Source organism: Diadema setosum, chromosome 7, assembly GCF_964275005.1.
Source record: "Diadema setosum chromosome 7, eeDiaSeto1, whole genome shotgun sequence".
In the NCBI taxonomy this organism is placed as follows: domain Eukaryota; kingdom Metazoa; phylum Echinodermata; class Echinoidea; order Diadematoida; family Diadematidae; genus Diadema; species Diadema setosum.
In genome coordinates, this window is record NC_092691.1 from 1,435,103 (window position 1) to 1,496,050 (window position 60,948).

The 60,948-nt window shown below is 37.3% G+C and overlaps 1 protein-coding gene across 1 annotated transcript; it reads left to right on the plus strand.

The window, feature by feature from the left end:
- Positions 1–3,173: 3,173 nt before the first annotated feature.
- Positions 3,174–56,094, plus strand: LOC140230552 (probable phospholipid-transporting ATPase IM). Its single transcript, XM_072310697.1, has 24 exons — positions 3,174–3,192; positions 8,021–8,079; positions 18,746–18,859; positions 20,930–21,028; positions 23,136–23,197; positions 27,411–27,554; positions 29,302–29,384; positions 32,180–32,294; positions 32,946–33,078; positions 33,922–34,112; positions 34,710–34,872; positions 36,185–36,274; positions 36,923–37,088; positions 39,744–39,823; positions 41,091–41,312; positions 41,849–41,946; positions 42,523–42,661; positions 43,561–43,851; positions 49,547–49,730; positions 51,434–51,657; positions 52,214–52,297; positions 52,826–52,967; positions 53,584–53,687; positions 54,932–56,094. Exons 1-24 carry the CDS (start codon positions 3,174–3,176, stop codon positions 55,562–55,564), a joined length of 3,639 nt encoding a protein of 1,212 aa, XP_072166798.1. The 3' UTR covers positions 55,565–56,094.
- The last annotated feature ends 4,854 nt before the right edge of the window (positions 56,095–60,948 follow it).

Here is a 60,948-nt window from a genome sequence, read left to right on the forward strand (position 1 = left end):
AGGGGAAGAGAGATTCAGAGTACAATAACAATTTTGTCATATAATTCAGAGCAAATCCTGTATCATATTCAAAGTAGATCTGCCAGAGAATATGAATATTAAGATATGCATGTGATGATAGACAATTTTGATAATTTGTTTACTTTATTTTGATTTTTTATTTTAATTTTTTAAATTTTTTTTTTTTTTGCTGGTATCAATCACATATCTGTTCTAATATCTGACTGTGTGCTTAATGTTTTAGTTTGATTGCAAGGGAATTTGTCCCGGACAGGTGTATACACTGTACATGTGGATTCAATAATTGCAGACTGGTACTGTATTAGAACATTGCAGTATACAAGTGTGGGGAAAATTAGGCCGCGTTCATGCGAATTTCGTAGCCAGAATCACAAACATGAATCATGATTCAAAACGGCGTTTCAAATCACGGTCTCAGCGGAAGAGCGTTCATGCGGGCTTTCGCAATGCTGATTCTGGCTCAGCTCATCCTTTGCCATTGCGCAGCGCACTGCGCAGTTTGACCTTGTCTCTGCAACTCGAGCCAGACCTCCTTATTTCAACTGTGCAGGCCTTTACATTTTTTTATTTCGGTGAATACTTTCCGATAAGCTGTGGCATTCAGGCTCTGCCCACAGATCGAGGAACAGATCGAGGAATAATCATAATTTTTCGTCTCTCCAATTGTTTCCCTTGGTAGACACAGCGCTGCAACCATTACTTTTATCAACTCAATCGGAGAGTAATTACATGTATTATTATATTAAACAGTTAACGTTAGATACGAGCATAGAATCGGTGTATTTGGTACCCAAACACACGATTCATAAGACGTACACAAGCGCGCGAACAGAAGTAGAAGCTGTGGTGGGATACCCCATGAGACACGCATGCGCACAGCGCACAATGACGTCATAGAATCATGATTGAAATCACGGTTGCGTTCATGCGGTTTCTACGATCGTGATTCTGGCAGAATCATGATTCAAAACGCCCTTTTTTCCGCGTTTCAGATCGGCGTTTTGAAACGCGTTTAAATGGAAAAATCGCATGAACGCAACGCAACTAAACACGTTTAGCGACTAAACGTGTTTAGAAACGCAATTCTAGTTTCGCATGAACGCAGCCTTAGACAATCCTTCAAAAAAAAGATGAAAATTAACACTTCTGCATTCTTGTTCTAGGAGGGGGAGCAGGTGGTAGGGAATTAGTCCCCATTTGATGAGGGTATGGGAGCTAGGAGGTCATGTACTATCTATCATCTCAGAGATGAGGGGGGGGGTACTCTCACACCTCGGTAACAATCTCATCATCTCTCTACAGTGTACAGCATCCACAGCAGGAAATAGCAGTGAAGGGGTTTTTAAGGTGAAATTCTGCGTCACATTCATGTGGGCTCTATTTAAAGATCATGCTTACTGAAAGGACAAGTCTCAGCAAAATCAGACATTAATAATATATTAATTTTCACTTGTCACTTTATCATCACAATGAAGTGGCATTGGTTGCAACTACTATGCTTGGTGTACCATATTACAGCCCATTGGAATGTTGTTTAATCCAGAGACTCCACCTCTACAGCTTTCAGCCAGAGATCTCCCTCTGTGAGGTCCTTTTTTACAAAATCTCCCGTTCTCCCACCTGAGTTTAAATTTCTCTTGCTCTGGCTGTGTGTTTCTCACAAAAAGATTTTTTTTTTTGTTCTCCTACAATGTAAGAGAGCTAAGATTTTAATAGCTTTCTTCTGCCGAACTTTAGTTTTGTCATGTTTGAAAAAAATAGCACCAGAGAACATTTGTAACCCTTTGAGCTTCCAGGGCCCTTTTAGTATAGTGAGCCCTGGACCCCAGCCGAAAGGGACGTTGTGCTTCATGCTCGTGGTATGCATTAAAATGCACACATTATATTAAGCACATGTTTGCATTCGTGATCAGAGACTCCAGTTTACTGGGGGTCCAGGTGGGAGAATCTCCCGTTTTATGCATAATTTGTACACTGCATAGTATTTGGGAATGGGGTCTCTGTTAAAGTGTATCCCCCATAGGCCTGTGCACAAATGTTGAGACTTCCAAAGTAAAGTAGTATACTTGCATGTACAGATTCCATTGATATACAGTTCGACCTCGATTATCCGGCCATGTCGGGACCGGCGCTCATCCGAATAAGCGAATTGGCCGGATATGGGAGATACAATGTTAATGTTGTGTAGCTGCCTTCCAAGCTGCCGTCCCAGTGCACTAGCAGCTAACCGTTAGGCAGGTAGCGTACCCCGCCATGGTGGTGTAATCTGTGCTAGCCGGCACAAAATTGTAGTCCCTTCTTCACAAAAATAAAGTATATTTTTATGTGAAAATCATACATGTTTTACCTAATTAGATATTGAGAAACCTATCAGGCACATCTTACAAAATTAGTGAAATAGATCTATGAAAAGATGTTAAAGTCACTGTTTTTTCTCAATTTTTGGATTAAAAAAAAGTCCTTCACTGCGTGAACGTGTCCGGATAATAAGAGATTTCTGGATAAAAGGAGGCCGGATAATCGAGGACGAGCTGTACATGTAGCAATTTCAAGCGTACCTCTTTCCTCAGGAGAGAAGTTTGTGTTGGTACAGTCATACATGTACTTCCACAAGTATTGTGTGCATACATTATATATATTTGTATAAAATCCATGTGTGGTCAAATTTCCTCCGTAAATATTTATAGAGCAATTTTGGGTGATGCTCATGGGATATTTTTACACATTACGGCAAACTCAGCAGGGAGTGATTAAAAACAAGAGCTCTGTTACAGTTTGAGAACTTTGGAATTTTTATATCTAGAACCACATTTGCAAAAAGAAAGAGGCTATTAAAACTAATTACTCATTGAAACTTGGAATAATTGAAATACTATGGCAACCTTCATCAAAGCCAAAGCCAGTCATTAGTTACCTGGGTATTTACAATCCGAAGGTACAAGAGTTGTCAGGTTTAGAAATTGAATCAATCAGTCCTGAAGTATTGTACATTCCATTCTCTACCCATTCCGCAGGGGAGTGGGTTGCAAAAGGAATACATGTACAAGTGTACTGTACATGTATGTTATAAATCTTGTGCTCGCCACACTCGAGTCTATTTATACACGTACACACACATACTATACATGATACAAAATAGTGGTAGTGATACCATGGAACTGTTCCACAATGGTACATAAAATTTGTTAATTTAATTTAGCATGGCATTTAAAGGTGAAAGTTTTTTGTTTGTTTGTGCTTTCACACTGACTGAAATTGTTTTTTAAAGTCATATGAACAGCAATCATGAATCTGATGACTCAAATTAGAATATTGAGATTAGTACATTGTTTTCTGTTTTTTTTTTTCTTTTATACAAAAGTTGTCAATGTACTTGTATTATATTAATGTGATAGTCTAGTAAAATGATCGGTATGGATGGTAGATGCTCATTTTGCTATTGCTATTTATACATTATATGATTGATACTGTTGGAAAGAAAGGATATCCACTTTGAAACTGTTTCATGGACAAATGGCAAGTAGTAAAAGTTAAAATTTGTTGTGCTTTGTCAGAATTATATTAGGCATCACTATCTTTGCACAATTTGTAAATTGACCAGTATTCCTCAATCAAAGTGATTCCAGGTGGAGTTAAAGCTAATGGCTAGTAACTGATCAGTGGGAGTCAGTGGTAATGGTGGGGGATGATTGTTCTAATCTTTGTGGGATTCATTTACAACGTAAGAGTACATGTACAATGTATCTATTGTTGTTTTAAAATTATTTGCTTCAGAATGGTCTCATATTCAAGTAATGTACAGTTCAATGTTTCCAGGTTAGCATGCCTGTACAGTGGCGGGGCACATTACTGCACATTACTTGAATATGAGATCATTCTGAAGCAAATAATTTTCACACAACAATAGATATATACATGTATAATGTACTCTATGAATCCCACAAGGATTGGAATAATCATCCCCCAGCAACCCACTAATTCCCACTGATCAGTTACTAGCCATCCCCTTTAACAGTGATTCAAGGATATGGTGATACATGTACTCAGTGCAGAATGTTTTTAATATGAAACACCTAGAGATCAAGACTTTGGAGTGAATAATTGCTGAAATACAGTGTACATTTGAACATTAGTTCCTGTCATCACACAGATCTACAGTATGTACCTTTAATTCATCCCACAAACTTTGTTGTGCCTGTGAATTATCAGAGGTGGATGTGGAAATCGGGAGGAATCCTGGGGTAGAATTTTAAGTGCAGGGACAGGAAAAGATGAGATAAATGCACTGTTTTTGCAGCGGCAATTCACTCTGTGAAATATGTGACATGACAAGGCTGTAAGTTATTCACGGCAGTGGAATAAACAGACCCATTACTCTGATTGCTGGATGGTTTATGGTCCACTTTCTTGGGCAAACTTGAAGAGACAGGCCAAAATTCCAGCCAGACTTGGACGGGGCCTTGCAGCGTGGAATAGAATGTTTGATTGCATCTCAGAGAAATTAGTTCTGAAAATCTTTATATCGAATGTCAATAGACTCTAGGGCCCGAATTCATGACGGTGGTACAAATGAAACCGTGGTTTAAACCATGGACAAAAACCATGGAGCGTCAAGTGTCGCATGGAACATTTCGTTACGAAATCAGTCATTTTGTCGATGAAATGATTATTTTGTAACAAAATGACGTTTTGTAACTAAATTCACATTTCGTCCACGAAATGATAATTTCGTTAACGAACCGGTTATTTTTTCGACGAAATGACCAATTTCATAACGAAATATTCCGTGCGACACTTGGTGCTCCATGGTTTTCGTCCATGCTTTAAACGATGGTTTCATTTGTACCACCTTCGTGAATTCAGGCCTTGAAGTTTGATAGGATTGAATCAGGGCATGACCCACAATGACAACCAAGTGTTTTCAATTAGCATGAGTATTTCAGTAATGCGCCTTCTTCTTATTTTGAAATGTGCGACTGCATGTTGCAATGATTTCTCAGAAGTTAGCAGTGGGTAGTTTTAAACAACAAAAAAAAACGAGATATGAAACTCGTCACCGTGAGGACGAGTTAGGTGATACGCTGGGGTCATCAGATGTCGGTCATCTGTGATCGACAAAGAAAAGAATGTTATATAGCACCGTGAAGTTATATTGAGATATTTAGTTGAACTTTTTTTGGACCTACATTATTCAGATCATTTTTTTTTCTGTCATGCCGCAAAAAAGCCAGTTGACTCCATTTTACGAGAGTTTCATGCCACAAGTGTTTCTGGTTTTGGAACAATATGAGGCCTTTGATGCCGTTTCACTCATAATGAAGGTTTAAATGATTAATGAAATATTTTCTGGCCTATATGAATTACAAATACTCTACTCAAAGACTTTCCCATAAAGATCCCATATTTGTTCATGTACTGACTTTCAATTGGTCATATCACTGTGATGACTTTTACACATCTTATTTTGCTACAATTCTCATGTTTCAATACCTTTGTTACAATGCTTTCATTCAGATCAGTTTCCCCTTAAAATATACTGGTGCCTCTTGAAGAATCACATTAGCAATGCCCTTCAAAGCTCTGCCATGATGAAGTCCCATTATGTTGTAATGCTTTCATTTCAATGAGTTTCCCTTTCTGATACAGGTGCATCTAAAGAGAGCCATGATACATTCACTTAAGCCCTTTCAAGCTATATTAAAGGGATCATATAGGTTTGGTTGAGACCCAATTTCAGGTTTCTAACTTCTTTTGTGAGATAATGAGAAACCTCTTATGAAATATGAAAGAGCATGTAATTCCATGAGGAATTCAAAGTTTATTTGATGAAAATTGGTTTTGAAATGGCCGAGATATCAAAAACAGAGCGATTCAATAAGGTGTGGGACCCACATTTTATTACGATCGCTTTGTTTTACCTTGTTTTTTGATGTCTCAGTCATTCCAAACCCGATTTTCATCAAATAAACTTTGAATTCCTCTTAAAATGGTATGCTCTGTACTATTGTGGAATCAGTTACCTCTTCAGTTAAGGGAACTGTCATCTACAGAGTCATTCAAATCCAAACTTAAAACTTATCTGTTCCTTTCATACTGAGGACTGTAATTGCTGTATGTCATTAATATTGGATTAATATTGTATTTTTAATTGATATATGTTGTATTCTTTATTTGGTATATATTTGCTTTTGTTTACCATTTTTTTCTTTGTTGAAATGTTTGAATATGTATATGCATGTAAATATATGATATTTTTTTCATTTTTGAAGCGCCATGAGCACTGAAAAGTGGACCTGTGCGCTATACAAGTAGCCACTATTATTATTATTATTATTTCATAAGTGTTTTCTTGGTATCTCACAAAAAGTTGAAAGCCCAATTTTCATCTCCACCAATACTGTACTATCCCTTTAAAAGGGATCGTTTCGTTTTGGTTGAGACCCAATTTCAGGTTTCTAACTTTTTTGGTGAGATAATGAGAAACCTCTTATGAAAAAAACATTGCTTGGAAACAATACCCCCCCCCCCCCAATCCAACTCTGCAAGCTTTGACTTGATAATGAAGGATATGAGCAATGAGCAGAGAAAAGAGTTTGGCCTGTACATGCAATTGAAGGTCAAGTTTTTGTCTTGATGATGGTGATTTTGATGTCTGTATCATGTAAAAATACTTTGCATCAAAAAGACAAACTTGATCAATTTTCAGGCTTCAATGCGACCAATGCTTTGAACTCTACCGCTCACATTTATAGTACGATGCCTCATCCGAATTGCAGGGACAATATTCAGCACTCATACAGTGTATTGTACATCTGTACATATGTAGAGCGTGGCTATTAGAATTACGTAGGAATGAGGCCAGTTGGAGCTAGTACTAGGGCAGAAATATTGATTTCTGGTCATCTTCACATGCTGACAATAGAAGTCCTTTGATGCCATTCCTTTTGTCATGTCTATCGGATGATGAGAGTGCTGACGACATCTCTCCTTACCACAATGCAGACGCGGTGTCTGGGGCCGTGTTTGTTGAATATTATCCATGGATGCAACTCACTCACTGCCTGCTTGTTGATTGCTCAACTCTGCACCCTCGTTAAAAACTGAGCCTCATTTTTCAGACCTGCATCATTCTCTAATAGAGAAGTTGAAATATAATGAAATCATTCAGTCCAATAGACAGCTGATGAAAGCTGCGATCTCTGTTGGCTGATCTTAGTGCTGTGCTCAAATTTTCCTCTTCTTATGCTACACTCTGTCATAGCTTAAATACGATTTCTCCTTTTGCAAAATAGTCCTCTTTTGAGATGTAGGCCTACTTTCTGAAATATATTTTGTGAGTTAATGATATTTTTGGAATTAGGTCTTGTAATACAATTTTGTGAGTGGTTTAATTTTCGATCTAGAAAAACTGATGGATTGAGAAAGAAGTGTATTTTCAAGAGAAAAATTCAAAATTTCACAGCTTGGATTTGATGAATGAATTTTTTTATTTTGTTACAGTCTGAGGTAATATTCTGTAAGTTGTTTATTTCAAGCATATCAGTCAACTTGCAAAATTCAAGACATACTGTGAAAAGAGAATTTTTCTCTAACCAACTTCAAAGCAGAGAGCATACATTGCAGCTAGACGTGAGATAAACATTGTGATATTCAGTGTGCACATTTTGAAGTGAATTTTACTAGAGATACATCACAAAATTTTACATATTGACTGCAGTGAAAGAAAAATAACATTGCCATGGAAAGGAGAGATGTATTAAAGATAAGTGACAACATTATCTAAATGATCAATCAGCATTGGGATTTAAAGGTGATTTTCATACGCTAACTGCATTATGTTATGTCAACAGTTTTCATCTATAACAGCTCTCAGCACACAGGCATATATATTTTATGAAAGCAAACTGAGTTTTATCGTGTTGATGCATAGGCACCCTGCATGGATCCAGACATCACACTCTATTTCACATAAACCTTTGTTTGTTCTTTACTCACCCAGAAACAGAGCGAATCCTGAAGGCCAACGACAGGGGCTTCAATTCACAATTCAAATATGCGGTGAGTTGACTCAAACTATCAGATTTTTCTCTTTTTTGGCAGGTTTGAATGCAGTGTTTGTTCTCGTAAGTTTACCCTTTGAATAAGATCTCCCATAAAAGAATTTGATGTGTTATGTTACAAGTATGTTGTAGTTAAAAGTATAGAATGTTATTGTATGAGATAGCAGATCCTGTGTCTGCTGAACTAGTAGAAAATCTGATGATTTCTGAATTTAACCCAATGAGGACAGACTGATTTTGCTACAACACGCATTTCCCATAGACCCCTGCCCAAGTATACTGGGACTCGTCCTCAACGGGTTAAAGCTCCCACGCACTCCTGCTTTGAATGCAAAGATTTGTCACATATTCAGGATCTCCTTCATCAACATAATGTGACATTTGCTATTCAAGTTTTCTCAGCAAGAAGGAGGAAATGGCTTGATTTATCACGTAATTGCTGCATGCACACATAAGACAGTACAGGATGTGTAGCTGTACACAGTTTTCCAGGATGTTGGAAAGGATGTTAAAAGATGATCCCCTGGAGGAATGGCACACACCTGTGATGTGTCGGGGAAAGGCCAAGCTAGGAAAAACTGTCAGAGATGAACGCATCCCTAGTGGGGATGATGGTGGTAGACAAATCAAGAGTGACTGAGAGAGAGAGAGAGAGAGGGAGGCGGCTCTGTGCCAAGTTTGTGACCCCAGCTAATATCTTCCCTCTCCCTTGAGCCCCCCCCCCCCCCCAAATCACTCCAGCCTCCAGCTATTTCAAGGGAGTAAATAGCCTAATTTCAATCTGGCCAGAGAACTCCTATTTCATTCTCCATGGAGCGTGGGACCGCATCATCATCATCATTCATCTTTTTCATTTGTTGGAGGGAGAGGGAGGTCTTTTATATGCAACCACTGCCTTTCTTGTCTCTGCCACACTTTGGTAAAAATACAAAATAATGTAGTAAAGATGCAAGCTAACATTATCCCAGAATTATGATCTCTGTCATTTGATCTTTCTCTCTCTTTTTTTCCTTCCCTCTCTCCATTTCTCTCCATCTCTCTCTCTCTCTCTTACTGTCTGTTTATATGCCTTCTAGTTTCCTACCTTCATTAATTCTCAAAACTCTCTGTTACATTTTTAAGGAAACAAGTTAGAATACCATCTCTCCCCCACCTGCCTTTACTGAGTATTATAGTTATGTTTTCTGTCAGTTGCGTTCTAAAAGGAAATCACTTTGTGCCTTCTTTCTTCTGTCGTCCTATGTTGTGCAATGTATCTTCTACCCTGTTTGTGTCTGTCATTTAACTCCTATATTTTCACAAATTACACCATTTGTTACAGCTTGCATCTTCTAGTATTGCAACCTGCTCTTCTCCCCCCCCCCCCAACTTCTTCTCTTTCCAAAGGGTTCCTTCTCCCAATTTGTTGCCTTTACAAATGTGTATAACCAGAAGGGCATTATCCGAATTTTACCTCCGCCATGGGAGGAGGTTATGTTTTCGTTACTGTTGGTTTGTTTGTTAGTTAGTTAGTTTGTCTGTGTACAAAATAACTCAAAAAGTAGTTAACGGATTTGGATGAAACTTGCAGGAAAGGTTGAGAATGACACAAGTAACAAACGAGAAACTTTTGGTAGTGATCCGAGAATTTTGGGGGAATTTATGAAGGATTTTTGATATTTTGGCAGGTAGGGTCAATGAACTTGGGAGTTCAGGCTGCGCGTATTTGAGGTTTGCATGCGCGCACTAAAGTGCGTGCTCTAGTTTCTGCTAGGGCAAGGCGCGCCACGCAGCTGAGGGTTTATGACGTAACAAAGGCTTCTAAATTGGGAAATTGGGCGACTTTCAGCACACAATGCTGTAAGTACGTATGGGTGGAAATCACTGATATCTGTATAGAAGAACAAGATCAGTGGTGGAAATAGCTGCATGCTTGGCGGAGGTCTGCCCTCTCAGAGTGCTTTTTTAGTTTTTTTTTTTTTAATGTATTGAATTATTTTGGTATCATGTTTAAAGCAGGATCGATCTCTAGATGCATACATCTTGGTGTCAATTTAAATCATTTTCATTTTCAGTAAAGTGTTAAAAATCAAAACCATAAGGATGCTATTTTACCCAATATTTGGAACAACACTTATAAATTTACCCACTTATGATCAAATAAACTTTTCAGTTCATGAAAATTGATTGATTGATATTTTTAATATACAATCAAATCCTAGAACGTGATAGCACCCTTCTGGTTCTCAGCTGATGATATGTCCTTTTCCCTGTATAGCAGAACGAGAGAATTTAATTAGCTTCCATGGACTGCACGATGGATGAAGTCATGGAATATTGGAATGTTATATTGCACATATCAATGCCCAAGGCAATGTCACCCATTCCCTTACTCATATGTTTCTCGTTCCTTCTTTTCATCTGTTCTTGCATCTGTACTGTGGAAGGTGGGGAAAACATGCTCTGTTTGGGAGTTTTATTTTGTTTAAAACTTTTTCTCTTGTTTTTTGCAGTTTTCTGGAATTCTGAGTAATATAAAGCCAGGTTGACTTACGATTATCTGTATTAAGGAGCAAGAGGAATCCCTTCATCAATTTACAGACAGACTAATTAGTGTGGAAGAGCATTACATAACCTCAAAAATTGTTAATATTGAAGTCAGGGCTCAAATGTCTCAGTTACCATTTAAAAGGTTTGTACAGTCCTGGTTGAGGTGAGGATTTAGCTTTTAACATTTTGCGAGATATTCAGAAACTACTCTATGAGATGTCAAAGAGCATGCAGTTTTAAGGGGTATCAAAAGTTTATTCGATGAAAATCGGTTTTGAAATGGCTGAGATATCTAAAAACAAGGTGAAACAAAGAGATCCTAATAAAGTTGTGGCATGTCACCTTTTATTATTAGCACTTTTTTGGATATCTCAGCCATTTGAAAACCAATTTTCATCAAATAAATGTTGAATCCTTCTTGAAATTACATGCTCTTTCATATTTCATAAGAGGCTTTTCATTATCTCACTTAGGAATGTTCAAAACATGAATCCCCACCTCAACCAGTACTGTACAGTCCCTTTAAAATAAATGCTGAGGATATTTTTACTGAAGAAGCAAAAGAAGAAGAAGATAAAAAAGGAGAGGGGGAGCAATAGAGGAAGAGGAAGTAGAAGAAGAAAAGAAGAAATAAAAAAGGAGAAGAAGAATGAGGAATAATGAGGAGGAGGAGGAAGGAATGATAAACAGGACAGAAAAGTATAGTACACATGTAAAATGTAGATGGGAAAGGGAAAGAAAATGAAAGAGGGAAAGGAGGAACTGGTTTGCATTATTATCATGATTCTGATCCAATATTTGTCTAATGGTGCTCTTACTCAGCAAGTAGAGTGACTTCATGAAAAAATGTGATTTGTGTGAAGGAAATGTGATGGTGTAGAAAAAAAGCCAGACTCAGCAGTAGAAGCCAGCTGTCTTAGAGTCAGATTCTGACTGTGAATGACCCCTGACACTGCAGGTAGAGGTCAAAGGTTTCTTATTTTAAGAACCTTTACAATGTACAGTTGTAGGTCCCCCAGAGATGCCATCTGCTACTTTTTGCGGTATTTTGTATGGTTTTTTTCTCCACAAGAACTGCAGGTTTCATCAAAAATATTGTTTTTTCTCAGGTCTAAGGCAGTTACCCCCTGGGCAATTACATGTACCCCGACCCTTCCCCTGGCCCTAATCCTAATCCTAATCTTCAACCTAATCCCAACCCTAACCCAAACTCCTTACCTCCTTACGTATTAATTTATTTATAAAGTATGGATTAGGCTTCAGGCAACCACTGAATCCAGCCACGAGGCTTACCCATCATACAAGTTGTTGTACTCTGAAGCATGAAAGTAATCATGACACTCGCCGTCAATACCAATCAATGGTGAGCCAATGTTCAAAGCTCGCCAAGCGAGGGCCTCATCAGTCAAGCTGTCTCTACTGCAGACGATAGGGAAGAGACAGTATGAGTATAAAACACACCTGTAGCAGGGACATAGATTAGCGGGCTAAACTGCATCACACTCCATAACATACAGTAGCCAATTTGTGGATTTTTTAGGTGATCCGAGTATCCTCTCGGATCACCTTCTGTATCTGTACTGATTCTTTGTTTTTCTTCTTCTTCTTTCTCCGCAAAAATTGTGTATCGCTAATCTCTTGAAAGTCCTCTTCCTATCAATGTCAAAATTATACCATACATGTATCATGTCCCAAAGACGATCCTCCTAATAAAATCATAGTGATTAGTCGACCGTGACGTCACTATGACGTCATTATATGAAAACACATTCTCAATCATATCTCTTTAATGGAATGAAAATTTTCAATGAAATTTACATCACATATATTTCAAGTCAAGCGCATTCTACTCATATAATCAAAATTCATATTTTCTCTTAAAACGTGCGCGTACGCGCGCGTTGAAATATTTGTATACTCAAATCGAGCTCAAATTTTTTTTGCACACGTTTCAGAAGATTTAGAGCATTTTTTGAAAAATCGAAAAAATTGGACGGACGCGTACGCGCGCGCATATATACGCACGCACAGCTCATACGACATAGAAATTTCCCGTTTTTTCACACTTATCGGATGCCTAAAATGTCAAGAAATATTTCTACCAAGTTTCAAGTCAATCCGACTCAATATGACGTCACACGGGCCCGTCAAAGTTGAAATTCCGCGCGCGCGTCAATGGCGATATACAGTGCAACAATGCAAAAAAAACGCCAATTTTGAATCCGATTTTACTCGTCAGGATGGACGGTGACCCCCCGTTTTCTTTACATATTCTGAAAGCTGATGAGTTGTACATGTCATTTCATGGGTTGGCAATGCTGGAAAAATGATTGAAAGATATCAAATTTCTTAATAAAGTAAAAAAAGTAAATTTTCAAAATGACGTCATCAAATTTCAAGTTCACTCGAGCGTATCTCACTTATCCTTTGCCAATTTTCACACAAATTTCAGTATGTTGTAGCTTATTAAATGCTCTTTCATTCATATAATAACAGCATTTTGATTGGATGACGGCATCACCTCGTAAAAATGGATTCAAAGTAATCTTGTCAAATTTGACCATTTTACGTGTAATTTCTATGGGAGTGCAGTTTTTCTGGAAATGAAAACTGACATGACTGTCTTTATCGAGCACTAGCTCACTTATGCTTCGGTGAATTTCTCCCATATTTTAGTATGTTGTAGCTGAGACTGTGGGCTATCGTAAGTGTGCCCTTCGTTTTTTCATACGGAGTCGGCATCACGTCCAAAATTTTGGTTGAAATTAAAGCTTATCTTCGATGTATTGAAATATTTCTTCCTTTCTGCAACTTTCTTTGCAATAACTCAAGAAAAACATACCCTATCACCACCATATTTTGCACATGTTTAGTTCATGTCACGTACATTATCTAATAAAATAACAACTACTTGATTAGACACCATCTTGGGTATGTAAATTAGGGTCAAAGGTCATAAATGTTTCATCCTGTATCTTGGTAAATACATGTCTTTTCTTTCCCATATTTTGCACACGTAAAGACCATGTTATAAGGATCATTTCACGAAATAACTATTTTTGGCTCAGAGGCCATCTTGTCTGTGCAAAGTGGGGTCAAAGGTCATATGTACTTCTTCCTGTATCTTCGTTATGACGTGTTATCTCTATGGCAGGGAATTTTTCTAGATGTGAAAATTGACATGATTGTCTTTATCTACGACTAGCTCACTTACCCTTCGGTGAATTTCTTCCAGATTTTAGTATGTTGTAGCCAATTTAATACTCTTTAAGTTCTATTCTATCAAAGATTTAATCGGATGATGTCTTCACCTCGTGAAAATGGATATAATGTAACCTTGTCAAATTTAACCAGTTTACGTGTTATCTCTATGGGAGGGAATTTTTCTGGAAATGAAAATTGACATGGCGGTCTTTATCGAGCACTAGTTCACTTACTCTTCGGTGAATTTCTCCCAGATTTTAATATGTTGTAGCTGAGACTATGGGCTATCGTCATTGTTCTCTCCAATTTTTCATACGACGCCGAGATCACGTCAAAAAACTTGGTTGAAATCAAACTTATCTTCGATGTATTGAGATATTTCTTTCTTTCTGCAACTTTCTTTGCAATAACTCGAGAAAAACAGCCCCTTTCATCCCCATATTTTGCACATGTTTAGTTCATGTCACGTACATTATTTCATAAAATAACAACTACTTGATCAGACACCATCTTGGGTATGTAAATTAGGGTCAAAGGTCATAAATGTTTCAACCTGTATCTTGGTGAATACATGTCCTATCTTTCCCATATTTTGCACGCATAAAGACCATGTTACAAGAATCATTTCACAAAATAACCACTTTTTGCTCAGATGCCATCTTGGCTGTGCAAAGTTGGGTCAATGGTCAAAATACTTCATTCTGTATCTTCGTTATAGTGTATACAGAATTTGGTACCAATGATGGCAGACCTGACTCTCTTTTCTAAATGAGAATCCAAACATCACACGGCCAATGTCTCTAAACACAGATGAAACGTATATGGTCATGTCTATTGCGATCAGGACTCGAATCATTGATTAAAAAAAAAAAATCGGATCACCTAATTTGTCAGTCTTGACAAATTCCAAGTCTAGTTCATCTTGTAATGTCTATGGTTGAATTGTGCAATCAAACGAAACTGCATGATATCAGCTTGTCTGTTTGCTTGTTTTATTTTATTTAATTACGGGATAAAATGTGCTCAGTCAGCCAGGTAAGGCTGTTTTTCAGAGAGGCCATGAATATAGTGTTACAGCAACAACAACAAAAACAATACAACAGTTACATGTAACAAATTAATCTAATCAAATTAACAATGAAAGCACATATAACATACGGTTCATTATACCACACAAATAGTTATTAATTCTGATCATGGTGGGTGGGGCTATTGGTTGTCAGGGAGAAGACAAAGAGAACTAAGGGAGAGAGACAGAGAGGAAATGGATTGTTGCCATGGCTACCAGTAGTGTGGCTGGCATGTATTATACCCCCTTCTGACATTATTTGATTTTATTTCATTGGATTCTTTGTGTGTGTGTGTGTGTGTGTGTGTGTGTGTGTGTGTGTGTGTGTGTGTGTGTTTAGCTAAAAGCAGAATCAGCAGATTGATCTGAAATGACTTGTTATTTCAGTAGTCCCCAGAATAGATGACTGTATTGCCTTTCCATGCCTCCATCAGAAAGAGAGCAAGAGAGAGAAAGAGAAAATGAGTAAGCTAAAGAAAGAATGATTATTAAAGTGAGGGTGTGATAAAAGAAGAAAACATGTTGAAATGTCCGTTCTGTCCTTTTCAGACTTTTTGCATTAGAATGACAGTGTTTACTTGTGTGTAATCATCACTCATCAATCAACATGAAACTAACTATTGTTAGTAAAATGTGCATGAATATGATGTCTTGTAGTGTACCAGTGAATTCTTTCCAGAATGAACTTTCCACTACATGATACCAAAATGCAATCATAGTCTGCTACCTGCAGAGAAGAGAAGAGGGAGAAAGACCTAGAGACAATAACTATTCCTGTGTCCAATGCCCTGTTTGTTTGTAGTTGTTGATATTGGGTTGTTGTTGTTTTTTTAAGATTTAAAGAAAATGAAGGAAAGAAAAGAAAACCACACACCAGGATACTGCCAAACTGTGATTGAAATTTTCAGGATAACTTGGAAACCCACAGAACAGGATTTCCCTTCCACAGTATACTGCCTTTACGTGAACCTTGGTGGTTTAACAGGTCATGTTGTCATGACAATTGCACCATTATCAAATGTCCTCCTACACAGAGGCTTAACAGGATTAGATCATTTAAAGGGACGAGTTGAATGTTGTAGGTCATAAAACCTGGCAGGGAAAAAGACCAATTGATATTGAAGCTCATTATATCAGACTGAATGTGATGTTCGGGTGAATTTACAGAAAAGGGCCTATCGGTAGATCAAATATTTTGCCTGTTAAGGAGAGAATGTATTGATGGATTTTGAATGATGAATGTCTGATTGAGCTTGAAATTCACCATTCATCCTGTGAAAATATTTTCCCTGAACTGGCCGAGTGGCAAGCTACATGCAATTCGCACACACACGCATATTTTACTTTACAGTTGCTGAAGGCTCAAGGGAGCTGATGATTGCTTTTTGATCCATCATATTGCATCCATCATTCATAAGCTCTCAGCAGCCAACTATTTTTTTTTTTTTACGATATGAATTCAGCATGTTAATTCTTTATAAAAGAAATAAGAATATGTTTTTGAAATCAAATTGTGTGTGTTTTTTTTATATATATATATGAAATCTCACAATTTGCAATTTCCATTTTTGAATATTCAACCCATCAGACAGCCAAGTGTTGAATTCAAGAATCTGTTGTGAGTGGTGAAGGTCAGTAATGTTTGTGTCACCCAACATACAACAGTCAATAAAGTATGATGGGATCATTTTGACAAATCATAATGGTGGTCAAGCGATATGATGAGTCATATTTTATGTACAACAGTTGACATACAAATGTAAAGTGATTTACGTCAAATGGAAGATGGAGTATACAAATATGTAAGTTGGTGTCAGGAATTCTAGCTTGCTTTTTTTTTCTCTCTCTCTGTTCAAATTCTGTGTGAAGTTTTCTGTTGGCTGGTACTACAGTACTGTATACACCGAATATTTCGCGAGGTTTTTATTTTCGCGAATTTCGTGAGTCGGGTGCTACACGGTGTATTTGCGAAATTAAAGACACGCGAAAATATTAACTCTGATCCCGATGTGAATGTGACCTACGCATGTACATTTGTCCGTTCAGTACAGGACGACAAGATTGCAAATTTAACAACTCGCGAAATCGTCGGGAGTGTCCGATTTGCGCAAAATTTAGACACGCGAAATATATGGCGTATACAGTATGTTTACTCCATCAGTATATTTTAAATGTGTAATACACATACAATGTGTGTAATACACATACAATGTATTTTGTATAATTATCATGCAAAACTTTAGTGAGTTCTTGTAAATAAACAAACACAAAGTATCATCAACAGATTGCTTACAAGGTTACTGTCATTGGGTCATTATTCATATGAGAAAATGTATAGTCATATCAGAAATCAGTTTGCCAGAATTTTGTTACCAGAACAATTTTCATGTCAAAACTCCATGCTCTTACATGCTTCATTGTTGGTGATGAATTCTTCCAATAACTGTTGTATGTGTGTATGTATATTTTGGATGATTAAGATTTTCAAAACTGATTTTTTTTTTTCAAGAGTTCCAAAATGTTTAGAATTAGAACTCTTTTGTCAGAAATGTTTCTTTACTTCATTTGTGCCTGTCATACTTCATCAAATTTTGATGATTTTTTGTCATATAAAGCAAATAATTCCCTTGAACATAAAAAAAGATAGGTAGAATTCAACTATCAGTTTTCATTATTTTGTAATTTTGCTGAAATTTGGCATTGTCTGTTCTGATTGCAGTGCTATTCGCAAATGAATTTGATATAGTGCCCTAATAAATGCTTTTACTGCAAAACATAGAAAATGATATGTTTAGTGGTGCGTGCAGAGTGTTTGCCAATGTCATTGTCATTACTGAGATATCCAATATCTAGCCAGGGTGCCATAATTTTGGTTGACTGATAATCTGCACAGACCTGAAATTGTCATACAAATGTATTTCACATTTCAGAATGTACATGACATGTTTTCGTCATGTGAATGTAGTGATTTTAATGCAACCTCTGGAATTTAATCTTATGGTATCTGCATGAAGATTAATGTTTTGTGGGCTATTCAGCGGTGGTTTTAGCAGCATCGATTCTGTGTTCTCTCAGTGGACTACATTATATTCAGATTTACGAGTGATTGCTAATTACTGTACTTCTCATTTTGCTGAGTTGTTCGGACTGACGTAATTCACTGCCGGTTGCCTCATGGTAACATGGCTAAGATTTTAATCTTTAATACAAAATTAATAAAAATATCCACTGAAAAAGTGATCAGAGCATGTTGTGTGTAAAGGCAATTAATTCCACATTGTCGTGATATAATATTAACTTGTATTTCTGATATGACATAATGTTCTAATCCCTTTCATTTGGAATTCTCTCCAAATAATCGCTCAAGAGTTAAAAAATGGTGTCCGCATCACATACATCCTTCTAATTTGCTGTATTTCTCTATTACCACATTATATACATCCCTAGACTTGTAAAAAGTTTGACATGGATACAGTAGATGAGGAAAAAAAAAAACTTGCAAAAATTTAATAATTAGATATGAACATAGTTAAATGCTATTGTATTTTGTGTGTGTGATGTTATATATATACAGTATTGATCAATCTGTATAGACAGCAAGAAACAACTTTTGTTTCCCTCTCAAAACTTGGCATTCAATATCAGGTCTTCATTGTGACTGATTTGATTAATGTGATTTATTAAGAATGTCATATCGCATTGTTGCCACCATGGGGAGTTTCGAGCACCAACTTTTGTGATTCTACCCCCTTGTACATGTAGCTGTCTTATGATTTGATTGTCCAATGTAAAGCAGTGTTATGAGGTATTGATGTGAAACAATGTGTTTTCATTGGATTTTTTTTTCTCCATTACATTGCAGAACAACTACATCAAGACCTCCAAGTACAATGTCCTCACTTTCTTGCCTATCAACCTGTTTGAGCAGTTCTTGAGGATTGCCAACTTCTACTTCTTGGTTCTCCTGATTTTACAGGTGAGGGTTCATTCAGGTATCCATTGGTTTTGTATGGATCTCACAGCAACCAACCCAGCATATTATGTATGCCACTTTAAATGATTCAATTTAAAGAATTAATTTACCATTTGCAGATAAAAAAAAAAAAAAAAAAAAAAAACAGGTTTAGTGATTCAAAATAGTTCTAAAATGTGAGTTATGGATAGAAATAACCAGTGGAAAATGTTAATAAACATAATCTATGTTAAGTATCATTAAATGTACAAAATGTGAACAATAGTTATACCATAGTAAAATTGTTTCTGGAATAAACCCTCTACAATTATGGTTTATTGAGAAAAATAGTGATATAGTGATATATAAATGATAGGATGCTTTGTGATACAACTGACCTTCACATATAATGTACACGCTTCGTATGCATCAAATGTGATAACTCTTTTAATAACATGTTTAAATAACACGAAAAAGCACACATTCAAGAAAGTGATAGAAATGTTGTGACACCAAATCATTTTATGTATTCTCCTATAAATGAATATGCCATTAAAACATGTCATGTATTATTACAGAATTTACATTGACACAAAATTTCTTTCCTAATATCATTTATGTTGTCATGGTTAAATGCTTTGTTTAGTTTCAGATCAGGAGAATGAAGTGTACACTACCTATGGTCAATGATTATTAAACAGTGTTTTAATGTTAAATTTGAATGTATGTTTTTGTTGTGTATTCTTGACATTGAACTCATCTACACAGTGATAAAAGGAATATGGATTAATCAATTTTGTCATATTGATCACCAAAGGCATCAAATTAGTCTCCTTATTATGCATTTATTGAAGGGTGCCATGAGTATGGTGGGAATAGTGGTAGTGTGCATGTTGGTATTGATTAATTATACCATACATATGGTTCTTGTGCGTACAGCCTCACGCATTCACACAGACAGTACTGCAGTGTATGTCGGAATCACTAGTGCGATGGTGTGTTTTCTTGCGTTAGTGTTGGAAAGGATTAAATTCTAGTTAATGGTGATTACCAGAATAATAATCTCTCTAATTGAGCTTTTGTTTTAGTTACATTGCTCTTTATGAATTGCATTTTAGATCTTATACCTTATAGGAGAAATGACTAATGTTTTTCCAAGGGCATTTCTGAAGCTGCATTTGTTATGGCATTTTAGAACAGAACATTACATTACTTTACAGCACATTATACGGAATGTTTATAACAGCCTATAGTGTTTTCCTTTATACATTGTATCGGTTCATGTGGACCTTAGTAATCATAAAGTGTCAAGCTAGTTATTGATGCAAACATTGAATAAATTATGAAATTGAATTTTTATATCCAATGTGCGTGATATCAAACAAATAAAACACAGTGCTTCAGATTATGTTGACGTACACATCATACATCTATGTGTACCGATATACTTTTATGACTTCTCCTTTTGGAGGATTTGTTTATATATCATATCACATACATGTAGCTCATCACAACAACACTCCATTCATTCATACAGTGTACCTAAATTTCTATTCGGCAATAATCACTATCTCTCATGTGGTCATAATTTATTGTCATGATATCCCATGTCCACATTTCTGTGTATAAGTAATGCCAGTGATAGCTTGCTTTAAATCCCAATTTTCCTTTCAGTACATAGTATTTCCAAATTACATTTTTATGTTAATCTGTGTGAATACTGAATAAACCCTCCCACTCAGGACTGAATTATCCACACATCCATGTAAGCATCCATGCATTTAGAAATGAATTTAGTAGTGAATCTACATCATCAAAGTATTATCTGTGAAATATATGCAGTTCTGTGCCACCCACTGATCCCATCAAATCATTAAAACCCAAAACCATCATCATAATTGAGTATATTTTCTCCCTTTCTTTTGTTCACTTCATATGTCAAATGATGACCCATAACTAATACTCATTGCTGATACTAGATTGTCAAGCCCTGTGGGGTATCCAGTTGACATGGTAAACTAATGAACAGATATTAAAACTAATCATCATTAACTGAGGAGATGAGATGTTCTTTCTCTCTCTGCTGTTGTTCAGGTGATCCCAGCGATCTCCTCTCTGAACCCCATCACCACTGCCTTGCCTCTGGTCGTCGTGCTCGGTGTCAGCGCCATCAAGGATGCAGCAGATGATGTGGTGAGACATCAAACTAAATAACATCATTTCTCACCAGCCGGGGGTGGTTTTCTGGGTATTTCATTTGCATTTGAAATGCATCAAGGCAATTTCTACCTGTAATTCCTTTAAAGAAAAGAAAACAAGGGTTCTGCTTCACTCAGATATAATGACATGATGCTTTTTAAATTACACCCAGGTATCAAACGTCAGATCATTATTCCTCAATGAAAAAGTAGCACTGTAATGGTGGATGGTGTTCTTTTGAGTGATTAGTTTTAATGTGTCTCCTATTTTTTGTGTGTGTGTGTGTGTGTTTGTGTACATAGTGTCTATGGAAGATGATACAGAATACATTTTTTGAAATGTAGTGCAGCTGTTCATAAAAACAACAACTTACAACTTTATTTGTTGAAATAGACCTTTTTTTTTCTTTTTCTTTTTTTTTTTCAAAGAAAGGAAATGACACTCAGAGTAAGTATGAGCAAAGATTGGCCTACTTTGATACTGATGGTACATTCCTTTTGCTTGTTTGTCCTGTCGTATAACTACATGTATAGCTCGAGATCCAAAGTGAATTTAGACTTGGTTGCAGAACATCAGAGTACAGATTGACAAATATGTTTTGTGTCTTGAGATGATGTAGATTCATTGAAGATTGAATTGACAGTTCACAGAATAGGTATGCATTCACACTGTAAACAATCACTTGTGATTGACTTTTTAGATTCATTTATTCTTGCTTTGCCTATGGGATAGTTTTAGTGTGTAAACAGCACTGAAAAATATAAAATGAATCTAAGGAAGAGCAGGAAGGTAGCTTTAATTGAAATTTGATGCATTCTTGGAATAGCTGCAATTCTTCAAGCAAAGTACCTGGGAAAACCAGGGTTCCTGATCAAGAGGAATTGTCCTGTAAATACAGGGATGTTTACAAGTGCCTCAGATTTGGAGCCAAACAAGCTCAAGACTCAAATACCCCCCCCCCCCCCCTTCATCTTGCATTATTCAGGTCTGTATAAAAGTTAATGCATGTATGTGTGAAAGTTGGTGTATGGTTTCATTCACCAGTAAAACCGTGAATTGAATGTGATAATGTCAGACTTCTCACTGTAGTGGGAGAGATGGTGTCACATGACATGGCTGAGAGGGTCTGATCCGATCAACCACAATCCCTCCGACACCTCTTTGGCTTTTTTTCTCTCTGTTTTTTTTCCACTTCTGTGTCTCTCTTCCCCCCTTCTCTAATCCATGGCCTTTTTAGTTTCCCATCTGATTAAAGATTAACGATACCATGGTTTATGTTTTGTCTTGCATTGTCTCTGTCTGTCTGTCTGTCTGTCTGTCTGTCTCTCTGTTCTACCACCACCCTTCCTCTGACTACAAACAGGACCCCGTTTCCACTGCTGGGCTGGCCTAAATAGCAGTACTTGGACCTGCTATTTGTGTGTTTACATCAATGTTTTCAAGCCGGCCTAAATGAAAACATTCAAATATTCAATCGCAGTGGTGCTCTCCATGAAACCAAAGGATTTTGTGTGTGTGTGTGTGTGTGTGTGTGTGTGTGGTGTGTGGCAGTATACACTTCTGTTATAGAAAACTGCTGTAGAAGATTTTTTTTTATTTTTTTTTTTTAAGCTAGGGCCCAAATTTTATTACGACCATTTCGTTCTTTACAGTATCTGAGCCATTTCAAAACTGATTTTCATCAAATAAATTTTGAATTCCTCTTTAATAGAGTTGCATGCTCTTTCATATTTCTCAAGTGGTTTCTCATTATCTCACAAGAAAGTTAAAATCTGAAGCCCAATCTTAACCAAAGCTATACCATCCCTTTTAAAATGAAATATAGACCGGCCGATCAAAGGCCAATCAAAGCAGACGGCCTTCGGTTTCTTGGTGTAACAGGTGTCGATTTTGTCCTCCATGATCTCTTTCTTTGCTTATTACTTGTTTAGTGTTCTCTTCCACTGACGCCTCTTTTTTATGCACATTATTTGCTATGCACTACTTTTCCCCATAGAGTTCTTCTGTTATTGGTGTCATATTCATTGCCTCTTATCAGTGCACATGTCTGCAAATATTGATATTCAGTTTTTGTCTGGTTTTGTCTCGTTCTTGTACCCAGAAACGACATAAAAGTGACAGTCAAGTCAACAACAGGGGCTCAGACATCCTCGTCAATGGAGAGTGAGTACATTTAACCCATCAAGGCCAAGCTGATTCTGTATTAACACGCATTTCCCATAGACACCTACCCAAGTATACTCGTGACTGGTCTTCAGTGGGTTAACCAGCAGCTGTCTAGACACTACCTTACTTTTGATTGATGATGTCATCTGTTCTTGCAGTACCGGCATGTTACGATAAACTACCCTAATACACAATACCAAAGAATATCAAGTGTCCATATTGGGGTGCCTATGCACACATTTGCGTGATACCTTCAGGCTGATTTATGAGATATGCTAGAAAGTGAAGGAAGAAAAACAACTATAGAGCTTGCTGTAGCTTGTCTGACAAATTACTCTTTTACAATGGTATCACTATTTGTACAGAGAGATGAATGTAGATAGATCATATCTTTATCATTGCATTTTCATATTTTTCCCCTACGGTTGTTTGTATTAAGGGTTATGCAGTCACACCTTAATAAATAAAGCAATATAGTCGTTAACACTCTAATGCAGTATGCATTCCATATAGAGGAAGTATTTGACCATATATGCATATGTTTATTTTGGGGGAGGGGAAGATCAAAGAAATGAGCATAAAATCCTAACTAGGGACAATGGATTGTCTTGAATCTAAGCAAATGCAAAGTACAAATAGGCAAAACCTCTCCAAAGTTTTGTAGAGCCATAAAAGTCAGCATTGTAGTAGGATTGTGTAGTAAGTGATTCATCACTTATTTAAAAAACTATCATCTCTAAGCAAAGAATGATACTACATTGCTAGAGAAAATCAGTCATGTGCTTGAAATAAACTAAATTTTGGTACACCAATCCATTGATGGTAGTCTTTATGTAATTCTTATGTTCCGAAAGAGACATTGGATGTAGTTTCCTGTGAATGTTCAATTACTCATATTCTCTGAAAATTCCAAACAAGTAAGAAATTACAGAAGGTTCAAAGCAACTTGTGGAAAACAGATAGTCTATACCTAAACCTGTCAATGTAGCAAAGAGTGAGAACTGTAAAACCAGACATGTTCACATGCACTTTTAGTCCAATTCAAAAAAAAAAAAAAAAAAAAAAAAATCACGTTGCAAAAATATCTTGCTCTACAGCATGATGGACTTGGTGTTTCATAACAGTTTATTTTTTTTTTTTTATGATGTCTTTTATTGAAACTGGAAATATTTATGCAAGTTGATATTGAATTATTTCGTCTGTGGTTTTCTTTATTTAAACATTACATTCAGCAATAATATGTGATACAGCACCTTCTTTCAAGTGATTGCCAAATAGACAGAAAATTGTGGGTAATTTTTCATTGTGCAGTACTAAACCTGATCTCTAGCTTGAAACATACTGCAAGCTAAAGAGTTAGAGGGCTGTTTGCAGTGGAGCGCTCTATGTCAACATTGTAAACACGAAGAATGAGTCAGACCCGTAGGTGAGCTGTCTCCAGTCTGTGAATGGCCGAAAATCAATTAAAATGTTTGCTGCTACAGTCTGCATATGTTCGATTATACGCAAGGATACCCAGCTCTCATCCACATCGCAAGACATTTAGTGACATTTTGGATCACCTTAAAGGCAATTCATGAATAGAGAATTAACGAGCCAAGGGGAGCGGAGACTTTCTCGGTGTCAGAAAGCAAGGCGCAGTCAGTGTGTTTGAGTGTTACTCAGAGTTTGTATGTATGCATGTCTGAGTGTTTGCTTGGGTGCATATTTGAATGTATGTATGTGTGTCTTGTAGGTTAAAATGTCAGTGTTCTTTGAGAGTTAGTCTTCAGTGTGAATGTGGAGTGACAGAATGCAATCAATATATGACATTTGAGATTGGTTGTGATGGAAAGTGCCTCGGGGTGCTTGCTTTCCATTCTCACTAGCCAGAAAATGATGCCATAGATTCTGAAATGAAATATGAGGAGCTTACTAGGTTCAAAAATCTCTACAGACGATGGGCATGATGATCAGGGCATGTTTCTTTAATCTCTTTTGGGAAAAATGTGATATGCTGCAGATTCTTCCCAAATAAAATTCAAACACACACAAAAAATATACAAATCATAGATGTTTCTAATGTATGAATAGGCCTACATTTTCTTTGTAGTCATTGAAAATGTAGTGTCTACTTCAGTCAGTGATGGAAAGATGTTGATTAATTGGCTCTTTGGTGAATTTATAATATATCATCTTTGTATACTGGTATACAATAGTTTACAATGTATGTATAGGCTCCTGTGAATGAATCACACCTGGGGTAATCTGATCCTACGTCTTTGATCAAAATGTCTAATTGGTATATCAACATGATGGTATTTTTGAATTGTCAATATCCTAATCCTGCTCTCTGCAGAGATGGGGATAGTGCTGGTGATGACATATAGGGGGCCTACCATCAATACATGGCTTAACTGTGCTTTTGTGAGTATAATGTCAGCTGGCAAGTGGGGGGGGGGAGGGTTAAATGGTTGAAGTTTAAAGGGAAAAAATCTTGAAAATTACCTGGAATAACGATAACCATGCAAAAAACACCTGTCAGTCTTTATTGGCAGTTTATATCTCAGAAACAAGATACAAAACAAGGTCATGGCAGAGAAGGCCCACCTGACAAAACATTTTTCGCAGAAAGGATTTCCACATCCTTACATCTAAACTTGGAAAATACCTCGGGGTTTCAGTGCATGAATAAATGCATTCGTGGGTCCTTTCTTGCCAGTTTGCTACTCCTGTGAAAGTTTGACAAATATGTGGGTCATTCATAGCAAGATTGAAAATAGGAACTGGGGATGGGGGCTTGTGATGGAAAAAAAAGCGTGATGAAATCTCATTATTTGTTGAGGTAAAACCTGCTCTATTTGTTGGAAAAGTGTCCACATCACTTCTGTAACTACATGAGCTCTGTTCAGAAAATAACAACAAGGAGTTCTTCTTTTTCAGGAAAATCAATTTAGTTTGACAGGTTTTTATACAGATATGATGTTTTGACTTCTTAAGATCAAATTCATTTTCGTGTACTATATTTAGAAAATTATGATCAGTGCTGTTAGTAGGTTTCGTCATGTAACTCCATGGCTTCATGACACCAACCAGTTTCACATTAGAGAAGGTCATCATTAACAAAACTCCAGAGAAAAGTCAAAACTATACACACACATAAATGTGAACAAAAAGAGGAGAAGAAAAACGCTATTTTTTCAGTAGTTTCCCAATAGCTGTAGGTGCATAATCATGACAGACATCATGTCTAAGATACATCTGCATCTGTAGCATTTTGAGTAGATGAGTTTGGGAAAGTTGGGTTTTTTTATGATATATGTAAATACCAGTTTACAACCCAATTTCAAAGGATCTGAAATCATAATGATTTCAGCCACTTCAAGTATGTATGAACAGTGCCTCTCAAAAATTATATATATCTGATGCCGAAATTTCAGCAGGGCTTTTCTTTTCATAGAAAAGGTTAAACAAGCAAACCAGCAATTTGCTCATGAGCAGTTTTGGAACAGTTTATTGTTTTTTAACATGAACATTTACACCAATTTTAGTAGAAATATTGATGCAACTTTGATTACACATGCCACAGTTGTTGTCAAATCAATGGGCCTATATCATTCTGTAATCACAGTTTAAAGCCCAATCACACAGGTCCTTGAGACACATGCACTGTTTGTTGCTATGTCGGGCAAGCTGTGAGGTTGTTATAGATTTTTGTGCAGGTACAATACTGTAAATGCACAAATTTTCATGGTGCTTCAATTATTGTGCATGTCATGCTACTTTTGGCTAACGCGAATTCTAAAACCTGCAAAGGTATCTTCACAATTTTGTCTGCTCATTGTAAATGGGTTGAGGATCATGCAGCGAGAATTCAAGAACCATGAATACGTTTTTAACCACTCAGCGCGAAAAATTAATCATGCAAAAATTTGAATATTTACAGTTACATTGTACCCCAACATGGAATGAATCATTCTTGTGTTACAGACTGACTAATGTTCGTATTAGATGTACACTGTACACATCATATTTGAAGATACATGTATATTCCAGAATGATATACATTTGTATCATGATTAAATAGACTTTTTGACGTTTGTGATAGAGGTAGACATTCCAATTGCTTGTTATAGACTGACTGATGTTATTAGAGTCTATCATTCTTATGTTATAGAATGACTAATGTTCGTGGCACATCTTATTTGAATCTGTCATTCTTGTGTTACAGACTGACGTCCATTAGATGGCAGCATGTGCAAGTGGGAGACATCATCCGAATGCAGAATAATGACTTTGTGGCGGCAGACATTCTCCTCCTCTCCTCCAGTGAGCCTCACAGTCTGGTCTACATTGAGACGGCAGAGCTTGATGGGTGAGACAACTCTGCATTACCAGGACTAGCTATCAAAATGATGACAATGATGACAATGATGATGACGATGATGACGATGATGACGATGATGATGACGATGATGGTGATGGTGGTGGTGGTGGTGATGATGATGATGATGATAGATCATCATCATCATCATCATCGTCATTATCATCATCATTATCATCATTATCACCATCGTCACCATCACCTGACAAGCGAAATTCACGAAAATAAAAACCCCACAAAATTTATGGCATATATGGTACATAAATTTATAAAGGGATGTGTTATTAATATTAATTGAAAGGTTTTTTGCTAGAACTCTGTACCTTTAAAGTACAATATTTTTCACCTTTACACCTTAACTCTTTTAAGAGCACAGTACTTTACACCACCACACTTCTCAGTTTGAGTCAGAACTCTTGTATGTGTGTATCAGATCCTCAAAATGCCTTGTGATCATTGTCCCTTTCATTTGGTGTGTTCACATTGATGTTGGATTACCGTGGTATTTCCTGCAGTATTAACGATCGTATTGTAAGCTCAAATGCGCCACCGAATACATCACAAAATACCCTGGTATTTAGGTGGTATTTCAAACTTGGCATGAAATATGTATGTGAGATCCGAGTGTAAATCCTGTCACAAAATAGCACCCTTTGTACAGCAGTCTATTTCTCACATGATCCAACACAATTCCTGTCTTCTCCACTTTAGCGAGGAGGTATGCGCATCCGTAGAGCTTACCAAAAATACTGTGGTATGTAATGAACAAGAACCTTACCAAGTGAATTACCATGGTATCTATTGCTGTGGTATTTTGCCAGTGTGAACGGTGGTCGTGCCATTCAGTACCATGGTAATGTGGATGCACCTACTTTGAAAGTGAAAGTTACGTCAAGGAGGGAAGTTGTTTAGAATGCAAGCACTTACAAATGTGTAGCTGAAACCAATCACAAAGTGTCACTTTCATCAAAATGTTGGAAAAAAAAAAGGAAAGTGGTGTCAAGTTTCACTGGTTCTGTAGGAAGCTTCTTGAATTATTAGTTGTCTCTTCACTTCCTGACAAAAGATCTAGAAAGCGATCCTGCTTTCGGAATCATTCTTTCCTGTTGGGATGCATGTTTAACAAATAAGTCTCCCTTTCAGCTTTCTGGAAATTTGTGATTGTTGATATAAAGATATAAAGAAATTTAGGGAATTCCACAAAAATTCACTTTTCTAGCATAATGAAAAAGTACTTGACTAAACTGCTTTCAGAAAGCAGGGGAATAATTGCTACCCTTAACTATATGTCAGTATCAAGTTGATGGAATATGTAATTTTCATGAAAAATGAATTTTTGTGGAATTCCCTTTGTATTTTCTTATATCATTGTCCACACATGATGCCATAACCTGTAGTAGTCTCCTCATCCAGCGGTTCCAACCGCAAAACTTTAAAAATTCATAACTTTTGCATCGATTTTCCGATTTTCCTCAAACTTTCACTGATGTGTTCTACCAATGTTGCTGCTTTCACTCAATCCACATTGCTCTTTGGGTTTGGGTTTCCTGTAAGTGTATTGAATTGAATGAGTGTACTGAATTGATACTGATTCACATACACGCACCTTCATCAATCAGACAAATGTTTATCAGGATGTTCTGAAATATGATCTGTGTGCAACTAATTTCATTTTCCACCCTTGTTGATGCGATAGCTGTATTAATGATAAGTTTTGTTAATTTCTCTCTCTATCCAGAGAAACAAATCTTAAAGTGAGACAAGCGCTTCCAGAAACATCAAAGCTCGGAGAAGACCTTGACAGATTAAGTCATTTCAATGGTAAGTTACCTTTACAACAAATGCCATCATGTTGAAACCATTCCGTTTCGCTGCAAAATCATGCTCTGCCTTTCTTAAATGTATTTTAGAAATTTGAACAATACATTGTACAGGATGTTCAAAATTACAACATTCCAGCAGTGGCGGATCCAGAGGGGGCACACTGGGCGTCCGCCCCACTTTATTGTCCCCGCCGAACGAGTTCGAGCAGGGGACTATGAAACGGGCTCCGTACGTGTGTGTGTCCGTGTGTCCGTCCGTGTGTCCGTCCGTGTGTCCGTCCGTCCGTGTGTGCGTCCGTGTGTGATCAAAATCTTCAATTTGCTACTTCTCTGTCATTTATGAGCCAATTTTGATTCTGTTTGCTTTATATGATAGCACTACATGGGAGCTTTGAAACTTCTACACAGAATTTCAGTCGTGACCTTTGACCTTGACCTTTGACCTATATTGTACATTTTGCTACAAAATGCTACTCCTTCGCCATTTCTAACCTGATTTCGATTCCGTTTGCTTTATGTGATGGCACTAGGTGAGGGCTTCAAAACTTCTACACAGAATTTTGACCTTTGACTTCTTTGATCTTTGACCTTGATTTTTGACCTGTATTGTACATTTTGCTAGAAAATGCTACTCCTTCGCCATTTCTTACCCAATTTCGATTCCGTTTGCTTTATGTGATGGCACTAGGTGAGGGCTTCAAAACTTCTACACAGAAGTTTGACCTTTGACTTCTTTGACCTTTGACCTTGATTTTTGACCCATATTGTACATTGGCTACAAAATGCTACTCCTTCGCCATTTCTTACCCGATTTCGATTCTGTTTGCTTTATGTGATGGCACTAGGTGAGGGCTTCAAAACTTCTACACAGAATTTTGACCTTTGACTTCTTTGACCTTTGACTTCTTTGACCTTTGACCTTGATTTTTGACCCATATTGTACATTGGCTACAAAATGCTACTCCTTCGCCATTTCTTACCCGATTTCGATTCTGTTTGATTCATGTGATGGCACTAGGTGAGGGCTTCAAAACTTCTACACAGAATTTTGACCTTTGACTTCTTTGACCTTTGACCTTAATTTTTGACCTACATTTTGTTGTACATTTTGCTACAAAATGCTACTCCTTCGCCATTTCTAACCCGATTTCGATTCCGTTTGCTTTATGTGATGGCACTAGGTGAGCGCTTCAAAACTTCTACACAGAATTTTGACCTTTGACTTCTTTGACCCTTGACCTTGATTTTTACCTATATTGTACATTTTGCTACAAAATGCTACTTCCGGCGGGGACATATATTACGCACCGCGTAATTTCTACTTTTCCTTGTTTTTTGTTTAAACAAATGAAATAAAAAGAAAAAAAAATGGGGGGAGCTCTTGCGTCTCCCCTTTAGCTTTGTAAAGGCACCTCCCCTTTACGGAATTCCTGGATCCACCCCTGATACAAGATATGGTTATCATTAGAAGTATTGTCAGCACTAAAAATATGAAAGCTCGGTTTACTACAAGCATGGTTTTAGTTGTCTCTGAAAACTGCATGTGATAGTGTATGTTTGATATTATTTGAAAGATATTCCAGGACATGCAACCAGCACATTTTTTGAAGAGTCAAGAACTATGAAGCTGTTATTTGTTAGAAGAGCATGCAACAAACATCCTGAGGAAATACCTTCTCATAGAAAATCATGAAAAATACCATTTAGGGCTTTTTAAACCCAAGAATATCCTGAAAGAAATCCTGCCATACAGTAGCCATTGCACTTCAATGAGAAAACATTGCACATAAAGACAAATAGATTGATCCATTTATTTATTATGAGCAGAATGTAGTTTCAGAGTGTGATTGTGAGGAACATCGTATAAAAGCATGTTTACATGGTATTATTCCAATCTCCATCCCATGATAAATTCATAACTATGGTTTCAGTATCCTCCTTTGTCAAATAATTATGAATATTACTAAATAATAGATATGATACAAGTGGATAGAAAGCAAGTTGACAGTTTTAAGAGATCTTTGTTTAATGATTGTCTTTAATAGTTGTTTGCTTTGCCACTACTCTACTGTAGTTCTCGACATGATTGATTTATCTTTGTTAGAGGTCATGTCGTATAAAGTTCAGTTCAGGACAAATATGATTTATATGACTTGAGCCTGCCTCAATATGAAAGTGAGATTAATGTATTCATCAAAAGAGATTCGTATCGTGATTTTAGTTTCAGTCTCCAACAGTTTGAAAGACGTATACATTCGCGTAAGGTGTTTCTAATGATAGAATTTCATGACAAGTTTAGATTTTGTCATGAGACAAAGAAACACCCTGTTGAAATATAGTGTAGCACCAATCAGCTAGGTATATCCTTGTCTTTCCTTGGACTTTTGTCACCTGTAATATTGATTTCAATCTAAACATGTTTGCTTAAAGATTTTCCCATTATGAAAATGTGTAATTGATGCCATACAAAGGAAGTGCTTATAAATTATCAATTTGTTCTTTCTTAAAGCCATGGATGGCAATAAATTCAAGCTTATTATCATAAAGTATACAAATCAAAGCAAGTTTTTCCAAAGTCATTTCTACTTTCTCCTCACTCTCTCAATCTCTTTCTTTTTTCATCTTTCTCTTTATCCTCTTTCTCCCAACCTCTGCCTCTTTCTTTTTCTGTCTTCATTGCCATCGTTTTTTGTGCACCATCTTTCACCCATGTATCTTTTTTTGGGGGGGTCCATTTGTTATTCCTTCTCACATCAATCCTTATTCCTTCGCTTTCATCCCTATCATGCGTAGGTGAGATAAAGTGTGAGGCCCCAAACAATGTGCTGGACAGATTTGAGGGTGCCATGAACTGGGCAGATGAGAAGTTCTCCCTCAACAATGACCAGATCATGCTGAGAGGATGCAGGTATGAAGTCAACCAAGGACAAGTTCTTGTCCTCTTCTTGAACATATAAGTCTCCTTTTAGCTTTCCTCCTCCAACTTCGGCTGTGTCCATTTTGTCATACAAGTATCTTTGGTTCAACCACCTGTTGTATCTCCATATTATATATCTGTTCTGAAGTGACATAATGACACTTATGTCTGCATTTCATCCTGGCCAGTTTTCTTTATATTTTGCCAGTTATCTAAAAAGTCAACTTTGCAAGGAGAAAAATGGAGGAAAATATTTCTCTGCTCTTCATGTTTTCAAACATGACTTAAAAATCATGTTATCAAGTAACAGGTTTGTGGCAGTGTGTAAGAATACCATCAAGTCTTGATTCTTGCAGTCATTGTGAGCTGTTCAAGTGCTGCCCAAATTGTGGCTGATATTTTGTTTGAGATCTCAAAGTAACAGACGTGCTTCAGGAAGTAAAACCAGTGATAAAGTAATGTAACTGTTATTTCATAGCTATGAATGACTGCGTAAATTAGTCTGACAAGTCTTCAGATTGTGCAGTGTTGTGCTGCATCGTATATAAAACCATGAACAAGATACTTGATAAGTTTTTTGTGACTGGATACTAAGTAAGATTTCACTGATTTCTCTCCCTAATCCCTCGGTTGTCACTCCAGGTTACGCAACACACAGTGGTGCTACGGCATCGTCATCTTTGCTGGCCTGGACACCAAGCTGATGCAGAACAGTGGCAAATCAAAATTCAAGAGAACAAGTCTCGACAGACTTCTCAACAAGATGGTGGTTTTTGTAAGTGTTGTAGTCACCTTGTTATAGTAGATGGTAGAATTGGTGAAAAATTTAGTATATGTTCTAGTTGAAAAGTTTGACATCGAAAAAATAGCCAAGCAATGGTCTTTGAATGTAGTCAAAATGGGCCTGAGCTTTTGATCCTAGCAGAATCTTCCATCAGAGGCGAAATGACAAACACAGACAGCAAACATACACCTATATCGACCACAGACACACAACAAGACAATATGCACCAACTAGGAGGGGCCACAGACACAGTACAGTGAGAACAAAAGGGACAGGCAAGGTGTCAATAGCAGCTAGGGAGCTAGCTGATCAGGTATGGAGCAGTTTCCTTAACCCTAAAACGGTGTGGGGGGGGTTGAATCAACCCCCCTTGACATTTTTCCACGACCATTCCGCCACGCGAAATTTGTTGACCGCGCCGCTCACTGACCTTTTTACTTTCAAGTCTCGCATATCTTATGACACCATTTTCGCAAAAATCGGGCAGTTAAATTTGTCGGAACAACGTAATGAAGTTTATCATTTCATGTTTTTAAGCACAACAGTGGCATAAGCCATAAAACCGTATGTAGTTTGGAAGATGCTGAGTTTCGTATTGTAGAATGAAAGAAATGAAAAATTCTAATCTTCCAGGAAAAGCCTTCCATCATTGTCATATAATTCAACTATAATGACTTCTTAAAAGGAGTTAAGGTTGCTTCACTGTATGTCATTCTGGAAAGAAAATATTTCCATGCCATTGTCATTTTTTCTACTGTTATGTATTGTTTTTCATACCATGCTGTTTTAAAAGTAGGGCAAAACTAATCCATATTTGTGTCTTTCATTTTCCAGATTTTTGGTTTCCTGTTTATCATGTGCATTATCTGCTCAATTCTGGCCTCAACCTGGGAGCTACGGGTGGGTAAAGAGTTCCAGGCCTACAATCCTTGGAACCAAAGTAATGCTGCCATCATCGCTACGCTGGTCTTCTTCTCGTACATCATCGTCCTCAACACTGTGGTGCCCATCTCTCTCTACGTCACGTAAGTCTGTAACCCCCGACCCCTGACCATCTTATTTCGGCCTGTCTGCTTGACCTTTGACCTTTTGACCTTTACACTACCCACACCCAAGTCTTCGCCTTATATCTCATAACTTGTATTCAACCTTCTTTCGCTTCAAACTGGTACTGTAAAAGCGGATATTTTCGCGCGACTGATTTTTCGCGCTCGGCAGGATAAGAAGAGTTTCGCATGCTTTTAATTCCGCGGAATCACAACATCAACTACTGGAACACATGGCAAGCAAAAATGTTTGTGTGGCTATATTTTTGCGCTAGTTTCTGGTTGCGCGAAATGTGTGAAAATTTCCACTTTTAGTCTGTTTAAGAGTGTTTCCCCTCAAACCACTACCTCTGTGAGTTTGGCATGGATGAATGCGATACATGCAGTATATGTGACTAAATTGACCATTTAAGTTTGTTGTAAATACATTTTATGAAATATTCTTTTTCTTTAAAAAAAGGTTTGATTTCCAACCTCATGTTATGTTACCTTCTACCTATCAGTTGAGACCTACTGATTGATTTGAAATAGCCTACATCAAGACTTTCTGACTTTGATGTGTTGTTGTGTGTGCAGTGTGGAGGTGATACGACTCTTCCAAAGTATGCTGATCAATTGGGACACCAAGATGTACTACGACTTGAAGGAGACTGGAGCCAAAGCTAGGTCTACCACTCTGAATGAGGAGCTGGGGCAGATCCAATACGTCTTTTCCGACAAGACTGGCACACTTACACAGGTAGGGGGCAACCTTTCATATGTTGCTAGCCATCTTCCCTTTGATAGATGATACTTAATTAGATTAAGAACATGCAACCATGGAAAGGTTCGTTTAACCCTATTCTAACTGGGCTATTTGAGACCAAGTTTTTACTGGGGGGGGGTCAATTTGACCCCCCCTTCAGATCTCGGCCGCCGATCGCGCGATCGCCGCAAAATTTTGCCTGAACATAGAGCCGGATGTCAACTACAAGATTACATGATCATACAATAAAAAAATTTTGATTTCATATTTTTTAATAAATTAATTATGCAAATTAACGCATGAAATCATATTTTCACCTATAACTCCATCAAAAAGACTGAATCATTATTAAATTTTTGTGTCAGAGTTCCTCAAGACACATCAAACAATTTTCTTGTAAAAAAATAGCGCAATCAAAATCATTTTCTTTTGTTTTTTATTGTTTTGTTAAATTCTTATGTATTTTATTGTTTTTTCGATCTTTTGTTTTCTATTGTTTTTTTGCCAAAATTTGTTGGTGGCACTTTTTCAAGCTTATCTATATTAGAATTGATTTATTTCAATGGTTAAAAGTTGAAATAATCTAATTTATATCAATTAAACAAAAAACCACAGTTTGCATTGGATTTGCACATGAAATCATGAATTTGAGCGGTTTTCGGGTTGACATGCATATGCAAAACATTGCATAACTTCAGAACGGTGTACCCGGACGTCGCAAATTTGGTCTCAAAATATGCGGGAGACTCAAATGAAAAAAGTCATGAAACGACGCGGCAAAATCTTTGCGCGTTGCGGAATCGTGGCGCGCAACGTCGAGGGGGGGGTCAATTTGACCCCCCCCCAGTTAGAATAGGGTTAAAATGAAATCTGGACACTTTCATATCGCATCATTACAAAATTATCATTTTGGAAATCAGACTGGATCAATCCACTGCTGTATGGAAAGGCAATATACAAGATTTTGGCATTTCCACAACATCCGTTGAAGGAGAGAAATAAGTTGCAACTGATTGACAAATTGCCCTACGTGTACATCGACGTAAATAAGCACTGAATTGATCAGTGTTTTAGTAGTAGCCATGATTAAAAAAAAAAAAAAAAAAAAATCTTGGGCATACTTACTCGAGCAGGATTCAAACCTACGACCTCGTGATCTCGAGACAGGCGTCATCTCCACTAGACCACCAAGCTTCCACCCGACAGCAAGTGTTGGTTCTAATCCTTATAGCATGCAGCGTGTTCTGCCTAAGTATTCATTGAGAAATAAGTTGTTTATTTGCTCTGGTTTTGTCTCTCGCATCAGAACATCATGACTTTCAAAAAAGCATCAATCGGTGGAAAGAAATTTGGCGACGTGAAAGATACCAACGGAGAGTTGTTGGAGATAACAGAGGTGAGCTCAAAACTTAATCAGGGATCCGCTCTCTGTTAAAGCCTGTTTTATGACCTCGATAGATGTACATCAACATCATTCAAAGCATATAGATGAGAAACTCATCTTTGAGAGAACAAGGATATATATGTCTGCTCTCTTTGTGCACTAGAATATTGAAGCACAGCACTGAATACATGTATATAGTTGAAATAAATGTTGCATTGAACAGTAAACCGCAAAGTGCCCTGCATTTTGATTTTACACTCCTGCATGTACATATTTAAAGCTCTGTATGTATATCTTGAATAGGTTGACATGATATATGCCTATATATATATATGTACACTGTGTGTATAAGATAGAATACATTCATGATTGTCAATTTGCTGTAAATTCCTATCCTGTAACACAGTAAACCCCACATATTACTTCTCAAAATCAATAAAGAGCACCTGCTATACATGTCAAATAAATGTTTTCAAAAGCTCCAGACAGGAATACCTAGTGTACGCTATTAACTCGTTGAGGACGAGTCCCGAGTATACTCGGGCAGGTGTCTATGGGAAGTGCATGTTGTTGCAAAATCAAACCGTCCTCAACGGGTTAAAGAATTGAAATGAAATGTATGAATTATTCCATCTGCTCTAAACATCGACCCCAAATCAGGACACACCCTTGGTGGACTTCTCGGCCAATAAGATGTGTGACCCTGACTTTAGGTTCTACGACCAGAGCCTGCTGGACTCAGTACAGTTTGGCGACAGAACAAGTCTGCTCTTCTTCCGTCTTCTGTCCCTCTGCCACACTGTGATGGTGGAGCAGGATGAACAAGGTACCTTGTGGGCCAGACACTCCTTAAAGGACCAATATTGCACTCATCTTCGATTCGTGCAATATTGTCCCTAACTCGTGCAATATTCCCTGGTATCCCATTTATAGCCATCCAATATAATGTAATTATTTTGCAAAAAGTTAAAACGTGAATTTCCATCTCAACTAAAACTATACCATCCCTTTAACCCTTTGTGTGCCTTGAGTGTCCATTGGCACAGTAAACCCCATAGCACTGTACACACAACCCATTGTCCCTGGCACCAAAAGGGTTATATAAGTCTATTCATGTTTCTCCTCCGTCTCGTCGCGGTCTCTTGGTAATATCAAGCTGAATCCCTTTTCTGACCTTTGACCTCAGTTTGCAGTCACTCTGTGTAGCTGTTTGTATCCAGTAGATTTTGCTCTGTACTATGCTTTATAAATACTCAAAGCATTTTCTGCTCTCATGCCAAAAAAATCACCTCTTCTTCCATATGAATTTGGAGATGGAGGTTCATCATACTAAAAATGAGGGTTTCACCCAGTTATGGAGAAGGAAAGATACTTTAGACTTAATACCAACCACCAAACTGTGCTTCACAAGAAAGCCCCTGGCTATTGTAGTAGTCCAAATAAAGGGGGTTGTGGGTGTCTTCTCATGTACGCTCACATTAAAGGACAAGTGCACCTTCATATATATATGTGGACTGAGTGAATGCAACAATATCAGTAGAACATATCAGTGAAAGTTTGGGGAAAATCGGACAATCCGTTCAAAAGTTATGAATTTTTAAAGTATCTGTGCAGTTACTGCTGGATGAGAAGTCTACTACAGTGTATGATGTCATATGCGTACAACGACATGAAGAGAGAATTTTACAAAATTTTACTTTTTGAAAGAAGTGTACATTTCCTCAACTTGTCACGGACGTATGTTAAGGGCAATATTATTCCCTTTGGCTTCTGAAAGAGGGAAGTCAAAAGACCTTTTATTAACCGAAGAAAGTGAAAATATGTCGAATTTTCATTATATTTTCTTTATATTGTTGTACTCATGTGACATCACAAGCTATAGTAGTCTTCTCATCCAGCCTTCAGTGAGCAGAAACTTCAAAAGTGCATAACTCTAGAATGGATTGTCTGATTTTCCTCAAACTTTCACTGATGTGTTTTACAAATATTGCTGCATTCACTCAACCCACATGTCTGTGAAGGTGAACTTGTCCTTTAACCCTATTCTAACTGGGCTATTTGAGACCAAGTTTTTACTGGGGGGGGGTCAATTTGACCCCCCCTTCAGATCTCGGCCGCCGATCGCGCGATCGCCGCAAAATTTTGCCTGAACATAGAGCTGGATGTCAACTACAAGATTACATGGTCACACAATAGAAAAATTTTGATTTCATATTTTTTAATAAATTAATTATGCAAATTAACGCATGAAATCATATTTTCACCTGTAACTCCATCAAAAAGACTGAAGGATTATTAAATTTTTGTGTCAGAGTTCCTCAAGACACATCAAACAATTTTCTAGTAAAAAAATAGCGCAATCAAAATCATTTTCTTTTGTTTTTTATTGTTTTGTTAATTTCTTATGTATTTTATTGTTTTTTCGATCTTTTGTTTTCTATTGTTTTTTTGACAAAATTTGTTGCAGGCACTTTTTCAAGCTTATCTACATTAGAATTGATTTATTTCAATGGTTAAAAGTTGAAATAATCTAATTTATATCAATTAAACAAAAAAACACAGTTTGCATTGGATTTGCACCCGAAATCATGAATTCGAGCGTTTTTCGGGTTGACATGCATATGCAAAACATTGCATAACTTCAGAACGGTGTACCCGGACGTCGCAAATTTGGTCTCAAAATATGCGGGAGACTCGAATGAAAAAAGTCATGAAACGACGCGGCAAAATCTTTGCGCGTTGCGGAATCATGGCGCAAAACGTCAAGGGGGGGGGTCAATTTGACCCCCCCCCCCCCCCCCAGTTAGAATAGGGTTAAGGAATGGGGAGGTGCATGTTATTAAGCTTGTCCCAAGCCCACATACCCAACCTGCCTCAGACATGATGATAATAGGGGTTTTGTTAGAACTCCTCATGAAACTCTTTCACTGTCACTGTCAATTGGGCAAATAGTGTGCTCTGAGCTCAGAAAATCACAAAAGGGATGGGGCAAGGAGGGGGATGGGGAGGGTTCCATGTGTGTGACTGAATAGGCTTGCCATTATAAGTGATTACTGTTTGTTTGTTTTTTTACTGTGATTTATTTTTTGATCCATTTTGTTATCAAAGATCCTGTTTACCTTTGGGAGTAGTGATTTAAAAAGTTTTCAGGATATCACATTTGATGCAAATGTGTAGGTCTGTTGTATCACAAGACATCCTACCATATAAAATTTTTGCAATAAAATCTAAAATATAAGGAGACATCAGTATTTTTCTTAATAAACCATAACTGTAGATGGTTTAGTCTGTAACTATTGTAACTATTGTTCACATTTTGTGTATTTAACAATACTTAACATCAATTATATGGATTCAAATTTGTACAGTGGTTGTTTCTGTTCTAACTCATATTTTAGAACTATTTTAAAGCACTAATACTGGGTTTTTGATTCATCTGCAAAGGGTAGATTATGCCTTTAAGTCCTTTTCTCTTCTTCAGGCAACCTGTCATACCAGGCACAATCTCCGGATGAGGCAGCCTTAGTTGGAGCAGCCAGAAATTTTGGCTATGTCTTCAAGGTATTATTCATTGATCGTCATAACTATTACGTAGCGACACTGAGTAACTTCACGCAAGTATTATTTGCTGATGGTGTGAATTCCCATACATTACTGCTCCAATAATTCTTAAATGGAATGTACAGTACTGGTTGAGGTGAGGATTCAGCTTGTAACATTTTGCGAGATATTTAGAAACCACTCTATGAAATGTTAAAGAGCATACAATTCTAAGGGGAATCAAAATTTGATTTGGTGAAAATTGATTTTGAAATGACCGAGATATTTAAAAACAAAGTAAAACAAAGAGATCCTTTTAAAAGTCGTGACCTGTCAATTTTATCAGAATCGCTCTTTTGGATATCTCAGCTATTTCAAGGCCAATTTTTATCAAATAAACATTGAATCCTTCATGAAAGTACATGCTCTTTCATATTTCATAAGAATTTTTTCATTATCTCACCAAAAATGTTATAAACCTGAATCATCACCTCAACCAGTACTGTTCAGTCCCTTTAAATGTACTTCCATTTTGTATAGAGCATTATAACATGTATGAGATGCATGCTGCCACCATGACTGACCCCTCGTTTTCATGATTGTAGTAATTATTTCCCATAATACTGACACAGCAAACAATGAAGAAGTTTGATTATGCTCAAAATATTTATAGCACAGTCAGTAATATATTCTTAAGTTGTGAATAACCTTTGATAATATGTCTCACTTTTGTGTTTGTTTGTTTTTTTACATTACTTTGCTATAATCCCAAAGGTGATTAGTATACAAATATTGACTGCTTTGAGGGACATGATTAAAACAATTTGCCCAATGGTGATTTCTTAACATTGCTATGCCCCCGGACAAAGTTGTGGAGCGTAGCATACCCGAAAGAAAGCAGTTGATATTTTGTTTTGTATACCATGTCCCACTTTATTTAAGATGTTTTTTTCTAAATTAAAGCATTAAAAATAAAGTCGACATGCTATTGGTCAGAGAAATCATGTAAAATATCATTTCACAATGCATTTTAGATATGCGCACAAGGTACTGTCACAATGAGCAAGAATGCACAATTATAGATGCACATGTAAGATAGACCTACATGTACATATATATGCATCTTTAAAAGACCACTATATGACTGCTAGGCAGTACAGTGAATACTATTGACTGCACCTCTGACCAATCAGAATTGAGGTTTCATTAAATGAGGTATATATAATTCTGCTGAGACCATCTGTCCCGAACACTAAATGGTCGTTTTCTCAATTTGCTCTTTGGACAGTCGAGAACGCCAACCACCATCACACTGAATGCACTGGGTCGAGACGAAGTGTATGAGCTGCTGCACATTTTGGACTTCAATAACGTACGGAAGCGTATGTCGGTCATCGTCAAGCAAAACAACAAGATCAAGCTATTCTGCAAGGGAGCTGACACAGTCATCTATGAGAGACTTAGCGGCTCTAGTGACAACGTGAAGGACATCACAGCAGAACATTTGAATGTGAGTCACAAACTTGCCTCTTACTTGGTCTTGTCATGTACATTTTGTAGAACTGGACCCCAATTTATCAAAAGATAAAATCGATTTTAAATTTCCTTACCACACAGGCTGCCATAGACTTACAGTTGAAATCAACTATATAATCAATTTTAACTCTTCATAAAACAGCGCCCTGGTCATACTTTGGATGGTATTCTTTGTAGAGCACCAGAGTATAAATGATGTCACAGCCTTTTGCTGTACAAATAATAAACAGGATATCCTTGCACAAGGCAGTGGGTTGGAGCTGGGTGCAAGTATGGTTAGCAACCATGGTGTTCACAGATTTTTGGGTCGTGGAAGGACGATAAAACCAGTTTCCATGGCGTTGAATGACTATGCTATCACACTGCTGTACTTTGTGGGGGGTTGGAGCCACTATAATGTACCACATGTACCGGTTTACGTATGTGTGACTGTGTGTATGTATCTGTGTGTTTGTCTGTTTGATTAAGTCTTTGATGACATGTGTCATATCTCTGGTGTCCCCTGCCCAGGACTTTGCCAACGAAGGTCTTCGGACACTCTGTCTGGCGATGAAGGAGCTGGATGAGTACACCTACCTTGAGTGGAGAAAGAAGCATCATGATGCCTCGTAAGCAGTCGTCTCCAGTTCCATGCCTTTTGCTCCTGTGCCAATTGCTCTCATGAAATATCTGCACCCTAAGCGAAACATAAATTCTACCCACAAACACAACCCCAACCATCATCAGATTTACAGTTGTATCTTGTACATTTTATAGTATTGGAAGTATCTTTTGACTGTAAGAGAAGGCTTGAAGTCCTATATATAAAATGTAGTAAATATTCATGCAGTTTTAAAGTAACTGTATACTTTTCAGGCAAAACACTCTGTTTAAATGATAAGACAAGTCTACACAATACAACCTAGTGTTCACTCACACCAGAAATGATTTTTGCATATTAATCACCCCCCCCCCCCTCCCCCATTAACCCCCCCCCCCCTCCCAGCTAAATACTGGATACTGATAGGATTAGGTTCAAGATTAAGATTGGGGTTAGGGTGAGGGTTAGAGTTAGGACATGAGTTAGGGTCAGGATCATGCTCAGGATTAGAATTAAGACTAGGGTCAGGGGAAGGGTCTGGGTTAATTGTACTGGGGAGAATTGACCTAAAACAATTTTCATGACCCAAACATTTAACCCACAGGACCGCCCTGGTAGACCGCGAGGCCAAGCTGGATGCTGTCTATGAGGAGATAGAGCAAGACTTAGTCCTCCTAGGAGCCACCGCCATTGAAGACAAGCTGCAGGATGGAGTGCCTCAAACTATCGAGAACCTCCACAAGGTATGTCTAGCTCCGTTTCTCAGCTCGGCATTGTAGGCAAACCAGGCCACCATGTCATAGGCAAACCAGGCCACCATGTTATAGGCAATAACATTTAATACTTGTGTGTATATACAAATGTATATGGTGCATAATAATCTAGAAGACTCTCTGTGTGCTTTGCAAAACTTCCTAGACATCAGGAAAAAAAGATAGTTTGGAAAGATTTTGCAAATTGCTGAAAAAAAAACCCCTGTCTTCAGCAATTATAAGTTACAATTCAACAGTTTCTAGTAACAGCCTTTCAGCGACTAGTCAGATGTGAGTATTGGTGTCATTATCATGGTAACTGCAATTATAGCAACTTGCAATCATCATAAACTCGTTTATAAAATGGGCACCCGATGGCAAAAAACATGATCGTTCAGTGAGAAAGGTGCAGGTGAATGCTTGCTAGATGCATGCTTGGTAACAGATTGTATGGTCATGCATATTAAGAATCACAAAATAAGATTCTTCGATAGGAATTTTTTTTTTCTTGCTTGATTTCAATATATTTGATTCAACACTTGAGAGAGATCATTTCTGGAAAAAAAAATCTTGTTATTTATAGTCGATTTGGGGTAATGGAGGTTGGCGGTGGTAGTTTTGATTATCCTTGGTTGTAACTTTAGCTGTAATATAGTTGGTTGTGATAGATTTGGTTGATGTTACATGTAGTTGTAGATTTACCTGTGGTAGAGACAGTTGTGGTAGTCATAGTGATGGTAGCCGAAGTGGTGGTAGCTGTGATGATGATGGTTCTTGGGGGTTTTATGACAAAAGTTGTGGTGGTGATGGTGGTAATGGTCTTTTCAACGTGTGTAGACACAAGGAAGGCAGATGAGAGAGTGTAAAACTGTGACTCTCCTCCTTACCAGGCAAACATCAAACTGTGGGTGTTGACGGGAGACAAGCAAGAGACGGCCATCAACATCGGCTACTCCTGCAGGCTCCTGACGGAGGAACTTAACGAGATCTTCGTCATCTCGGCCCGAGAGAAGGACGAGGCTCGGCAGGAGCTGGAGGGGGCGCTGGTCAAGATGCGCGACGTGATGGGCATCAAGGACAAGGACCAGATGGACGATGATGATGTTTCAATCAAGAGCAAGGACATGGATGAACTGGGAGATATCTACAGCTTTGCTATGGTGGTCACTGGAGCAGCTTTGGTAAATATTAGTCTTGACTTGGTCACAGACTGGATCAAGTGTATGAAGTGTAATAAAGCTTGTAAAATTACACCTAAAAAAAATCATATATCTATTAAAATCCATCCTTCTGATATGGTTAAACCAACGAAAGAAGTACTAATGTATCCAATTTCATTTCAAATCTGCAAACTCAAACACACTTTGTGTTTGAAATTCGAAAAAAAATTCAAAATTATATGAATTTTCCAAAGCAGTTATGCGTTGCTTTGAGAGTACTGCAGGCTTTCAAGTGGCCCTACTTTTCCTACTTTTTCCTACTATTTTACTGCTGTCCCTACTTTTCCTACTTTTTTGCTCAAAATCCTACTTTTTCCTGCTTTTTCCTACTTTTTTGGTGAAAAATCCCGCCAAAAAAAAAAAAAAAAATTTGCAAGGCTACCCGGTACTTGAATAGTTTATATTCAGAAATGATGAGTAGACTCTAGTTGCAGATTCTTACGGGTGGGGAGAGCCTCTTCAGCATGAAAGAGGGATAACACAAACCAATCAACCACAAGACTGCTGCCAGCCTCAGTTTTTGCTCCTGTGCAGATGTGATTGATCCCACTTATATTGCAGCCTAGGACTTGGAGCAGCGCTCAACAAGCTCTCATCATCGCTCAAAATTACCAGGTAAGCTTGCCATATACTTAAAAGTAGAATTTGACATGTGACTTCCAAAGAATACAACTGAGGGAAAAATGCTGCCTACAGCCAGTTTTAATGGATGTAGAGTTCAAGCATATCATGTCTAATGCATGTGCTGGAATGCAAATCCTCAGAAACCAGAAATTTCCTTTGCTAAAATATGGTTTACTACGTAAATCGTAAAGGTCATGTCAAAACAAGAAATGACACCTTCAGATCCCCTTTGCCTGAAATCCTTCAATAATATATGTTTTGATAATAATTAACAGTGATTGCAATATGAAAAACTTAATATAAAAGTAAGTGTTTCACCACAGAAACTAGATCTGGTTGATGTGAGGATGAGTTATTCCCAAGAAAGCATGGATTGGTAGGGACCCATTTGTATGAAACTTGCATATTACTGAGGCTAAATCAAAAGCACTGCTCCCAAAGGTAAACTGGACCTTTAACATGAGACATATGACTTGTGATATCTATTTGAATCATAGGCAGATGGTAGATATGACTACTAAAAACCTTAATTCATCTGAAGGTAAACAGCTGAGGAAAGTTAGTTGCTGAAAAATCAGATGAACAAAAAAGAAATGTTTAATTAACAGATCCCACAAATTGTTAACAAGGAGTGAGAACAACAGTAATTACTTAGCCATCGTGAAAGATAAAGACTAATAGAGCAGAAACCTCTTTATGGACAATCTTAAAAGTTGATGGCATGTATACATCTTGCAAGTATTGTTTAAGAGGTTGAATTGCATCATAGGTAAGACATTCTACCTCGAAGAACTTAAAAGAAAGTAGGAAATGGAGGAACTTCACAGAAAACGAACACAAAAATAATAATTCAGTAACGTTTAAAGATTGATTGAAGTTTAAACCATGAGACTTTGAAGTTCACTTCCTGACGACACTTACAAACTATCAGGAATATGAAGAGAGAAAAACCATCTAGAGCATTTAGGAAAGATAATGAATGCATATTCCACAAATAAGAGCAAGTGTGTGGATGTTTTAAGTTGAACCGCCAAGAACAGTTTGTTAAGTTTGGAGGAAACAACTTGCAGAAAAAGTAGAAGCCATGATGTCTTTTTATTCCGTAGATCTTGCAAATTTTAGTTAACGCTGAACATCTTTTTATTACCCAGCTAGTTTGAACAAGATGTGAGAAAATGGTAGAACAGAAATCTCGTAATGAAAGTAGTCAAAGTGTGATGAGTCATTTGAAGTGACATATCCAAAATATTGAACCGTCTGAAAGAGTCTTGGTAAAATGTGAGACGGGGAAACTTTTTAAAGAAGAAAAAAGTGAATGGATGGATGTGTATGCCAATTGTGTCAACATACAAAACTGTAAGTTGAAGGTGAAAACCAACAGAACAGTGGAGAGTATCAAAATTGAAAGGGCACAAATACACTGTATTTAAGGGGGGGGGGGGAATGGGAACTGCATGGTAAATATACAGATTTTCTAGAGTGTATTTGCTCTCAAACAACCAGAGAAATCAGAGAAGCTAGCAAGGACTAAAATGATAATGACAGTCACTGTTTATTTATTCTCCAGATCTTGCAAAGAGTAGTTTATAAGATTAACATGCTGAAATACTGAGCCAGCAAAATATCTGGAGAATGCAAAATTTCAAAGGCGGAAGGATGTAATATTCTCAAAATATATGAAGAAGTTTGATTTCAAGAATATTGAATGAACTTAAAAGTGCCTGGAATAATTGCAAAATGGAGAATCTTCTTGAAAAGGTCAAATAGCTGTATGTGTATTCAACAAAAAGGGTCATGATGAGCTGAAAAAACAGTTGAATGTAAAGAACTATTAACTATCTCCAGTAAATGTGGCAAATATTGCAAACAGTAGTAAGTCATTGGAAAGTACAGAATGATTATTTTCTACACCTCTTTCTAAATTAACAAATGTAAGTTGATTCAAGAATTGATGGAATCTAGCATCAACAGAACACCAAAGAAATGAAAACATATTTATTTGTTATCTACAGAAAATTATCAAAAAATAGAGTCATTTTTGCTCCCTATAAAGTCGGTAAGACTACAGATAGTGAGAAACAAAAAGCAGTATGTACGTGTATGCTCCTCACATCTTGTAAAGTGGAGTCATTTGGTTATATTGCAGCGTTATGTTACTCTACATGCAAGAATACTACATTTCCCTGATGCTGAAATGTAAAGTATTTACTTTTTTTCTCTCTCTTTCTTTGGATATTTTGTGTTCTATTGGTTTAAGTGTTTTAAATTGAGCTTGCCTTGTGTTTCCATCTATATCATATGATTATGAAGATAATCTACTAGTATATCACTTGAAATTCAGTTGTGGACACTGTGCCATAAACTCACAGTATCTGAGTGTGTAGATTTGTAGTGGGCCAGGATTTGCAAAATAAAGATGTCAATGCATTGGTAGATCTTTCACTTCGTAAGGCCTCACTGTCATGAGACAACCCATTCTTCATGCATGTCTTGCTAGAAATGTAATATGATAACACATGCTCTCAGAGACTAATACTGAGTGCTACATATAAGTAGTTTAAATTATCCTGTTATTTTGAAATGTTTGAACACATGTTAAGTGCTTACATGTATTTGAAATTGAAAGTCTCTTGGAAAGATATAATTTCACTTCATAAGGCCTCACTGTCATGAGACAACCCATTCTTCATGCATGTCTTGCTAGAAATGTAATATGATAACACATGCTCTCAGCATGGAGCTACTGTTAGTAGCTCCATGCTCTCAGAGACTAATACTGAGTGCTACATATAAGTAGTTTACATTATCCTTTTATTTTGAAATGTTTGAACATATGTTAAGTGCTTACATGTATTTGAAATTGAAAGTCTCTTGGAAAGTAAGTATATTTCTTATGGTCATTCAGCTGGAACTTGAAAGCATACTAAGTTGTTGTGAGCATCACTTAATAGCTTTGTCAAACATCCTTCTATCCTTATATCCATTATATCCACACTTTTAAAGGAAACATATCTCCACAACTTCAAATGAATGTAGATAAAAGTGTCATCTTTTTTAAAATTGCTTTTGTCAAATATCCTTATTTCCAATCTTTTTTACATTTTGGAATGAAACACATATCTTCACAACTTCAAAACATTCAAATGAATGTAGATAAAAGATGCCATCTTTTAATTATGGAAGTGTATAACATACCTTTGGCATAAATGTATAACTTACACATCATAGAATGTTTATGTCATATTTTGTGGGATGATATGTGACCGTCCATCACAAAACTAACAAAAAGTCGCATGCACTGATTTTGTATTAGGACTGAAAATAGATGATATGGGCCAATCCAGCCAGTCTTGAGTTTTTCATATTTTCTGAAAGGGCAAGTCTTCTTATATATTATAATTAAGTTTGGGATCATAAAACGAAAAGGAAATTGTGTTTTTTAGCAGTTTTTTTTTTTTCTGGAACATGCACTTTTTGGTAGAATAATGTGATTAGGTGTTTCTCATAGTCATCTTTTCATTTCTTAAAAACCCTGTCCATACTTTTAACTTTCAACTCCAATAACTTTACAAAGGACGATGCTTCTGCTTTGAAAGTTGGCATTGATCACCTACAGAATGTGTTAATAAAGCATGCACAGCTTAATCTGATAATCTCTTCATTGTTGTAGCTCCAGTGGTTAACATTCTGTTATTTGTTCCATTCATTGCACAGCTAGCACGGCTTGATAAAGATTGAGCGCTTGAATAAATGCTATACTCCAGGAGCCCCTTTTCTCAGTTCACATTTTCCGGAGTGTGTGCTTTCATTCCAATATTAGGATCGGTTAGGAGAGTCCATTTGAATCGAGATATACATCATTTTCATCTTTAAGTTTGTTCTTTCAGAATCTGCTCTTAATTAAAAATCCATGTTTGGCAACTTTTTGTTGGTGTTGCGATGCAGGATCACATATATGGTAGGTGTTCATGTCAATCACAAAATTATGTCTTTTCTATGTAAGTATTGTAATAAGTGATCAAGATTCATACTGACTGTACGGTTGAACATGCATTTGTGCTTGTTACCTGACATTGTTCTAACGAACGTCTGCCTTTGTTGTATTTTTCAGGCTCTCGCAGGAGCAATAGTGAGGCTGAGGCAGCAGGGTTGTGAGTACAAATTAAGATTTACATGTAACATCAAGAGTTCTGGTGAGTATTGACGAAAACTACTCCAAAAAGCCTGCACATGTCCTCATTTATTCCTACTTTTTTTCTTTAATGCCCTACTTTTTTCCTCTCATGTCCTACTTTTTCCTACTTTTTGAAAGATTTTGTTCCTACTTTATTCCTACTTTTTTACGTTATCCTGCTTGAAAGCCTGGTACTGCCAAAGATTTTATCAATATTTTCAAGCATCGACTTCCCCCATAGTCAATTTATACTTGTTGCAGTAACACTCTCTCACTGTTAACTTGAAATACATCAAGGAAGGTGTGAGTCCATTGTAATCTGAGCTTATTTTTTCTGTAATACCAGAGTGCATTTACTTAGAATAAGAACATTGTATATCATCACCTTAAAGGTTCCTAACTCCAGCTTTCCCCAGTGTTTGACATCTGACCTCTATATGACATCATCTCACTGTTACAGGTCCTATTTACCTTTGGGAGCAGTGATTTAAATAGTGTTCAAGATATCTCATTTGATGCATATGTGTAGGTCTGATGTATCACAAATCATCCTACCATATAAGATTTTTGTAATAAAGCCTAAAATATAAGGAGATATCAGTATTTTTCTCATTAAACCATAACTGTAGACAGTTTAGTCTGGAAACATTCTTATTATAACTATTGTTCATATTTTGTACGTTTAACAATACTTAACATCCATTATACTGGTTCGAAATTTTACATTGGTTGTTTCTATCTTTAACTCACATTTTAGAACTATTTTGAAGCACTAATGCTAGGTTTTTGTTTCTTCTGCAAATGGAAAATTATGCCTTTAATCCTTCCCCTCCCCCCCCCCCCCCACCCCCAAATCAGGCCCATCTCCTTGACCCCGAGGTGGAGCTAGAATTTCTGGAGGCGGCCTGCTACTGCAAGACGGTCATCTGCTGCCGCGTCACGCCACTGCAGAAGGCCCAGGTCGTTGACCTGGTCAAGACCCACAGGGAGGCGGTCACTCTGTCCATTGGTGATGGGGCCAATGATGTCAGCATGATCAAAAGTAAGCAATAGTTCAAACAGCAGCCAGAGGTCATGCTGTCTAGAATAGATAGTTCATAATAGACGGATGGATGATCCTCTCCTCATTAGTGCTGTAGAAGCAAGGAACATCTTTTATCTCTGGATAAGAATGCACTGTTGATATTTAGCCATGCTTCTCAAGCTTTTTTAACGCATTAGAAACGAGAACACCCCGAAACTGTGCATCTCAATACTCCTTATTAAAATGGGCCAAAACTGCCTGTCATTATTTGATAGCATTATGCTTTATAATTTTTTTTTTCATCTAGAATATATAATTATGTTATGTGGAAGAGGTCAAAGGTCAACAAAAGTATGTCAGAATTATTTCTCTGACTCACCGTTCTCTTTGTAAAGTCTTTATAAGTTTTCTGAGTTTAAAACATAACTTACGATGGACAAAAATAAACTTGCAGTGAGCTGTTTTACATCATTTAGAAAGTTGTTGAAATGAAGCTGTACCTTCCAAGGAACCATAGGCCATTATGTACAGAATCTTCAGTTGCTAAAGGGTTAACCCTAACTAGGCTGGGGGGGCCTCCGAGGCCCCCCCCCCCTCGACGTTTCGCGCGATGTATCGCTATCGCGAGAAGCTATCGTCGAGACGTTTCGTGACTTTTTTCTTTCGAGTCTCCCGCATCTTTTGACACCAAATTTGCGATGCTCGGGTGCGCGGTTCCGAAGTTGCGCATAAATATGCATGTGCATGTCAGACCAAAAATTGCTCAAAAATGTGAATTTGTGTACAATTTCAATGCAAACTGTGTTTACAGGCAAATTTCATAAAAGCATGATTATTTTGGGGTTTTATTGATTAAAATCAATTAATAGCGCATTTTCTTGTTCAGAACAATGTCACGGACAAATTCCATTGAAAAAACAATGAAAAACATAAAGTCGAAAAAACAGAGAAATACATAAGAAATTCAAAAAACAATAAAATACTTAGGAAATTTTTTCTGATTGCACAATTTTTTTCTCTTACATTTGCTAAGGACACTAAAAAGAATATTTACACAAAAAATGTGCCTGTTTTGAGCTTTATTTAGTGATTTATACCAAATTGTCTGATTTCATGCATCATTATGCATAAATTAGCATAATTTAGTGTAAATGATAATTTTAAAAAAAATTAACTTCATGGTACTTTAGATTACATCATAGGCAATGCGTGTGCCAATTTTCGTCGCGATCGCGCGGTCGACGGGCGAGATCCGGAGGGGGGGCCTGGGAGGCCCCCCTCCGGCTCTATCATCTACCTGAATAGCCCGGCCTAGTTACATGTAGGGTTAAACCAAGGCCCACTTTGGCCCCTAGATTTTTTCTTGAGGTCCACTTAGGTTGAATACAAATCTTTTTCATTTTATTTTGGGGAGACATCGCTGCGCACATGTGAGAGCTTCACAGCCCACTGATTTAGAAGCATGGATATAGAAGACATCAAACTGTGCATTATAAAGGTCATGTTGAACCAAGCTTTGGAATGGAGAAAAATTTGCTGTGTTGATTATATAGATCACACAGTGTTGATTATTTAGATCACAAAGTTACTCGTATGACTTTGTCCAGTGCTTCATATATTTGTCATTGTCAGGTTCATCAATACTTCCTGACAAGAGATATATACATTTTGAATTGTAAAATATCTCAACCCCATCTCTCTCTGTATATTTCTTTTCCCAGCTGCCCACATTGGTGTAGGTATCAGTGGTCAGGAAGGGATGCAGGCCGTGCTAGCTAGCGACTTTTCCTTCGCTCAGTTCCGCTACCTGGAACGCCTCCTCCTGGTCCACGGCCGATGGTCCTACTACCGCATGTGCAAGTTCCTGTCCTACTTCTTCTACAAAAACTTTGCCTTCACCGTCTGTCACTTCTGGTTTGCGTTCTTCTGCGGCTACTCAGCCATGGTGAGACTGCTCTTCAAATTGTTTTTTTGGCTGAAATGAAAACATGAGAGATAACTTTGATATTTGCTTTGCTCCATTATATATAATTAAAATGTCTGCATATTTTGTGAGATTTCCTATCATTGTAAAGTTGCAGATTTGCTCTGTTTTGTTATCAATCATCTAAGTACTGGTCAAATATCTTCCAGATAGTTTTGTGTTGTTGATTTATCTTACACATATAATTCATGTTTCTGGGGGGAAAAAATGATTTGGTAACACAGGAGAAGTTAACCATGGAACTCCCAAACAAAATAAATGACTGTAAAATACTGGTATTTGTGTTGTCTAACATGGATAATTTGTAGATTAAGATACAGAAGTTTAAACTGGAACTTCTGGTGGGAAGTGAACTTGAATGCTGAATATTTTTGCCAAAGAAATGTATGTTAATAGATAATTCCAACATATGGAATACACTGTAAATGCAGTCACCTTTTAAAATTCTTGTGTACCACACTGAGTTGAAATATGGACATGTCAATGGATTCTTTGGATGTCTGTCTTTTTCTCCCAGACTCTGTATGACCAGTGGTTCATTGCAGCATACAACACTGTCTTTACCTCCCTGCCTGTCATATCGCTTGGCATGTTTGACCAGGTCAGTCCATTGGTCACTCCCAGTGATCTGACCACTGATGATACCTCAACAGTTCTCTGTATGTTAATGAAACCTCTGTAGACCCACAGCCAGCCAAAGTGGCTCCTTAACAACATTCTTGTACCAGAATACTACAAAACAGATCATCCATGTGTAATATTTATTCTGTATTTTGTTTCATCTTACTATTTACTTCATGATTCAATTTCTCCTTTCTAATTCTTCTCCATAACAAGATGCTTAGCACTTAGAAACTGGAATTAGTAATAAGTGCTTTATAAATTATATTTGATAATTATTATTATCATTCTATGTTTTTAGTTGAATCAAGATGGAATCAAGAATTTGAAACTATTTCATATGATTTTTACAAAACTGCAATATGATTTGATCTTAAATTTTGTAAAAGCTAGTAAAGGGGCGTTGTTCTGATATCTAGATTTTATTGTAATGTATGATGTTGGAGATGTAGGAAAAAGTAAGAAAAAGTGTGAATAATTGGTCTGATCTGTTCTTTGTGTCTTCCAGGATGTCAATGATGCAATGAGTATCAAATTCCCTGCCCTCTATAAACCTGGTCAGAAGAATCTCTTCTTCAACTGGTTCGTCTTTCTTAAGAGCCTCCTCCAGGGTGTGTTAACATCCCTCACACTCTTCTTCATTCCTTATGGTAAGTTTTTTCTCCTTCTCTCCTATCATTATTTCTTAGGGCATCTATGCAAATTTTGTGTCAAATGATGAATTATGGAGGTAGTCCAAAGGTAGTAATTAAAGTGAAATTGAGACTGGGTATGGGTAGATGATGCCATGTTTATGTTGTGAGTGTAGTTATTCAAGTTGATTTGGATATAACAATCGCCTTGTGTTCCCATTAAGTAAAGAGTGGATGTACACTGTACGAGTGCCAGAAGTGTGAAGTTTTCACAAAATATAATCCAATTACATTGTATGCCAACATATGTATTGAGTCGAACCTGAGGTTTCTTTTCATGTAGCTGATGGTGGACTGATGTATCACCATGATTACATTTTGTCACATCAGCACAAGTATCTCAAGCTTGATACAGCATCTTACTGGTAACTAGTTATGGTCATGAAAAATTAGAAAATATGCGATCAAATTGTCCTTATGACTCTGATAGTTTAACTGACAATTATATTACTCCTCAGTGGTGTTGATTGATTGAGGTAACATCGGTAACCAATGGATTCTAGTCTTAAATGTTTGTATTTTTCATGAGATCACTTCTCCAGCCTCTCTTGTCTCCCTATCCCAATGTGTGTAGGTGCCTTCAGGGAGAATTTGTCCCCGATGGGGCAGACCATCGATTCTCAATTCCTTTTTGGATGTGTTGTTGCCACCATCCTCGTCCACATCGTCAATTTCAAGGTAAGCTGATTTGATTGTAATGAGTTCATCAATATTATTGATTCTTTCTCAGTGTTGTCAAACTGTACTGCTCTTAACCTGAGCTAGACATTCTGCAGTTATGTTGTACTCCTTTTAATATGTTGGTGTTGAGTGTGTAGCAGGCTATGCGGGCCCAACATGGAATCTAATTTGAATCTGATTCGTCTTAACCCTAAAAAGACTGGGCTATTTTGGTAGCTCGAAAGACTGGGGGGGCCTAAAGGGCCCCCCCTTAAGATCTCGGCCGTGGATCGCGCGATCGCCGCGGAAATTTGCAGAATGGTAGTGTGCGATGTAATCTACAAGATCGTATATTTAAATTTTACAAAATAGTCTTCTTTTATTTTATTTTGATTAATTATGCTAATTTATGCGAGAAATCAGACTCTTTGATCTAAATCAGTAAATTAAGCTCCAAAAGTGCTCATTTTTTGTGTAATTATTCTTTGTGGCATTCTTAGCAAATGTACTTGAAAAGAAATTTGGTATCAAAATTAATTTCTTATTTATTTTATTGTTTTATGAATTTCTTATGTATTTCTTTGTTTTTTCGACCTTTTGTTTTTGTTGTTTTTTTAACAAAATTTGTGGCAGACACTTTTCAAAGCATAATACTCCTAAAACAAATTAATTTTAGCCATTGAGAGTAAAAATGAGCATATTTATATGAACCATGTGAAAAAACTCAATTTGCATTGACTTTGTACACAAAATCACATTTTTGAGCCATTTTCGGCCTCGCGTGCATGTACAAAAAGTTATGTAACTTCAGAACCGTACCCCCGGTGTCACAAATTTGGTGTCAAAATGTGCGGGAAACTCGAAAGAAAAAAGTCATAGAGCATCGCGGTGAGAGCATTGCGTGTTGCAGAGTAATCGCGCGAAATGTCGAGGGGGGGGGGGCCTTTTAGGCCCCCCCCCAGTCTTTTTAGGGTTAAGTGGTATATTTTCCTTCTTGAATTTCGTTTGTTTCTTTTGTATTTTTGCAGTTATTCTGTTAATGCTAGTCTGTAATCAGTGCAGAATAAATTGAATCTTCTCAAACCACATGTAATATGGCTTAGAGTGTGTTCAAGTTGGCATGTTGATCAGGCATTGTGCAAAGAGTACATATCTCTTTTTTCTCCAATGTAAAAGTCAAATTGTAATGTGGAGTGTGAGATTTGTTAGAGTATGATGTAGTGAGCTGTAACGATTTGTGTGTGTGTGTGTCATTTTGACAGATCGCTTTGGACACATCCTACTGGACAATATTCAGCCATCTGTGTATCTGGGGCAGTATTATGCTCTACTGGCTCTATGCACTGCTCGTCTACGCTGAGCCCCTCTACGCCTTACTGCGGGCGACCTTCACCTACGTAGGTGTAACCTGGGTCATGTGTCGTCAACCCACCTTCTGGTTCACCATGATCCTAGTCACCGTCATCCTCCTCTTCCCTGTCCTGGGCCGTCGCTCCTTCATGATGGACATCTTTCCCACCCTCACTGACAGAGTCCGCCTCCTCCAGCGTAAAGAGTCTGAGGAGGTACAGAAAGGGAAGGGGGTGGAGCTGCGCGTCATACGCAAGCACGGCGGTGTTTCCCGTGCAGGCAGCGCGAGGCCAGGCTCGCGACTGGGCAGCGCCAAGTCGCGACCTGGTTCGGTCCGTTCGGGCTACGCCTTCGCCCACCAGACCGGCTTCGGGGAGATGATCATGTCGGGACGGAGCTTGAGGGAGAAGGGGGACAGGCGAAATGGAGCCGCCTCGGGGGGTGTCAAGAAATCCAAGAGCAAGGAGACGGTTACAGAGGAAACCAAAGATGTACCAAAGGAGAACGGAGTAGACTCCACTGATAATGTTCCTATTGAGGTCTAGGAATGCAGGGGTCTATCATGCCTTATAATCTAAGTGTAAGGGACCAGATATCATCTGTATATAGCAACATCAGATCTTTCTTTGATAGTTACTGACAAATTCGAGCCATTTCTACACATTTTAAAGAAAGAGTGTTACAAGACTGCTTATTCAGCTTGTTATAGGTTGTGCAATTACTGCACCATGTATCCTCATTCTTTGCTTGTATACATCCCTCTAGGAAAGTCTAACTACAAGTCTAAATGCAAGTTGTTGTGCAAATTCTGTGTAGAAATCATACATATAGCATCCTGCCCATGCTTAGGGAGGGAGCAACTGAAGAGGCTCCAAAATGTCGATTCACCATTGTAGCAAGTCTTCTTGGGTAGCACAGTGCAATGAAGTGTCACATTAGTGCATGATACAGTGTAGTTCACTCCACGAGTAGATCACATTTCCTTAGATTTAGCTCTGTCATGTTCTCAGCATGTTTCTCTTATCTCAACAAGGCTCTAACCCTAATCCTAAACCCTCAACCCTCTTTCCCCTTTATCTCCCTCCTTAACCTCCCCGCCCCCCCCCCCCCAAAAAAAAAAAACAGAAGAAAACACGTATACACACGATTACACTGCATCTTTTCAGATTGTTCTCAGTTCCTCTATAGACATGAAAAGCTGTTTTTTCTTTAGAATTAAAAAAAAATGAATAAATACGTAGAAAGATCATATCAGATCCTATGAGATGGCAGGTTGTAGTTGCAGTATTAGATTACTTTGCGATATATGATGCTATTTCTTGTGTGGAATACGTATTCAGTATAATGCACTTTTCACCCTACTTACAATAAAGTCATACAGTATTTACATTTGGTTATTTGTTTAACATGTTCACAAATGCAAGTACTGACTGATTTAGCCAAATCATAGCTGAATGAAGCAATGTCTTTGAGGGTATGGTACTTAAGAACATCATGGACAGTCTGGTCCGGAAATTGATTGACCTTTGTAGTCTAAACACAGCACGTTTTGAATGCTAATGCCCCTTTCAGCGTTGATGTGCAAGAATGATTTACATGATATCAGCATAACCATGTGCATACTTTAGCCTGTGAGATTGAATGTGCAGACTTTAGCTTTCTCCCATGTCTGACACACACTTTGATTTGCTTTCTAACTGTTGTACAAAGATCTTGCTCCAAAGATTCATAGCACCTTTCCTCATTTGACCAAATTTTTGTTTTTACAGTAAAAGAGAACATTTTATCAATGAAAACATTCCTTGTGATGGTACACAAAGATGAGACTGTGCTAGAATTGGCTGCAGATGTTTAGAAAATGGTTTCAGTACTCCAAAATGAAAATCTTAATCCAGGAAACAGCAGTGCATATCAGCTAGGAGAGAATCATGTGGTAATCCACTTTGGAAAAGACGAATGAGAATTTTTAATGAGAGTAACTTGTGAGAAAGATCAGAAAAAGGGGATGGTTTTAGGACTATACTCTGGGATACTATACTGAGGGATGCAAACAGTGGTTGTCAATATCAGATTTGAACGAAATCATGATACATGTATGTGTGCATTATTGATAAAAGAGAACGATATTGAGGCCAGTTTGCACTATTTACACCAGCATGCATTTTTTATACACACATATTCCAGGAGGGTAGGCTTATTGTCACAATTTACAGGTGAGCATGTTTTTGATTGTTATCACCAACTTGGAGAGCATTCACAACAACCGTAAGTATCAACAGCACTGTATTAGGAGAGAATGAGAAGAACATGCTTAGATGCAGCAATACACAGGAGACAAAAATACAAACAAACTTTCAAATCTTGATTTCTTTCTGAATATATCAAACTTCAATTGGGCAGATTTGATCGCGTTACTGTTGTTTCTGGCACCACTTTGAGAAGACGACCTCTTGTAAACATTTGTGTAAATTGTGCAATAGAACTCTCTTTCTGTCCCTGCCTTGAGATTAGTGGTGTATAAATATTCATTACCCATAATGCCTCTTCTGCCATGTTGCTAGGAGGCAGCGGACTGTAGTCTGCCCAAATACTGTGTATGCAATGTATTGTGAAGAATGACGTGTAACAGGTATTACTATAATTAATATTCCTCACACCAAGATCCTGCCGTTTGAAAGCATACACCGTGTAGACAGTATTGCGAAAGCTGTTGCTCGGTTGTAACAAGAAAACTATATTCATCGCCCCACATATCGTTGTTTAAGCCCGCTTCAGCACCATTTCTTTTCCCTGGCCTTTCATGCTGTATGCAAGATGAAACTACTGATTGCAGTTCATCATACCTCGGCTACAGAGGTATGCCAAGATATAGTCTAGATCTGCGTCCCGTTTCATTAAACTTGTCATCAGTGACAACTGCCACATTTCTGTGACAAATTTGCTCATGACCAATCAGATGCAAGAATTTCAGTAGCTTATAACAACTATCACAACTTGTCAGTGATCGTAAGTTTTATGAAACGGGGTCCTGGTGTGTTATGCGATATGTCTAGAATACTGAAGCGTTTGTCACAATTTGGCTGAAAAATGTGAGGCTTGTGAAAAGGTTGTCTGGAGGAGAGGAAGGGGTTGATGAAGCATTGAGGTGTGCCATGGTAGGCTGAGGCAGTGTAGGGGTTAAGGAATTGACACCTGGCTGTAACAAGGAATCTCTTTCCACTCCGGCTGAGGTGAATCCATGTGCAGTACTGGAATTAGGCTGAATCTTGGCAGGTTACAGTCTTTAATAGACTTCAAGCAGATTTCAGAGACAAAGAGGCCGATAATTCAGTCATGAATTGCAATATAAATTCCACTATGACAATGTCTTTTCACAATTTTTCATAACTGTACTCTATCATTTCCATTATTATCTTGATGTCTTGCGTTCCCATTTATGAAGCGGTTGGTACATGGTGAAGCAAAAGATGCTAGTGTTTCACAAAGTTGCTGTCTTTCAGTGGTAACCTGTGTCTTGCAGCTCATGCATATAGTACTGTAATGACTGATTCGCTCCATTTCCATAGATTAAATGTGATTAAGATTTGCTTTCACATGACCACCTATATGACCTCAAGGTTACAACACATCTTGCTTCGTGTCTAACAGTCCATATACGAAGACCAGCAATGGTTGAATCTCCTAAAGAGAGGCTGATATATATGAAATCCTCCTGAGGAGCTGAATGTTTGCTGTTGTATGTATTTTTTCATCCTTCTTGGATCAATTTGTCTTTCAGAGTGTCAATGTGTTAATATATGAAGCATTTGTTGCATTTACTTAATTAACCCTACCCATGTCGTCATGAACTGTAACTACACACTAATGTATTCATTTTCAGGCAGTGTTCAGTTGTCATTGTAACAGCATGAGTACTTACAAATGCACACTGGCATGCTGTGTATACCCCTAGTCATGTGTAGTCGCTTCAGGAACAGATGTCTCTGCAATTAAACTTGTTTATACGTCTCATGTTTTCTTTCTTTCTTACACACTTTCCCATGAGCTAACTGAATGACTCTCTTACACATTATTAGAGCATTCTCATCTTTTTATTTTTTTTTTTGTATAACCATGAAAATTAATTTTGTTCAGAGCCCAGTATGAGAGAAGGTGCAGCCGTCTTTTTTTTTATCTCGTCTCTCAAATTCTAGGACTGTTTAGACATAAAAAAAATTTTGTGGGTTTAGATATGTGCACCATTTTATTTAAGTTCCTTGCTGAGATTCTTTTATTATTTTTGTTTTTTTAGTAGCATATTTGTATTTTTTTCCCAGTGCCTTTGGTACATTCATTTGATGAGTTTTCACACCAGACCTTGTTTCATTTCTAGTTTAATAACAAAGGACAATACGATGCCTTGAGTGAACAAATAATGTTGGTACTTTAGCTCTTCAGCAAACTTTTAGGCTGAGTTTTATATCATCTTGTATATTTAATCTTTGTTTCACGACATATTAAGAAATTGTCATGTTTATTGACATGTCACAAACCAATATATATCAGATCTGCACTACTCTTTCATTAACAGTACATTTATATACATTTTAGAAGCTTGATGTAGAAATTAGTAACTATATGTCTAATATATCATGTACTTGTACAATGTGACATCTTGTATTTCATATTTATCTGTTGTGTAAATTGTATGTTGATATTCATGTTGAAATATGTTGTTGATTTTATACAAGCCAGGCTAGTTTAGAGTTAATGTGTCAAAAGCACAATAATGTACAAACAAATTTTTATTTTATTTTCAAAGACAAAGCTTTTTCTGCCTGTTCTGTATGGTACTACTGATTTCATTAGACATTAGCTATTTTTAATGACATGTCATCACATATTAGAAGAAGTCTAGCAAAAGATTGTAGCAAATACAGTCTAGCAAAACTTCTAGCCATCTTATCAACAGCAATCAGTGTGATTGGTTACTCTGAAACCTCTACCACTAGCTAGTCTAATACGGCTTCGGTATTTTTCTACATGAGAAGAGAAAAGTCCACTATATCTGACGAGAGAGGTGTTATAGCAAAAAAAAAAAAAATCAGAATCTCTCATGCTTACTCATGCGCCATGCCATGGACAAGTTATGTGCTCTATCGTTGGTGTTGAATTAATCAATTGCTTTCGGCAAAAGAGAGCGTTTCTGTTTAATAGATTTGTGACTTTCCTAAGTCACAACAAACCTGTCGAGCAGCAGTTAGCTGTCCCTTTCAATATTTTTGTAGCAATTGTTTAGTGTGCAAAAAACAGGACATGCAAAAAAAAAAAAAAAAAAAATTGGTTAAAAAAAAAGAAAAGATGTACTTCATCCTTAACTGTAAATGCTTCTAAACACATATCAACATGCATTAACCAATTTAATCAATCCAAAAGATATTTGAGTGCTGACTTTGGCAAAGGATATTATGCACAAATGTGCACAAAACAGTTCAATGTTAGCTTTTTGTGAGCTACTAATTTTCCTTCTATTTTTTCAGTCCTGGAACTAAAAAAAAATCGGTAAAATGTTACCACCAAGGTTCATTCAGGATTTCAACATTTCCTCTAAAATGTGGCTAAAAATTGTTAGAATTATGAACCACTTCTTTGGTCGCCACATCCAAAATACTATGACACAGAGACATGGAGCATGGAACATCAAAGCCAGTGGAATGCTTAACATTCAATTGTTATGCAATAGAACACACCTGTATGCATACATTTTTGCAAATTGCAGAGATCCCACTCCTTCTATTACACCTTCCTGAGTGTACAGATTCTTAATTGCTCAACATCCGGTGACTGTCCTTTCAGAACGTCACTGTCATATTCATAGATATTTTCTTTGTAGCTGCATAACATACATATTGTACATAAAAAAGTTGCAGCTTTTTTCTTTGTCTTTTAT

What these genes read in the sequence shown, in the direction of transcription:
- LOC140230552 (XM_072310697.1), top strand. An exon ending in GACATCCTCGTCAATGGAGA is followed by an intron (nt 23,198 to 27,410) that starts GTGAGTACATTT and finishes CTTGTGTTACAG; the next exon opens with ACTGACGTCCATTAGATGGC. An exon ending in CCCATCTCTCTCTACGTCAC is followed by an intron (nt 34,113 to 34,709) that starts GTAAGTCTGTAA and finishes TTGTGTGTGCAG; the next exon opens with TGTGGAGGTGATACGACTCT.